At 34.6% G+C, this 52,313-nt stretch overlaps 2 protein-coding genes across 4 annotated transcripts; one reads left to right on the forward strand and one right to left on the reverse strand.

Annotated features, from left to right (window-relative positions):
- Positions 1–3,382: 3,382 nt before the first annotated feature.
- LOC136039585 (uncharacterized) lies at positions 3,383–23,700 on the reverse strand. 3 transcript variants are annotated; one of them, XM_065723441.1, is made up of 5 exons: positions 23,443–23,700; positions 21,478–21,726; positions 19,659–19,846; positions 6,692–6,877; positions 3,383–4,209 (listed from the first exon to the last, which is right to left on the reverse strand). In XM_065723441.1, the coding sequence occupies exons 3-5, from the start codon at positions 19,725–19,727 to the stop codon at positions 4,084–4,086; spliced, it is 381 nt and encodes a 126-aa protein (XP_065579513.1). In that variant the 5' UTR covers positions 19,728–19,846; positions 21,478–21,726; positions 23,443–23,700; the 3' UTR covers positions 3,383–4,083. The 3 variants fall into 3 exon arrangements, 1 of the variants encoding a protein (XP_065579513.1); XR_010620484.1 differs by lacking the exon at positions 19,659–19,846; XR_010620483.1 differs by lacking the exons at positions 19,659–19,846; positions 21,478–21,726 and having other exon boundaries at positions 23,443–23,699.
- A 3,699-nt stretch (positions 23,701–27,399) lies between these two features.
- Positions 27,400–27,810, forward strand: LOC136039127 (transcription initiation factor TFIID subunit 9B-like). Its single transcript, XM_065722613.1, has one exon. The coding sequence runs from the start codon at positions 27,400–27,402 to the stop codon at positions 27,808–27,810; it is 411 nt and encodes a 136-aa protein (XP_065578685.1).
- Positions 27,811–52,313: the final 24,503 nt, after the last annotated feature.

A 52,313-nucleotide genomic window follows, 5' to 3' on the forward strand; every position in this document is an offset into this window, starting at 1 on the left:
ATAGGCCAGTGTATTCTCCTGATGAGCCCTTGTGTTAGGTTGTTGCCTCTGAATTATTTGTCTTTATTATTTTTTCTATTGTTTGGTAAATGACGACTTATACTTATTGACGACATGACTGCCTGTCCATGGTTTATTCTTTATGGTTGATTGTGTATGGCTATGCTGTTTGACCTATGTGATTGTATAGATTGAGTAGGGTTAAGGCCTCATTCAAGTGCTGGTCTATATTAATCACTAATTTAGGAAAACAGTCTTCCTTTTCTCCTTCTGTCTCTCTTTTTTTTTTTGTGTTTGTGCTGTTGCATTGGTGATTTCTCTTTTCATGATATATATATTATATATATATATATATATATATATATATATATATATATATATATATATATATATATATATATATATATATATATATATATATATATATATATATGGTAAAATTCTAGTTAATTGATTTCTTCTTATCTCGGAAAGGGTTTAGGTTAGGAAAATGAAACTTTCAGGGATGTGTCTACAGGCTAAAGTATGTCCTAGGAAGGTATTTTGAAGTACCTACTTTTACTTCTTTTCCCTCCAAAGGGTCCTGAAATTTTTGGGTGCCTTATTTTTGGTTATCAGTTTCTTTTTCTCTGTCCTTAGTTCTTAATTATTCTGGCCTTAGACAACTCCTGTGGATTGAGCAGAACTTTAAGCAATAACACTGTTTTTTTCTAACTCTAGAAATAATCTTTTATGCCACCTCATTATAGGTTAAATATATGGCTTATATTCAAGAAAGAAAAAAACAGCATAATCTTGTAAAATTTATTTATCAACTTAATTGTGGGTAATCAATGCTTTTGGATTATATGACATTTAAAAAAAAATGGATTTATGATGAAACAGTAAGTTGGAGACCCATGTTTTAAAGTTTGAGACCAATGTGTTAATTCTTTTTATGCCCAAAAACTAAAATATTTGGTCATTTTCAAAAGCTCAATAGTGCATAAATTTGAATTTGCAAAGGAAGCAATTATTATATTCATAAAGAACATAAAAAAGCAAGTGGTATTTTCACTTTATTTTTAATTCAAAAATATGAACAACAAAAAACTTACCAATTATTAGTATAGAGCCACATGATTTTTCCCCTGGGTACATAGACTAAGTGGAAGGTCACTTGTACCTGATGCTATTTCTACTGTTTTAAGTTGGATAGAAAAACAAAACAAACAAAGTTCCTATTGAAAAGAGAAGAGCCCAAAATTGATATTGAATTGTCAAAGTTTGGAGGTTTGCCCTTTCAGTCTGTTTAAAAGAAAACAGATTCATAATTGAAGCTTTGTTCATTTCAATCTTAAAGGTAACCTATGTTTGTGACACTTCATTAAATGTTTGAAAAGGGATACTTTTATTTATTCATTTGTCTTGTCTGTCTTCTACAAGATTGTTTTTTAATCTTTAAATTGATTTGCATTTCTTACAAATTAATTAGTCATACCAGAGTTCCATTTATGAGTTTTTGACCTACTTTTTAATCCCTGGCCTCAAAGTTTCACATAAATTTGGTGAAGCTAGGACACATAGAATTATTGTCTGTTTAAAGATAATGGATAGACAAAAGTAGGTTTTATTACACTAAAGCCCTAGGGTCATGGCAATTAAAACAAAACAATGAAAATTAACTTTAAAATTCTTGACATCACATAATTATAACAGTCACAAAGAAAAACAAATCACAAAACTTTACTTCTCTGGTCAGTTGCCAACCTGAACAATTTTTAAATCTAAATTTTTAAATCTTGCAAAATATTCACCCCTATTACATTCACCAGCCATCACTCATGACCCCCACTCTTGTCTATACATCAACAATTCAGGGAAAAGGAAGGACTGAAAAGGAAGTGCAATCGGAATCTAGGGCCCAGGCATCCTATGCTTTTGCATGCCCTTCCTGCTTACTGTTCCCAGATTGCTCTAGGTACTCATTTAAATTTTGGCCAATTTTTGCTTGGCTTAGAGTCACATCACTGACCCCTTTCCCAAACTAAATACACTGGCAATGCCAGTAATTAAACCTGTGCTCCTTAGACAGAAGATTCTCAATCCAAATTACCAACCACTTAGCAATGAGCACAAATATGACCAGAAAACTACAATAACTTGAAAAAAGAAAAAAAAAAAAAAATCAAGTCATAGTTGCAAGGATGCCTTGCTGCCATTTTCTCTACTGTCCTATAAACAATATATATTTTATTTTGACAAATTAATTTTCAGGACAGGTATCAACAAAACTCTATCAGGGAGTAGTATTTACTTAAGATACAACCAGCAATATTAATGCTTAGTTTTGTGATATTCTAGTCTTGAAATAATAAAAAAAAGAAGAATTATATGTTCTATTTCTTTTCTACCAGCTCATTTGAGCAAAATCATTTGTGACAGCAATATGCTTAAGGTTGGCTTAAAATCTCTCTAAATGCTTTAAAATAGAAGGAACTTACAAATATACTGATGAGAAAGAAGAATATTACCATAACTCTCTAAACTTGGTACTGTTTAAGACAATTTTTTTAGCAAAGCAAATGCAAAACTTTAATGCTATCCTATGTCATCTCTAAAAAAAAAAGAAAAAAGATTAAAATGTATAAGATGTACTTTGATATAAGATACTTCAGAGAGTTTTTAGCCAAATCTAGGAATTAAAGGGCAAGGAATTCCTTCCCAATTTTTACAAAAGAAGAAGCTTGATTAAAAAAAATATATGTATATCTTTAACAGAAAGCAAGTGACATTAAACAAAAATAATCAAAACAAAATACACTGAGATTAAAGAATATCAGCCATATATTTATCCTATAGCATGGTGGGATAAAAGATTGTTTCTCAAGTTAGAAAAACCCAGTGTTACAGCTTAAAGTTCTACTCAATAACAGGAATTGTAATTTAAGAACTAAGGCCAGAGAAAAAGAAACTGAAAACTATGGTAATATGTTGTTTTTTCAATGTTTCAAAAGATAGAGACATGTCATGTAGGCAAATTTTAGGACCTTCTATAGGGAGATGGAGTGGAGATAGGTACTTTACAATACCTTTCTGGGACATACTTTAGCCTGTAGACATATTCCTGAAAGTTTCATTTTCCTAATCTAACCTCTTTCCAAGATAACCAGAAGCAGCTAAAGTAGAATTTTACTTCACTCTACTTTTTCCAACTAAAAAAATATAGTGTGGTTTAGATGCCAAGCTTGTTTGATATGGTAATATAAATCTTGTTTGATGTTTTTCTTTTTTTAGTTTGATATGGTAATAATAAATCTCATTAATATAACCTTCAAGCCCTGGGAATAAGAAAAGGATATAAACAGTAGCCTAGCCTGGGGGAAAAAAATTCAAGATTACATTTTAGAAACGGGATTTATTTCTGATAATTGGATTCTCAAAACTCAATTAGGCTATGTTCAAAGGTACAAAGAAGTTCCTAAGCTTCTTGATTGGTTAGAATGAACCTAAGATAGGCCTAAGTACTGTTCTATCATTAATACAATGTTCAAGTCCTGAAAATAAGAAAAGGGTATACATAGTAGCCTAGCCTGGGAATAAAATTCAAGATTGCATTTTTTAACTAAAATTGTTTCTGATAATTGGATTCAGAAAACTCAACTAGCTACTTTCCTAGGCACAAAGAAGTCCCTACACTGAAATTTTACCCCATGGCTCGAAAAGGAATATGTCCAAACTCTAAAACAATGCCCTGGCAGAAAAAGTGAAGCATCCAACTAAACTACCTTTTTGGAGTTACTCTGGATTACAACCAAGAACCAACCTAGAGGTGATTTAAAACTATTTCATCTTAAAAAAGCTATGCATTAGAAAAAACTTTAAAGATTTAGCTTAGTACTTTCTTAAAATTCTAAAAGTTCTAAGTTAAAAATACTTAAGTAAAATATGCAAGAAAATTAATTTACTTGCCGTGATTTGTAAAATTATATATTAGTAACAAGTGTTGGTTCTCAGTTTCTAATGAAGCCTGATTAAATATCTCATTCTTTACAAACTACTAATAAGTTCCCAGTTCCTTAGATACGTTCTTACAGCCTCTTGTCATCTCATTTGGGGACGACCTGCATTTCGATTGACAAATGATTGGCCAACAAAGACGCTCTTTGAGAATCTGTCCTCCTTCATCCGCAAATCGTGTCCCATCTCAACCTTCCTCTCATTACAGCCCTAGAAAGCGGGATAGAACCCACATTATTTCGTTATACATTAAAGTTAGAAATACGGTCAGTCAGGTGGATACCTAAAAGAGTTCAGAGCCAATTGTGGAAAACACCCAACGAATCCTCATCCGTCTAGCCAAGCACCCATATTTTAGAACCATACTTGACTACTGTCATTACTGTAGCTTTGAATATTCACATCTTGGCTCCCAAACTTATCTTCCTATTCTTTCAAACTTTTTAAATTGCAAAAAGAAGCACACTGGGCCTTGGTTATTCTACTTCAAACATCTTCACTGATTACAAAACTTGACAAAATTCCATGAGACGCCATAAGCTAGATAGCATTGACGTTATTTTCGACACTAGCACCGAGTTCCACTCTTAAAAATTACATACATTCTTTGGATTATGTAATCTCTGGGAAAAACCCAAATTCACAGCTGAACATTCCAACCGACGGGCAACTGAATAATTTTTTTTTCTTATAATCTTGTAAAATTGAAACCGAATCTCACCTAAATTTCAGCTCCAAATACATACATTAAACCTTACCTAAACAATGAGCAGGCACTGCAGTATTGGGACCCCTGTTTTGCCTTATTTATTTTGACCAAATAAAATGTTATTTAACTGAAGCTAACATATTTCTATTTGCATATGATACACACTTTTGTTTGTTGCATCTGAAAGTCTACCTTCTCTGTTTAAAAAATGGAAACCGTTCTCAATGAATTTGTGTCATGGGCGGATTCAAATTATTTAACACATAATTACAGTAAGACAAATTATATTGTATTTTCTAGAATAACATCAATTGAAACAGATCTAAAATCAAGAGTAGGTAATAGTACCACAGAAAAAGTTGAAACTTGTAGATATCTGTGTTTTATAGTTGATGGGAATCTTTCATTGAAAGAACATGCAAAGTTAGTTGGTAACAAACTTTCAAGGTCCCTAAGAGTCATCCGTCATCTTAAATTCCGTTTTCCTAAGAAAATACTAAAAATGATAATAAGAACCTTCGATTCAAAATTGCTAGGATATTTGATGTGTCGAAGACACGAGATTTCCAGATTGCAACTTTTGCTTTAAATTTTTTAATAACCTTCTTCCGTCAGCATTCCAAAATATATCCACAATAAATCGAGATCTGCATTCTTATAACACCCAACATTCTTGTGACATCGTGCAAGAATCGCCCTAAACAAAAAGAGCGTCTTTTTTAAGTAGATTTTTGTACTAAATATTTGGAATCTACTACCATTCGATATCCGGGATTCAAATAATCTTACTTCGTTCAAGCGAGCAGCGAAGGGTCATTACAAGAAAATCTTTTAGTGTTCTCGTCATTTCGACCCCCCCCCCCCCCGTTTTTTTCTAGTTACCGTTTTTTTACTTAAGATTATTTTTTCCTTTCCTTTTTTTAATGTTCAGTTGATTTATTCCATTTGTTGTTTCATTAATATAAATTATTTCCCTACCCAAGCCAAGCGTTCATTTCGTGCTTTCCTGGCAAAAATGTCATATTTTGTAGTTTTTTTTTTGCGTTTAAATAAATAAATATGATATGATTGTTATAATGTTTTTCTTTGTAGTGATTAGCAAGATTTTTCAACTTAAATTTTTCTGGTGCTGATCTGGATTCCATTAAATTCCTGTTTTTTTTTGTTTGTTTTTTTTTTTTTTTTTTTTTTTTTTTTTTTTTTTTTTTTTTTTTTTTTTTTTTTTTTTAATTATACACAATTCCATTTAGTTAGAATATGTAAATATTATTATTATCAGTCAGTACAATTTTGGCACATAATTGTAAGCTGGAAAGTTTTTCAAAGCCAGTCTGGGCACTAACCATTTAATCATTCTATGCAAAAATTATTATTAATAACTGATTAACATTCTATATCATTACGATAATTTTATATCTACTGTAATCCCTATTCTATTTAATTTCTTAAATAATTTAATCAGCTTGTATTGTTTCTCGGGTCAATGTGGGTACAAGATATTAAGTTCCCTTTCTTATTAGTTATTCGCTCTTCTCTTTAAGCATTACAATTGATAATCAATATTCTATATAATTATAAAGTTATTCTAATCCCTTTTCAAATTAACTCGTAAAATAGTCTTTTTATCAACCAAGTTTTTTTCTGGATTTAGGCTGGGCACAAACCATAAAAATTTTTCTTTTTGATTTTTATCTTTTTTGTTTAACTATTGCATGCGATTAATATCACTAACTATTAGTCTAAATATTCATTCTTTTCAATGGAATTTTTCATTTACATTTATCGTAGAAACAGTTTTTCAGCAGCCAGTTCTTTTCAGGAGCTGACCTTGGGGAAAGCCAAAAAATCCCGTTTCTTATTAGTCTTTCCGATTTCTATATAATAATTATTAGAAATTAATTAACATTCTATAAAATTACCGTAATTTCGCGGTTATTCAAATCCCTTTCATATTTAACTGATTAAATAGTTTCATCAACTTACGAGTTTTCCAGAGGCGGTCTCTGCGCATGCCATTAAGTCCCTTTTCTTCAAAATGACTGGAATTGCCCACTTCTGAACAGGTGTAGGTTGGGCATATCCAGATTTCTTTATATTAGCTAATATTATTGAACGCCATCTGGCAGGATCAAAAGAATCAATTCCACTAGGAAGGTCTTCGCCTGTTACCTTTAAAATCCAATACAAGGAAGATTAATAATTTAACTTAGAATATAACAATATTCTAGACCAGACAATATTCTAGACATCTAGATTTACTCAGTTAAAATTTTGTCATCAGTATCATAAGAGCGTTTACTTTGAAAACATCATTTATAAAAGATAATGAAGTCACTAGTATTAGGAGAGGAGGGCTCTTAATTATACTTGCAAAAATGCAATAGAAAAATGTCACAATAATTAATAACTAAATTAATAATATAAGTCACAAGAGAAATTTAGTACTTAAATTCAAAATAATTACTTAAATAAGTACTTAAAAGTTAAAGATTTACATTTTTTTTTAAAATTCATTCGTCAAAAGTAAAACAAAGACCATTAAAATCGTCAAGATACCCCATTTTTAGCAGTATGTAAGATACACTTACAACCCAGGGTTATTTTAGAGACGAGGTCGTGAAGGATGAATAAACCTAGAAGAAACATGTGATGACACATAAAGGATGCAGTTTTTCAATTTAATCAACAGCCTATATGAACAATTCTTTCCTCTTAACAGTTTGGACCTGTGCGCACCAGGGCATATAATTATATAACAAACAGGTCCAAGAGGGGGCGTAATTTCAGCAAAATCCTGGAGGGGGGGGTTAACTTGGAGCCAATTTTCCCAAAGCAAGTGAAAGTAAAAACTAAAAAATACGCCGTTTGGTATCTCTAAGGTACTTTTCAGTACCTTAAAAGTAACATTAAGGTACTTTATAGTACTGCATAAAGGTAACTTATAGTACTATAAAGGTAAATATGTACTAAAAAACTCCTCATCTGTTTCTGTTCATGCTAATTATGCAGGTTTATCTTGGTTTTGACATATTTTTTGGAAAAAAATAAATTTCAGCACGTGGAAGGGTGCAAACTGACCTCTGGGAGAGGGGGGTAAACCGAGATCCGGGAAGGGCAGTTGTCCCCTTCACCATAGCAAATTACGGCCCTAAGCTCCAACCCTTGAAAAAGGAAATAAAAGGCCTTTAGATAATTCCACAAACAACATTGGCCGCCCATAACAAAGAATAAAAATTAAGGAGCGGGATTTCAAAATCCTGATCCCAAAATTTTGGAAAGACAACAGCTTCCATTTTCATTGCTATAAGAGCAAGTTGTAAAGAGACATATTCAAGTTTTAAAAAAAACTCCAATTGTACATGTGATTAATTGTATATTATGTATTTTAGTTCGTCTGTCTTAAGTTTCATGTATATTTTTTGTTTATATTTTTTTTAGCTTTAGATTCTAGTTTGTTTTTTTTTCTCTACGCCGAAGACGTCGTGTTTTATACGGGCGAAACATTCGTTGGATTTTTTGTGCTCTTCGTTTTCCTTTACTGGCCATAGACCCGTTTCGTCATTTTCATTTCTTTGTTTTATCATGGCTGACCAGTTCGGCTTTAGATTTGTTGTCTAAGGTTTAAAATATTCTTATTAACATTACAGCCGCCTTATGGTAACTGTAAATACATAAAAAAGAAGACTTTTTAAAATCTGTGAAGCTTCTAAAATCTGTCCAGGTTTTTGAGGCGATGTTCCTTTGACATTATTCATGAATTCGCCTGTACCAATGAATTTATCCTATGGACGGATGGAAATTCCCTCACATAACTTCAATTGTCGAAGCATAGGCCTCAAGATTCAGTCTTTTTCAACACTTACCCATGGCCTAAATTTTTTTTCGTTCCTAACTAAATAGACAAACTCTTTCTTTCATAAAAAGGTAGGAGGGGGTAAGAACCCCAAAGCAATGTGAGTAACAGAGAAAGCATCCAAATTAACTAAAGAAGTCTTAAATAGTTTCCTGATTTGAGAAGATTTGTATTGTTGCTATACTGTCGTACAGTTACCACCCGATGAAAGAAAAAGAGCCAAGAGCTCATATGGCGCTTGTGACGAGGTCGTAAGAGCCAAGAGCTCATATGGTATGAGCTCTGGTAAAATTCTAAGAATCAATAGATTGCTTTAAAAGGCACTGGATCCGGTCGGGATCCAAAAAACTAACTTCAATGATAATAAAACACTTTTTGTAAAAAATCTACTTAGTACATTTTTATATTGTTCTGTTATATTAAAATTGTAATCAAACAGTTCGTGATAACGAACTGTAAGTAAGGAGCGACCCTGCTCAATAGTAACCAAAACTCTAAAAAATGGAATTTTGATATCAAAAGCTACATCAAAAGGATCGCATTTTAATGCTGATTTTAAATATATAAGTTTAATCAAGTTTAGTCTTACCTATCAAAAGTTACGAGCCTCAGAAAACTTACCTTATTATAGAAAACAGGGGAAAACAACCCTTAAAAGTCATAGAATCTTAACGAAAATCACACTATCAGATTCAGCGTATCAGAAAACCCTATTGTAGAAGTTTTGAGCTCATATCTACAGAAATGTGGAATTTTGTATTTATTGCCAGAAGGCAGATCACGGATGCGTGTTTATTTATTTTTTTTTTTTTTACAAGGGTGATCGTATCGACCAAGTGGTCCTAGAATCTTGCGAGAGGGCTCATTCTAATGGAAATGAAAAGTTCTAGTGCCCTTTTCAAGTGACCAAAAAAATTGGAGGGCACTTAGGCCCCCTCCCACGCTAATTATTTTCCCAAAGTCACAAAATCAAAATTCTGAGATAGCCGTTTTATTCAGCGTAGTCAAAAAACCTTATAACTATGTCTTTGGGGACGACTTACTCCCCCACAGTCCCCGTGGGAGGGGCCATAAGTTACAAAGTTTGACCAGTGATTACATATAATATGGCTATTTGGAAGTGTACAGACGTTTTCAGGCGGATTTTTAGGTTGTGGTGGGGGGTTGATAAGAGGGGGATATGTTGGGAGAACTTTCCATGGAGGAATTTTTCATGGGAGGAGAAAATTTTCATGGAGGGAGCGCAGGATTTTCTAGCATTATTTAAAAAAAATGAAAGTTTTTTTTTAACTGAAAGTAAGGAGAAACATTAAAACTTAAAACGAACAGAAATTATTACACATATGATGGGCTAACCTCCTCCTAATACCTTACTCTTTACGCTAAAGTATTTTTAGTAATTTGAACCATTTATTCAACGGCCTTTGTAATTCAGGGGTCATTCTTAAGAAATTGGGATAAAATTTAAGCTTTAGTGTAAAGAGCGAGGTACTAACAAGGGGATGAGCCCTTTCATATATGAGAATACAGAAGTTCGTTACGTAAGCTAATTTGTAAGTTACGTATATCTTTTACTAGTAAAAACATTCGTAAAAAATTGCCAACAAGCCAACAATGCCAACAAGAAGAATACAGATATTGAAGATGTTAGGCTTGCTGTTGCACTTCACTTAGAGAAAAAATTTCAACTCCTCCATCCAGAGAGGTTCTTATGGATATTGCAAGAACAAAGAATGCACTTCCATTACCCCCTGTTAAAGCTCACTGGCAATAAAGCAATGACAAACCCCCGTTTCCAAGATTTGTTCGCCCGCCCTTTCAACCTTTAAGATCCCGACCTCAAAGACCCAACTCAAAGAAAGTCCCCATCCTTGAACCTCTCACACTAATCCACGAGAGATACAGGAAGAGCTTCATTCCTGCTTTTGTAAACATTATTAATCAGTGAATTTGTTGTATTGACTCAGTTTTTAGTTGATGATCGGTTGTTTTAATCTGACAAGTATCTGTCTGACACTTTGCGTCTGTCTTTTTCCCTTTTTTCTATCTGGCAAGTTTTATCTGACTGTAATACCTGACGTAAAGCGCTAATTCGGCGCCACACACTGTGAAAATCAGTTTTTAAAATAAAAGTCCCTCTCTCTCTCCCTCATTTTCTTCTAAGAAATTCAATTTTATTCCACTTCGTTGAATTGTTGCTACAGATTGCAGGAATATTACAGCTGGTTCGGAGGGGTTTACAAAAAAAAAACGCAACATAATTTGTTTTTATGCATTTTTATTACCTTTTTATGAGTCGGTCAAAAATTTTGGGGAGGGGATTCAAACTTGGTAAACCCCTGAACAGGGCCATGATTACTAGCATCCTTTTTTACCCTGGAACTCCCAAAAATTTTCACCTTTTTCAGTCAAAATTTCGAGAAGTCGATTGATTCGACTCTTAGCATCAATCTCGACAACTTCTTGAAGTACGTTCGTACATGCTCTACCCACTCTGCCAACAGTAACAAAAATATAATTTTTAAGAAATTCTGCAGCCAACTCTTGAACTTCGTTAGGAAACGTTGCTGAGAACATCAATTTATTTTTTTCGACGTATAAGGAAATCCAACATAGATATATACAAATGTATACACATGTAGTTACTAACAAGAAAGTGATTTTGTCAAAATGACCAGTGGTACGTTTTTTTACTAATGAAAAGACAGGGTCTGAAATAAGAGGAACAAAAAAGGCATCATATCCATATAAGATAAGATAATATTTATTTTCAAATGACTATCACAAGCTCTATAGAGCCGAATTCGCTTTATATGTTAGTAAAAGCTAAGAAAAAAAAAAATTCAAAACAGTAAATTAAGTCAAACACTTCAATTTAAAAGGAATTAAAAAAGCAAAATCATCAAAGATAAAGGGCAAATCAGTAAACTTAACAATTAAATTACAAAAACCTTGCAGTAAATCAAAAAAGAATAAAAACAACAATAGAGGAAAAGGGGAATTTGGCAAGTACATAATCACGAATTATTATTAAGGTGTTCCAGAATAAAGGGTATAAAACTTTTACGAAACCTTTCTGTAACAGCATGGATCGGAGAGTAAGTTGGGATTGCTAAGGAGGCTGACCGGGGGAGTCGGAGTCTAATGGGATTGTGAAAATCAGGGAGTAAGTCCTCAGTACGGGGATTGGAAATGACTGATTTAGCGAAAAGCAGGCAAATTTTTTCCCTACTTTCTTTTAAAGTGGTAATGCGTGCAGCTTTAAGGAGGAAGGAGTATGGAATTTTGCCTTTTTTGTAAATGATCCTGAGCAAACACTTTTGGACCGACTCGATTTTGTCACTAAGTTCATTTGGAAGTTGCGAATGCCAGACCGGACATGCATATTCCAATAACAGCCTGATAAAGGATAAGTAAACGCGGAGGGAATGTATCTTAGGACAGTTAAATTTGTTTACCAGCTTAAACATGGATAGTGAAACATTTGCTTGTTTAACAATGTTGGAAACATGTGTGTCCCACTTAATATCATTAGAAATTGTGACACCAAGGAGTTTAACATGTTTCACTAGCATTTCGGGTGGGATCGGGTCGCAAAAAACAGGAGTAGATTTCAAGAAGTTGATCGTCATCATCTGTGATTTAGTGGGATTTACTGTCATATTTAGATTCTTAGATTCATCCGAACGTTGGGTTAGGATTTCAACGGGGTCACTTTTAATATTCCTATGACATACTTCAAGAGTCGACAAGTCATCTACATATTTCCATCTTTGTGGGAATTCCTTACCAATTTCGTTAATCATAACAAGAAATAATAGTGGTCCCAATAAGGTTCCTTGAGGTATTCCACAGTACCTAGGGAGGGGGTTAGAGAAGGTATTTTTGTATTTTACAACTTGTGATCTGTCTGAAAGGAACGATATAACAATATTGACTAAAAGTGGGTCAATTTCAAAGTTATCATGTAGTAAACAAATTAGGATAATGTGGTCAACTAAGTCAAACGCTTTTTGGAAAACGACTAAAACCAGGTTTAGCCAAACATTTGGTTTCTCTAGTTCACTTAGGATCATGTGAATCAAGTGTACAAGGTGATGGCTGGTGGAGGTTTTTCTTTAATTACCAAACTGTCGGATGTCAATGCGTGGTATAACTTTAATTTTTAGCCAGTCACAAAGGACCCTTCGTAAAGCTTAGAATAAACCGGAGTGAGTGTAATAGGACGCATGTTGGTTATAGTCAGACTGGAAGATTTCTTTGGGATGGGTGTTACAAAAACCAAGTTTCCAGCAACTTGGGAATTTACCAGATTTTGTAATTTGGTTGAAAAAAATCAGATAAAGGTCCATCAATTGTGTCTGAAAAGGCTTTAATCAAGTCAATTGGGATGTCTAATGGGCAAGTTCTTGATTTTTTGAGCTTTCGGATTTTATTCATAACATTAGAGGGAGAAATTTGGGGGAAAGAGGTGGAGGGAGGAATAGTTTGACCTGAGCCAGTGAAAGGGGGGAGATTTTGTACTATTGACGCAAGATGCAGGTTCAAATCGTTGGCTATCTGGAAGTCGCCATCATTTGTTTGGTACACAGGGGACCAATTTTCACTAGTGATCCAACAGCCAAAATTGTAGAGTCCTGAGTCATTTAGAGGTCTAAAGACGGTTTCAGTAATAGTAAAGGAATGTTTAACTGTAGGTAGCGGAGATAGCAGTAGGCTAAAGTGGTAACTACCTCCTAGAGGGGGAAGAATGGTGACGGGTCTGTAGAAATTTGACATATCGGTGTATATTAAATCAAGAGTATAATTGCCTTTGGTAGTAGGGACTTTTACAATTTGTTTTAGACTAAAAGTATTAAATGTAGACTCAAGTTTTAATTAATTTGCATCACCTAAGAGGAAAATTCCAGCATTTGGGTATTTAGATAGTACATAGTCAGAACTGCCATGCAATTTTTCAATAAAATTAATTTTTTCAGCCGCTCTCTGCCCAGGAGAGTAGTAAAAACAACACAGGACAATCAAATTGAAAGGACGTGGTAAGACCTTAGGTCGAACACAAACCCACAAAATTTCATCAAAGGGAGTAAGACAAGGAACTAATATTTCTGAAGGATAAAAATCATTACGGAAAAAGAAAAGAATTCCACCCCCTTTCTTACCCAGAGGGTGGGTTTCGGGTCTGAGTTTAATAAACTGGGTGAAATTATTCATTTTTAACATGTGTGTATTTTGAGCGTGTACTTCAGTAATAGCGATTATGTCTGATCTATATATTTTAGAAAAGGAGTCTAATTCATTAAGTTTTTCAAAATTAAGACTTTCAGCGTTGCTTAACACAAGTTTGGGGAATTTAAAACGACCTGCAAAGGTACTATTTTTACACTTAGCTTTATTTAAAATACAAATGGGTACAGGGGATGTGGTGGGATTCTTAGCGGGGGCCAGATTAATGTAGTCAGAACAAGGGACCGAGGGAGCACATTTGACTTTTATGGGATGACTATTAGAGTCAACATCGATAGATGAATTATCAGAGTAAGAGAAGGATTTGTCTTGGGGATTTGGGGGTGGGGGGACGGGCAATGATATGGATGAAGCACGAGGAGAACAATTAGGATTCATTACAAGACAATTATTGAATGCAAAAAGTCTCAGACCTGAGTCACGTTGACAGGGTAGGCACGAGGGATAAAACGAATGGGCTGTGGGTGGGGTTTTGTAAGGTGCTGGGAAAGGGGGGCTGGTTGGGAATAGTGATTCATGTTCGTCAAGAAATTGCTGGTTTGTGGCAGAGTAGGGAGGGTATAGGGCAGCATACTGTGAGGGGAGAGGAAATAGGACTTCTGTGTGCGGGGGGGGGGGAGGACATAGCAAAGGATAAGGGAGAAAAGTTCGGGATCGGGAAGGGTTTGTCAATTTTTGAGCTGTGCCTGATGAACTTTGATGAGAAATTTTTGCTTGAGTGCGGTGCACTAAAAAAGGACGACGGAAGGGAGATGAGTGGCTCTTACAATTTTTATCTTTGGACAGGGACACTGGAACAGGGCCCCAGGGAGGAGAATTAACATCATCTACTTTTGGTGCATGGGCAAAACTACAATATTTGTTATTACAAGCTAAAACTGGACAAAGCTTCACATGGTCAAAACTGCACTTAACGGAACCACAACTACCTGATATAAAATTACGACATATATGTAAAAATTTGCACTGCTTACTAAATTTACAACGATTATGATTAAAATGTTTGCATATCACATTTTTTTTGTTGGAACTTTTTTGCTGGAACTTGGTTGATGCACTTGGTTGAAAATCACTGAGCTCATTTTTTTAGTGTAATTTGCCTTAACTCTATTTTCGAAAACAATTTTTGGTTGGAGCTTGGTTGAAGAAAAAACGTGTTCAAATACACAATTGTCTCCTAATTGGCAAGAACCTGCCAAGATGATATTAGCACCTTTTAGTTTATTATCAGAAGAGACAGTCTTATTATGCAGGCTATTCACCTTGTTAATGTCCACACGTTTTTGAGCATCTGTAATGTGGTAATCAAGGTTACCATTATAATTAGGCTGTATCAAGGGTAGATTGAGGTCAATAAAAATTTCCGGATTTGTGTCACTTGTTGTGACAGGTATCACTGGATTTAATCCTCTAAGTCCTTCATCAATATCCATTGGGTTTATGGACATTGCACTTTTTTTATGGTCAGAGATGAAAGTGTTATTAACCTCATTCAAAGTGGAATTATATGCAGGTTGATCTGCTAGATCGCTTTGGTGAATTGTCAAAAAATTGGAGATGAAAGTTAATGCATCCGTTAATTTTTCTTGTAAAACCAAGATTTTGGTAATATCTGGTTGTAAGATGGTGTAGGGAAAGTGTCCGTTTGAACTGATTTATCAATGCTACAGTCAATTGTTTGGCAAGATACATTTGTTTTCCCTTCAGAACAGCCTTGGCGCTGGGGAGGGACAAGGGAAATTGTAGGATCACACAAACTAGTGACAGCCTTGTTAGAAACAGTGGGTTCTTTAGTCAATAGAGGAAACTGGCTGAGCGGAGTGTTTGGAAAATGTTTAGGGCTGCTGAGATCACTTAGAATGCTAAGAATCCTTCTTCTTTCAACAAGGGTACGGGGTGTCCGAGAAGTTTCGGATGGGGGGATAGAAAGCACTGGAGAGTACAATTTACCTTAGACTTAGTAGAGCAAGGCACATCCAGTAGAGGTAGAGGTAGGCACATCCAGGAGTTATTCCAACTAGTGATTTCTATCCTAGCACACTTTTCAGTCCCTGCATGGAACCAAGAACTGCAATTAACACATTGGAAGTAACCCGTAATCTGCATTCAGGACAAAATTGGTTTGATTTTCGTCATTTAGTCTTGCAACACAGGTTTAAGCCTTACGTAATTGAAAGGTCTTAATATGTCATTACAGGTCAGAGACTGAAGAGAGACTCAGTTATCATATGACAGAATCAGTTCTACGTTTACGCTGAGTCAATGATAGGTGTCAGATCAGAGTTAGCAACAATCAACAATTTTAACAAGAAGTGGGATTAAAAGTCACATCTTAGAAGGGACAGTATTCTGTATACCTAGACAACAATTGGAGACACAGGTGAATGAAGTAACCACCCTTTGGTCAAAAGCAGAAACAAGTGAGGTCTAGCCGAGTTCTACCTCTCCAAAGCTTTTGTTGCTTAAAAAACATTTCATATTCTTTAAGGAAACCAACCAATTACCGACCTATATCCATTCTTCTTTCTTTTCAAAAATTTCGGAGAAGGTAGTTCATAAACAAATGTATAACTATCTTCAAAAACAATAAGAATTTTGCGAAACGTAGTTCGGTTTTCGGAAAGGACTTTCAACGGAGCTTGCCATCCTAAAGTTAATTGATTGGGTAAATGATAAATTTGATAAAGGCATTCGATACTATTGATCATAATAAGTTGCTGTATATTCTTAAATCAATTGGGGTAGATAAAGTAGCTTTAAAATGGTTTGAATTGTATTTAAGAACTAGGGCGCAAGTACTGCATAATTCAAACGTAACATCTGAGAGCCATTTTTTAACGTGTGGAGTTCCGCAAGAGTCAATATTGGGACCCCTGTTTTGCCTTATTTATGTTGACCCAATAAAATATTATTTAACTGAAGCTAACATAATTCTATTTGCAGATGATACACTTTTGTTTGTTGCATCTAAAAGTCTACCTCCTTTGTTTAAAAAAATTGGAAACTGCTCTCAATGAATTTCTGTGATGGGCAGATTTGAATTATTGAACACTTATTTACAGTAAGACAAATTATGTTGTATTTTCTAGAATAGTATCAATTGAAACAGATCTAAAAATAAGAGTATGTAATAATACCATAGAAAGAGTCAAAACTTGTAGATATCTGTGTTTTATAGTTGATGAGAATGTTTCAAGGCAAGAACATGCAAAGTTAGTTGGTAACAAACTTTCAAGGTCCCTAGGAGTCATCCGCCACCTTAAATTCCGTTTTCCTAAGAAAATATTAAAAATGATTTATCATTATATTTTTCATCCTCATTTGTCTTATGAGTGTTCAATATTGGCAAGCAATTTTTATTTCTTGATATGAAAGAGTTCAAATCATCTAAAATCAAGCAATTCAAATTGTATCTCCGGTTCAACATGCAGATAATATCAACCTTCAATTCAAAATTGCTAATGATAGATTATGTACCCTCTAATGACAGATTTATAATTAAATTTATTTGAGAGAGTTCTCTAGTCCCTAGAATAGGTCTTTCTCTCTGGGTATTTTCATTGGCGCCATCTTTTTTCTCAAGTAGACTGGCCCGCCATCTATATTTCCAAAGTCATATAGTTCTTTTTTGCTCCATTCATTAACGTGCTGATTTTTTCTAAGAACAAACAGAACAGCGCCGCACTGTATCCACCGGTATTCAGTTACCCGTATATTCCGGGGAAAAGATGAGAGGGTCCTTACGCTCCCCTTGTTCCAGGGTGATTTCAATAACTTGAGTATTCATTCAGCGCTGGGCGCGCGCACATGAAATAGACATTCTTGGATTTTTATTAACTTTTCCTACAGGTAGCGGACTTGTGCCTGCAAGCGAACTGATTGCGTGGAATAGTGAAACAACAATATACACGATTTTTCTGAGAAATAGCTGGTGATCCATGTCCCAAATGTGAAGAAAAATGTTACAAGAACTCAAGGCGGAATTCAATGCCGTACCTGCACGAAGTGGTTCCATTTCTCCTGAGCATCTGTCAACTATGGCAAAGAAGCTACTGAAAAATTATTGGGGAAATGACAATGTCATCGATATAAAGAGGTAACAAACACACCAAAATCCGCGACAGTCGGAACTCCAAACAGCAAAAGGTAGCACAGTCAAGGCTCCATTACTGTATCAACTGCTTCAACGCTATCTTCAGACAACAATGAACCCTCAATCATCGGTGAAAGTCCTTTGGTTCATAAAAACCCTACCATACAATTGCGCAGCGAGCCTTATAGTTATTGCCACACCCAGACTGAAGCTAGCACATCATTTCGCTGCTTCTTCTGTAGTGAGTGGGAGCATGCCTCCTGCCGTGGAATAAACCCCGATATTGTATTCTCGATGAAACTTCATGACCCAAAATCAATCTTGTTTCGATACGAATGTTCATCCTGCTCCAAGCGGAATGTAGCCCATCTGCAGCTACAAGTTAGGATAATGGCAGATCGCAGGAAAACCGTCAATCCAAATGAACAGGGACGATCAATTCGAAATTCTGGCGATCAAGCACTGTATTCCCATGTGGCGCAAAATGGAGCAGCCGGTCTTGGTGCAAGTATACCCACCGCAGCCTACGCAATAAACCCAATCGAAACGCTTCTATTAGCTGAAAAGGAGAAGCATTTACGGGAAGAAAAGCGACGTTTATTGGTCTTAGCAGAAATTCCTGAGTCTGATAATCTTAATGTAATAGATTCACAAGTAATCATTGAACTTGCCGAAAGAAAAGCTTAGGTGCCACCTTAGAAATCAAGGATTTTATTGAGACTAGGCGACTAGTAAGAACAAGAGAAAATAACAAACCAAGAAAGCTCTTTGATAAGCTGCGAGATGACGCTTCAACTTTAGCAAAACGAAACAGAACTCTGAAAAACACCAGAAATTTGCGAAATTCTATAATCCCCAGACAAGCTGTGAAAAAGGAATCTCGAAACAATTGAAAATGCCATGCATGAGCAAGAAGCAACAGACCAAACAAAAATAGCAACAACTCCTCAAATTAAAAGTAACAAAATATCTACCTCATATCCTTGCAGTTCAAAAACCCTAAGCTTCGACCCTCCAACTATAAAGCTTGTTAATTCTCAATTACTCTGCAATAAAATCACTGAACTTAGTGTTCGCCTAAAAAGCCAAGAGATCGAAGTATAATGCATCACAGAGACATGGTCTGCAATCCCGTCTACTGCTAGCATTCCTGGTTATGAGCTTTACACAAGAAACCGTACTGATAAAGATGGCAACATTATTACACACGGTGGTGAGTTGGTGTCTACATAAAAACAGACATTGAACACAATATCTTGAAATTAATTGAACACATGCATACCTATGAGCTTCTCTGGGTAAAGTTTAAGCCCAAAAACTATCACAAGCTTTTTCATGACTTATTCTTGGAATCCTGTACTTTCCGCCACGTGCTGACTACCGTAAAGCTCTAATAAATACCTCCATACATCCATCGACCAAATCCGACAAACTAATACGAATAGTGACATAGTGCTACTAGGCGCTTTCAACGATCGCGAAGGCGCTGGAGTAGTCGACCTCTTGATATCAAACAGGTGGTCAGAGTACCTACTAAGGAGAAATCAACTATCGATCTGATTTTCACATATGTGGGAGAGTTTAACCATCCCCCTGAATCAGGGCCTAGCCTAGGCAAGAGTACTCATTTTTCAATACTGTGGAGACCTAAGGATACGAAGCCAATAGTTAAGAAAGAGATTATTAAATGTCGGCCTCTCACAGTAGAAGGAAAAAGAGGGTTCTCTAGTTGGTGCATAGGTAAAAACTGAGCTCACCTGTCTAGACAATATGATGTCAATCAGATGATAGAACTTTTCAACTCTGAAATGACCAATGCCTACCATATTTTTCTTCCAGAGAAACTTGTAAAACGATCTTCTGCTGAAAAACCATGGGTCACACCCGAGATCAAGAAACTTATCAAAAAGCGCAACAGATTGCACAAATCAGGAAACCGAGAATACTGAAAAAAAATGAGGAATATCGTTACAATCGAATGTAAGAAAGCAGAAAAGGCCTATGGTGAAAATCTATCCAAAATAGTTAACTCAGACTTCCATACGTTTCATAGGACAATTCGAAAATTAACACGCACTCAACCCTCCACGACTTTCCATATAAGGACGGAAGAAGGAATACACGTCAATGCAAATGATCTAAATGAGTGGTTCTCAGAAATTTGCCTATCTAACACAAGAACTCTTTGCCTCGATGTTGCTGAAATTCCTGCAATACTGCCTCTAGATGTCTTCAAGGTCCTAAAAAAAATTCTACACGTAAATCAGCCAACACAGCGGATCCACCACCAACTCTGTTCAAAGAAAATGCTATTTATTTATCAGAACCCATTGCTTGTATCATTAACCAGTCCCTGATCACAGGAACGCTTCCAGAGCCACTGAGAAGGCGGTCGTTATCCCAGTCCCAAAAGTCATGAGCCCCAAAAAACTGGGCGATCTACGACCAATTTCTTTAACTCCATTATTATTAAAAGTTTATAAAACGTTCCTATAAAAATGGCTACTACAAGGACTCAGCGAAATAATAGACCCCCGACAATACGGCTTCCAACAAGGGTGTAGTACAAGCCACAACCTTGTAAAATTTTTTGAAACAATGGTAGCCCACCTTGAAAAAAATGAGGCATTTGTTGAACTTCTACAAGTAGATGTCAGGAAGGCTTTTGCTACCTCTAGCCATGAGGAAATATTAAAATCCATGGAAGTTTTCACTCTTTCTTAAGCACTAAATCTTTTAGTACTAAGCACTAAAATCTTTTAGTGCTCCCTTCATTTAGACCCCCCCCCCGTTTTCTTTTTAGTATTTCTAGTTACCTGTTTATAACTTGAGGTTTTTTTTCTTTCCTTTTTTTTAGTGTTCAGTTAGTTCCGTGTTGGTTATTTTTTTCGTTCGTTGTTTGGTGTTTAATTAATATAAATTATATCTCTGCCCTAGCCACAAGAACATAATTATAAAATGGAAAGGTTTTCAAAGCCAGTCTGGGCACTAGCCATTTAATCATTCTATGCAGAAATTATTGTTAATAACTAATTAACATTCTATATAATTATGATAATTTTATATCTACTGTAATCCCTATTCTATTAAATTTCTGAAATAATTTAATCTGCTTTTATTGTTTCTCGAGTCAATATGGGTATAACCGGTTAAGTTCCCTTTCTAATTGGTTATTCGCTCTTCTATTTAAGCACTATCATTAATAATTAAAATTCTATATAATTATAAAGTTATTCTAATTCCTTTTCAAATTAACTTGCATAATAGCTTTGTTTATCAACCTAGTTTTTTCTGGATTTAGCCTGGGCACAAGCCATGAAGTTTTCCTTTTTGATTTTTACCTTTTCGTTAAATTATTGTATGCGATCAATATTAATAATTATTAGTCTAAATATTTATCCTTATCAGTGTAATTATTCATTTACATTTATCGAAGAAACAGTTTTTCAGCAACCAGTTCTTTTCAGGTTTTTCAGGAGCTGGCCTGGAGAAAAGCCACATAGTACCCTTTCTTATTAGTCTTTCCAATTTTTATATAATTATTATTAGAAATTAATTAACATTCTATAAAATTACCGTAATTTCGCAGTTATTCAAATCCCTTTCACAGTTAACTGATTACATAGTTTCATTAACTTGTGGTTTTTCCAGAGCCGGTCTCTGCGCATTCCATTAAGTGCGCTTTCCTCATGATGACTGGAATTGCCCATTTCTGAACAGGTGTAGGTTGGGTATATCCAGATTTCTTTATATTAGCTAAGATTATTGAACGCCATCTGGCAGGATCAAAGAATCAATTCCACTAGGAAGGTCTTCGCCTGTTACCTATAAAATCCATTACAAGGAGGATTAATAATTTAACTTATCAATTATACTTACAAAAAAGCAATGCGAAAAAGTCACAATAATTAACAACTAAATTAATAATATAAGCCACATGAGAAACCTAGAACTTAAATTCGAAATAATTACTTAAATAAGTACTTAAAAATTCAAAATTTACATTTTTGTAACAATTCGTTCATCAAAAGTAAAACTAAGACCATTAAAATTGTCAAGATGCTCCTTTTTGAACAGTATTTAATATAAACTTACAAACCAGGGCTTTTTTTGGAGACGAGGTCGTGAAAGGGAATAATCCTAGAAGCAACATGTCATGACACGAAAAGAATGTAGTTTTTCAATTTAGGCAACAGCCTATATGAAAAATTCCTTCCTCTTAACAGTTTGGACCTGTGCACAACTGGGCATATAATTATATAACAAACAGCTTGAACAGAGGCGTAATTTCGTCAAACCCCTAGGGGGGGGGCACAGTTGGAGCCAATTTTCCCAAATAAAGCGATAGTGACAGTAAAAACTAAAAAATAAGCCGTTTGGTACCATAAATGTACTTCGAAATGGTCTAAATGGTCTTGGAAGTTATAAATGTACTATTTAGTACTTGGAGGGGCAGTTACCCCCTGCCACATAGAAAATTACGCCCCTAAGCTCCAACTCTTGAAAAAAGGAAATAAAGACCTTTAGACAATTCCACAAACAACATTGGCCACTCATAGCAAAGAATATAAATTAAGGAACGGGATTTCAAGATCCCGATCCCAAATTTTTCGAAAAGACAATGGCTTCCTTCCTCATCGCTATAAGAGCAAGTTGTCAAGAGATATATTCAAGTTAAGAAAAAACCTCCAATTGTACATGTGATTAATTGTATATTACGTATTTTAGTTAGTTTGTATGTATATTTTATGTTTATACTTTTTTTAGTTTTAGATTCTAGTTTTTTTTTTCTCTACGCAGAAGACGTCGTGTTTTATACGAGCGATTGTTCTCTTCGTTTTCCTTTACGGGCCATAGACCCGTTTCGTCATTTTCATTTCATTGTTTTATCATGGCTCACCAGTTCGGCTTTAGATCTTTTATTAGCCTAAATAATAGTTGAATTTCTAATGATGGAGGAAAAATCTTCTTTTTTTCTAATTGCAAAAGGAATGTTTTTGAATTTATAAATATTCACTTGATTGGTCATATTGGTCATTGGTCACTTGATTTGCAAAAATTCGTTTCTCCCTCCAAGTCTTCTTAACATATTTTATAAATCATCTGGTGACATATATTAAAGACCCTCCCCCTTTGATGTATAAAAGCAGTGGATATAATTATGTAGGAGTGACAAAACTAAATTTGTTTATTGACAAATCCAAGCTTTTAGAGAGATACATTCTTGTTTAAGACTCGTCACATTCTGTGACGAGTCTCGGATTCTTATTTGCTTCGCATTAAGTGGTCAGGACCAGAAAAAATACAGTAGTAATAAAAAAACGATGCAAATAGGTCACAACTTTGGGTATGCTCCTATAGGACCTTGATTAATTTTAGAGAACAATTTTCATATAAATGACGCATAAAATATCCAAACGTCCAATGTTTTACTAATTTTCTGCACCGTAAAATAGTATGAAATTGAATTTATTTTGAGAAAGAGAATAAAGTCTTTATTTTCACCGAGCGAAGCGAAGTACAGGTCCCAAAAAGACTAACCTTGGCTGCTACATTTGAAAATTTGCTAAAATTTATTCCAGCAGGGGTTCCACGGTGAAAAACGAGCTCATAGGTTTCTTCTTCCTCCTCTGGAATATAGGTTACTCGACCACGCTCTGGCTTGGTCGTCTCGCTAGCTGATTAAGAATCATCCAATGGCCCTTTTCTACCACCAAGACCCCTTCCCCCACTCTCTCTTCTACAACGAAATCTGGAAGTTGTCCAATCATCAATTCACTATAAAAAAAAGTATAAAAAAGAAATTCAAATAATGTATAAGGTGTAAAATATTCTTATTAACATTACAGCCACCTTATGGTAACCGTAAATAGCCTAAAAAAATTTTCTTTTACTTTTTGAAATCTGTGAAGTTTCTAAAAGCTCTTCTGAAGTATATTATGGCGTCCCGCAGGGATCTGTTCTTGGTCCCATTTTATTTTGATTTATGTTAATGATCTGATATCAGCTGTAAAAAACACCAGGCCTCTGGCATGTTGCAAGCTGTGTCAGCCTAATGCTCAGTGGTGTTCCAATACTTCTTCTAATGAAGATTTTCTTGTTGCTTTCGTGAGGATAACAATCTTGGGACCCTTGGGAAGACGGAATGTGATATCAAGTCTAACCTTGTGGCATTATTTGAGAGAGTTATGTCATGGTTTAATGCCAATTACTTGGTCTTGAATGTTGGTAAATAACATTTTCTTATTTTTTCTCGAATTGGGGTAGCTTTCCCTCAGCTTACACACCTTCAGATGTCACACGGCTCCTTGTGTAGACCAGAGAATCGGGTGGTCCGGTTTCTTGGTATCCTGCTTGATGAGAACCTTTCATTCAGAAACCAAGAAGTCATGATTAGGGTTAAGGTCTCACGGAGTTTGGGTATCATTCGAAAACTTAGATATACATTTCCTGGATCTATTCTGAAATTTCTTTTTTTCTGTCTTGTCCAGTCATATGTTTCTTATTGCCCCATTGTATGGATATCTACTTTTCCGTCTACGCTGCGGTCACTTTCCGTCATGTATAATAAAGCACGGCGTCTGGTTATGGACACCAACCGTTCTTCACCAACACAGCTCTTAAGTCTACGGTCTATTTACATTATTTCTTGTGCTTCTTTTATCTTTGATCAACTTCACGGCAATCTTCCAAAATCTCTTTGGAAAACTTCTATGTTTATTTCTGATTCAGCTCCATATAGCCTTCGTTCTTCAAATAATATCCAGATTCCGCCTACCCCTATTGTTCGATCAGATTTTAATCCCCACATTGCTTGTCAACAGGTCTGGAATTCACTACCTTCTTCAGTGCAGAAATGCCACTCGTTTTGGACTTTAAAAGGATTCTTAAGGATCATTTAATAAAGAATCAAATAGATTAATTTTTTTTTTCTTCTGAGGAGTTGATGGCCCCTGTGTTTTGTTAGTGGTGTGTGGTTTTCCTCTCTGCACTTTGCTCCTAGGCCTCAGGTATGTTCTGTATGTTTTTTTATGTTTTTTTTCTTTCTTTTTTCTTTCTCCTTCTAGTTATTACTTATATTGTATCCCCCATAAATATGTTGCCTGTAAACTGCTACATGTGATTGCCTATATTGAATTTATTGCTTGTATAATATTTTTTTTCTTATCCCCCTTGTATCCCTGGCCATGGAGCCTTTCGAGGGGAATTATTTTGTATTGTCTTCTATTTAATATTAATAAACTTCTCTCTCTCTCTCTCTAAAAAAAAAAAAAAAAAAAAAAAAAAAAAAAAAAAAAAAAAAAAAAAAAAAAAAAAAAAAAAAAAAAAAAAATGTCAAAGCATAGGCATCAAGATGCAGTCGTTTTCAACATTTACGCATGGCTTTATTTTTTCCTTTCACTCACTAGAAATAGTGATACATCCCTAGGGATGGAAATCGTGCACACAGATCATATAAAGGTCAAAAGAATACTTATCAGTTATATAATAAACAATCGGGAACTGAAATTTGATTAATGCTAATGAAATCAAACATAGTAAAAATTTTATGCTATATATTTGTAAATTAGGGAGGAAGGGTTAAAGAATAGCCTATATTAAATATGTAACCTAACCAAACCAAAATACCGACTAAATACATAAATAAAATATAGCTACAATCTATTTTCCAACCAAGCCAAAGCTAATTGTGTGGTATAAAGAGAATGCTTGACCAGTTTCTTGTGCCATGTTCGCATCATTCGCGATCAATAGTGTTTACTACATAACCGATAAGCACAAATTCTTTTCATATAAATTAGTGCGTAGACAAAAACAGGAATAACTGCGTAGAATAACTGAGATAATTGGGCATAGTTAAAATGACTGATAGTCAAATGACTGAGGAATAGTGGCTTTAAAAGATCCTTTCGGTTAAGTGTTTATAATAACGAGTGGCGAGAAATTACGGGTTTAGCGAAATAGTCCCTGCTTAGAATATTTTTTTTTTTATTTGAAGATATTGACAGAAGCCTAAACAAATTATTCAATACTACTCTTTAATAGTCCAGCTTTAAACAAACAGTTCCAGAAAATATATACAGCTAAAAATTATTAAAAACTAAACATTGTTATATATTTCTGAAATTACAATAAAAAAAAGAAAACAAAATTCAGATTTAGGTTGCTTTAAAATGCAGGACTATTAATTTCTGAAGGAAGGAGACTGTATAGTTAAAATGCAAAAATAAATTGAGACACGGAAGAATAACGGCGAAAATAGTTAATAGACAGGAAAATTATATGGATCTTGAGATATTGGGGATAGGAGGCTGGAACTTTGTCCAAATGTGTGATTTTCAAGACAATACTGGCTGTAATAAACAGTCCCAACAATAATAAAAGATAAACTTCTAACCAATGAAGCAAGCGCAGACACCTCAGCAAAGGTCTTTGCAATACCATCTTTGCTACAACAGGTTGGTTTAAAAATACCGAAAGAAACAATACCACAAAAGCTTTTAAAACAGAGAAAACATATGCATAAAATCAAACTAAAAAGCGACCGAACATAAAAACAGAGAATCAAAATAGCCAAAGTCTGAAGCTGAAAGTACGACGAAAAAGAAAAGAAGCCTAAAGCACAAAAAAAGAAAGAAAATAAAACATTAAGAGACCGAAATCAAAGATTTAATTGCAAATTTCTATCGAATGTGTATTTAGTTAGGCGTAATTTTTGTATATTAACAACAGAGGTGTTAATATTTCGTCAATAGCAACTATTAAGATTAATAAAATAGTAGAAAATGGCCGGGGGCAGTCATCAAAAAAGCAGTAGCATATTTTGACTTTTACATTCCAAATTTATTATCACATTTATAATCAATAGCCTAAGAAATCCCGGAAAACTAACTTCAATGATGATAAAACAATTTTTGTGAAAAATCTACTTAGTTCATTTTTACATTATACTGTTATATTAAAATTGTAGTCTCAGATTTGAAGTCTACAAGCTTAAAAGCCCATAAATGTAAACTTTGATAAAAATTAAATATTATTTGGGAAACACATACAATAATATTAAATTGAAAACTTATAGCCCCTTGAATAAATTTTTTTTAAGCCAGACTTTGAAAAATGACAATTATAAATCAGGCAAAAGATTCCGCAGGAATTTGCTGACGTAATGAGATTCGGTTGTACAGCCATTCGATTGTACAGCCAGCAACTATGGCTGGGGAATTTCCGCTTATTGCGTAGTAATTGGAAAAATTTTCAAAAATAGGCGGTGCCACGAGAACTTGTAATGAAATTCATTTGTAATTTGCATCAGTTATTAAATAGCTTTAGAGCTGTACACACGTTAAACTTGTAAGAACTTATCTTTTTAGAAAGCATAGGAGAGTACTTTACAGAAAATGATCAGAATATGGGAAATATTACATTTGAAGAATTTATGCTGAAACGCGAAGAACCTTCAAAACTTGTCATCCTAAAGATGCATTGGTGATTTCATCGATGATTAAAGAACTAGGCGTGCAACAATATGATCCTCGTGTAGTCAACCAGCTCCTGGATTTTGTTTATAAATATGTGACATCAATGCTTGATGATTCAAAAATTTATTCAAATCATGCCAACAAGAAGAATATAGATATTGAAGATGTTAGGCTTGCTGTTGCACTTCGTGTAGAGAAAGATTTTACAACTCCTCCACCCAGAGAGGTTCTTATGGATATTGCAAGAACAAAGAATGCACTTCCATTACCCCCCGTTAAAGCTCACTGTGGTTTAAGACTTCCAGCTGACAGATACTGTTTCACGGAGTGCAATTACAAATTGAAACCTATAAAAAGGTCTGTAATTGCTCCTAGTTTGGGACAGCCTGTTGCTATAAAATCCTTACCTTTGACACAAACTCCACTGTAATCCCGTCCAATTGTTGATGCTACCCTTCGAACGCCCTCTGGCTTGTTATCAAACCTCCAGGGCCTTCAAAAATGACCACACAAACTATAGGATTTTCTGTGCAACCCCAAAATATTCCCAGAGCAGTAGTTAAGCTCGGTAGCTCAACAGGTCAAACACAGACAATGGACTTGGCGGAACTATCTATTGCAAATGAAGAGTATGTCACCAATGCCCGGGGAATTAAACGAGAAAGAGAAGACATGAATTTTGATGTTTGATTTTTTTTTTATGGTTTCCATAATGTTTTAATGACAAATGTGCATTTTTTCATTAGAACAAGTTATAATTCTTCGATTCAACAGATACTAAATTATTTGTTTAATATTTTTTATATTAGTTTGAAAATTTTGAGTTTTTATGGATATCAAAATTGATTATTGCTTAAGCTAGTTTTTAGATTCTTGGTAGTGTTTTTTTATACTATGTTTGTCATTCTTGAAGATGTTCTCTTTGTCGTAAATTTTGGACATATAGAGAAAAAGAACATCTTCCCCAATTCGTTTTTGGCACAGAAATATGATAATTTTAGCAAAACCAGGCGACAATGAGTGAAGATAGCCTCTTCATGACACCTCTGTCGGTTGAGCAGATAATACTCACTTCAAAGTAAGTGAGGGGGAACTGGGAGCTAGCTAAAACTACCTAAATATATAAATAGGTCTTGAAAAAAAATTCTTTCACTATTAGCTAACTCATACATGGGCACCCACATTTAGGATCAGGGAAGAGGCCAGTCCTCCCTCCTATCCCTTTTTAAGAATGTTGCCATTATCTGACAATGAGGTAGCCCTCTAAATTGGGGGTTCGTTTTATCACCAAATGAATAGTTATTGGACGTTTTATCTAACGTCTTTTGATCAGACGACTTCAAAGGGGGGAGAATTTGGAGGGGGCTAGCTATCATCCAATCTTTTTGGTTACTTAAAAAGGACACCAGAGCTTAGTATTTCCAATGAGCATTTCCAGGTGAGCCCTCTATCAATAGGCACATCCACGGGAAAGAAGCAAAACATAAAAACAACAACAAGTAAACATGCATTTATAATCTTTTTTCTGGCAAAAATACAAAATTCTACATTTTTATGAATAGGAGCTCAAAATCTCTACAGTAGGGTTCTCTGATATGCTGAATCTCATTAAGAAATTTTTTATTAAGATCCTTTGACGTTTTGGAGCTATTTACCCCTTTTTCAAAAATGAGGAAAATTTTCACAGGAATGTAACTTTTCCTGGGTAACATTAAACTTAGAGAACTATGCATATTTTAAATCAGCATTAAAGTTCAATTCTTTTGATGCATGTATTGTTATACAAAACTCTATTCTTATTTTTGGTTACTACTCAGCCACTTCTCTCTTTACTTATAGTTCTTTATCATGAACTATTTGATATATCCCAATCTTTCTTCAAAGTTGCTTTTATATTAATAAAATAACACAAAATCCTCGCCAGGCACGCATTCAATATTTTATTTTGGAGCAGGACAGGCATTAGTGAGTGGGCACAATCCCGAAAAATAGGAAATAATATATTGCAAAAACTAAAGAAATGTTGGTATCTGGGCAACCACTAACATGATCAACCCTTGCCATTCAAAGTCCCTGATGAACTAAGCGATCAGAAATTCTGCTATAAGGCTATTACCCATAAGACTCCAATGTTTTATTGTTATTTTTTTTCCAGAGGCAATTCATATCACAGAAGTAGTATCAACATTGGAGGGGCTCATTTTTTTTTCAGTGCAGTTCAGTTTATTAACATCAAAAATAAACGGAAAATAATAACTCTCTACCCCTACAAGGCTCCATGGCCCGTTACATAGGGGCTTTTTGATTGGAACTTGGAAGTTCTAGTGCCCTATTTAAGAATTTAAAGTGATTGAAGGGCAACCTGCCCCTACGCCCTTTTTTCCCTAATTGCATCCAATGAAAATTTTGAGATAGTCATTTTGTTAAAAATTATATTTTGGATAAAATATAGCTATTTATACAACACGCTCCCAGAGTTCGTACGAATCTGCCACTCGTTTGGTATGTTCATAAAGTATGTTAGAGATTTGCTAGCTAGTAAATAATTTTGTTTGTTTGTTTTTGTTTTTTCATTTCGGTTTCCCTCGGAGTTGATGTCTCTGGATTGAGTTGCATATTTAATTGAGTTAGTGAAATCATGTGCCACCCCCCACCTAGCTTGTCATTTTTGGGGATTATGAAGGTGGGCGACTCATCTTTGTTTTTGGATTTTCTTTATATATTTTTTTGTGTTGGTATTTTTTTTTCTGCCCTGTTCTTTCCCGGCCATGGAGCCTTGTGGGGGACATTGTCTTGAAGTAATTTTTGTTTATGAATTTTATTGTTAAATAAAGAACTCAGAAAATGGTGGATATAAGCAATAATTTGTTCGTGTTGTTTTCTGGCCAATCTTAGCATTTAATTTTTCTTATACAGCCTTATAACTATGATTTTTATTTGATAATAATGTGAAATGTCTTTGGCTTGTGGTTGTTGTTAAATTAAAAAAAAAGACACAAGTTTTTTTTACCACTGAAAGTAAGAAATGATATTAAAACTTAAAACGAACATAAAATATTACACATATCTTTTCAAAATATTTTCTTTCATTCATTTCAGTCGTTTGAAAATCGCTTAACTTGTGGCTTTCATCTTCATAAGAAAAGTTTCGTCTTCTTTGGCCGTTCTGTTACTATGCCTTACAAAATTAGTTCCGCAAATATAACATATTTAAGTTACACGGAGAATCTTTTCAAGGAGAAATTTGTGGTGAGGACAGGGATTTTCCCATGGAGGGGGAAATGGATTTCCCGAAACTATTTAGAAAACGATTACAACAGAATAAAAACAGGTTCTTTGAACTAAAGGTGAGAAGCAGCATTAAAGCTTAGAACCAACAGAAAATAATATTTATATGAGTGTGGTCGCCTCTCTTCAGCAGCTCGCTTTTACACTAAAGTTTTTTTTTTTAAATTTAAAAGAGGTTATTATTCTAACTAAAAGACTTTTGCGATTCAGAAGTCATTCTTAGACAACTGGAACTAAAATCAAACTTGGGCTATTATAAGGGCATTATTAGTTTAAAAAAGTAGAACTAATAGACAAATCTCGTTTTAATTATTCATATACGGTAAGCCAGAGTCAAAACCTGCATAAATTTAAAAATATTCAGAAATTAAATTAATTTTTTTTTTAATAAAAGTTTTTTATTGTTTTAAAAATAGAGATGTGAGAAAGAGTCAAACTTGTAGAGGTGGAATTTTTTCCTCTGAAATATCCAAAAACGCAATCCTTAATGAAACTACCAAAAAATGGAATTTGAAGGGAAAAATCCCTCCCCAATTGGTTCTTAATCTTTTTTTCCTTAAAACTAGAACATTATACATATAATATATATATAAATATATATATATATATATATATATATATATATATATATATATATATATATATATATATATATATATATATATATATATATATATATATATATATATATATATATATATCTATATATATAAAAATAAGTTGTCTGTGGATCTGTGGATCGTGGATCAGGTGACGTCACCTGAAAAAACTGGATCAGGTGACGTCAAAACTGAAAAAACTAAAAAAAGGCAAAAACTACAAAAAAAACTAAAAACTAATAAAAAAATAAAAAAGCTAAAAAACTAAAAAAACTAAAAAAAAGGCAAAAACTACAAAAAAAACTAAAAACTAATAAAAAAGCTAAAAAAACTAAAAAAACTAAAAAAAGGCAAAAACTACAAAAAAAACTAAAAACTAATAAAAAAAATAAAAAAGCTAAAAAACTAAAAAAAACTAAAAAAACTAAAAAAAGGTAAAAAACTAAAAAAACTAAAAACTAAAAAAAACTAAAAAAAAAGGAAAAAACTGAAAAATAAGCTAAAATAAAGGTAAAAACCAATAAAAAACTATAAAAAACTGAAAAAACTAAAAAAAGGCAAAAACTACAAAAAAAACTAAAAACTAATAAAAAAAGTAAAAAAGCTAAAAAACTAAAAAAAAGGTAAAAAACTAAAAAAAATAAAAAATAAAAAAAAACTAAAAAAAAGGAAAAACCTGAAAAATAAGCTAAAATAAAGGTAAAAACCAATAAAAAACTAAAAAGAAAAAAAGGAAAAAACTAAAAAAAAATTTCATCTAAAAAACTAAAAAAGGTAAAAACTAAAAGAACTAAAAAAGAAAAAAATAAATGACGACACTCAAAGAGAAAGCGACCAGGACAAAAGGAATGTTCGATTAGCAATCAACAAAGCACCGGGACACAGGGAGTATAAATGACGACCAGGACATAAGTAAAAAAAAAACTAAGAAAACTAAAAAGAAGGTAAAAACTACAAAAAACTAAAAAGAAAAAAAACTAAAAACTAATAAAAAAACTAAAAAATCTAAAAATCTAAATAAACTAAAAAAGAAAAAAAAGGAAAAAAATAAAGGAGAAAAACAAAACTAAAAAACGAATGTATATACAGACCGGGACACCGGGATACAAATGACGACCGGGACACAGGGAATATAAATGACGACCGGGACACAGGGACACAACTACAACGGGGACACCGGGGGAAACAGGGGGATATAAATGACGACCGGGACACCGGGACAGGGAATGGTCGATTAGCAATCACCATCAACAAAGCTCAAGGGCAATCATTAGAATCATGAGGTATAGATCTGAATACAGATTGTTTTCCCATGGACCATTATATGTTGCATGTTCAAGAGTCGGTAAACCTGACAATCTATTTATATGCAAAGACAATGGGACAGCAAAGAATGTTGTATATTCGCAAGTTTTACGTAGTTAAAACCATATATGTATATATATATATATATATATATATATATATATATATATATATATATATATCTATATTCACAGGTGGGACATAGGGACACAACTACAATGGCGCGTAACTATTATGGCGCGTAACGACTTACGCGCGCGGGGGGGGCTTGGGGGGGGGGGGCGAAGCGCCCCCACCAACTAGGTGTTGGGGTGGCGCGAACCGCCACCCCAACAGCTAGTATATATATATATATATATTTATATACTGCTCTTTACGCTAAAGTTTTTTAACTGTTTAAAAAGAAGAGTTGAGAGAAAGAGTCAAACTTTAGCGTAAAGAACGGGGCGTTAATGAGGAAGCAGCCCCTTTCATATACGAAGTAATTTCTGTTCGTTTTAAGTTTAAATGTCGCTCCTTACTTTCAGTTAAAAAAAACTTTTTTTTTATTTAATTCTGTATAAAAATCGTCTCTCTAAAATGTATATAATAATAATAATTTATTTTTAACCCACATCATAACAAGTTATGGCACTTGTGGAGTAACAAAAAGAAAAAAAAATGAAAACACTACAAGTAAAATACTCTACAAATAGAAAAAACATTACGCTACAATGAGATTAACCGAACAGACGGACCAAAGGATGATGAGGCGATAAACGATAAAAAGCTGATTCTGACAACCTTCCATACATGAGGGCCAACTTTGCACTTATATCAGGGACATCAAACTTGCGAATTATCTTCCTATTGCTATACCAATGGGAGAGATAAAGTAAAAATTTACAATATCTGAAATAAAAAATCCAAATCTGATTAACATCTTTTTTCTTTAGAAGGGGATAAAGACCAGAAAGATAAAGGACAGAATGATCACAAAATGTAGCATATAGTCTACCGAGTGCACGTCTATTATACTTCCCTCGATTAGCAACTATCTTAGAATAACCCGTTTGAATTTTCTTTTGAACATCACGAACAGTGCACTGCCGTAGGCAAGAAGTTGAATTCGTAACAGTAATACCCAACCACCGAAAGGTGGAAACAAAGGGTATTGAAAAACCGCGACAAGCTAAGGGAGCATTAGAGGAAGTCGGACCATTAAAAACTAGAAATTCACATTTCTCAACACTAAGGGAAAGACCAATATTAGAAAATAGACGTGAAACTTTTGAGACCATAATCGAGAGACCTTGCTTATTTTTACACAAAAGTAAAAGGTCATCTGCATAAGCAAGATAAGAAACATCTGAGAGTCCAATAAAATAATTTGATCTAATTTCATCTAAAATACCAGAAATGCACATTTTGAATATACTAGGTGATAAAACCCCTCCCTGCTTGACACCTCGACATAAACGGACAAACGGAGATCCAGATTTATTAATTCGGAGAAAAGAATTCTCATACCAAAAACAAAGAAGAAAAATGACTGAAAGATTTACACCATTATTAAAAAGGAAAAAAATAAATGACGACACTCAAAGAGAAAGCGACCAGGACAAAAGGAATGTTCGATTAGCAATCAACAAAGCACCGGGACACAGGGAGTATAAATGACGACCAGGACATAAGTAAAAAAAAAAACTAACAAAACTAAAAAGAAGGTAAAAACTACAAAAAACTAAAAAGAAAAAAAAACTAAAAACTAATAAAAAAACTAAAAAATCTAAAAATCTAAATAAACTAAAAAAGAAAAAAAAAGTAAAAAAATAAAGGAGAAAAACAAAACTAAAAAACGAATGTATATACAGACCGGGACACCGGGATACAAATGACGACCGGGACACAGGGAATATAAATGACGACCGGGACACAGGGACACAACTACAACGGGGACACCGGGGGAAACAGGGGGATATAAATGACGACCGGGACACCGGGACAGGGAATGGTCGATTAGCAATCACCATCAACAAAGCTCAAGGGCAATCATTAGAATCATGAGGTATAGATCTGAATACAGATTGTTTTCCCATGGACCATTATATGTTGCATGTTCAAGAGTCGGTAAACCTGACAATCTATTTATATGCAAAGACAATGGGACAGCAAAGAATGTTGTATATTCGCAAGTTTTACGTAGTTAAAACCATATATGTATATATATATATATATATATATATATATATATATATATATATATATATATATATATATATATATATATATCTATATTCACAGGTGGGACATAGGGACACAACTACAATGGCGCGTAACTATTATGGCGCGTAACGACTTACGCACGCGGGGGGGCTTGGGGGGGGGGGGGCGAAGCGCCCCCACCAACTAGGTGTTGGGGTGGCGCGAACCGCCACCCCAACAGCTAGTATATATATATATATATATATATATATTTATATACTGCTCTTTACGCTAAAGTTTTTTAACTGTTTAAAAAGAAGAGTTGAGAGAAAGAGTCAAACTTTAGCGTAAAGAACGGGGCGTTAATGAGGAAGCAGCCCCTTTCATATACGAAGTAATTTCTGTTCGTTTTAAGTTTAAATGTCGCTCCTTACTTTCAGTTAAAAAAAACTTTTTTTTTATTTAATTCTGTATAAAAATCGTCTCTCTAAAATGTATATAATAATAATAATTTATTTTTAACCCACATCATAACAAGTTATGGCACTTGTGGAGTAACAAAAAGAAAAAAAAATGAAAACACTACAAGTAAAATACTCTACAAATAGAAAAAACATTACGCTACAATGAGATTAACCGAACAGACGGACCAAAGGATGATGAGGCGATAAACGATAAAAAGCTGATTCTGACAACCTTCCATACATGAGGGCCAACTTTGCACTTATATCAGGGACATCAAACTTGCGAATTATCTTCCTATTGCTATACCAATGGGAGAGATAAAGTAAAAATTTACAATATCTGAAATAAAAAATCCAAATCTGATTAACATCTTTTTTCTTTAGAAGGGGATAAAGACCAGAAAGATAAAGGACAGAATGATCACAAAATGTAGCATATAGTCTACCGAGTGCACGTCTATTATACTTCCCTCGATTAGCAACTATCTTAGAATAACCCGTTTGAATTTTCTTTTGAACATCACGAACAGTGCACTGCCGTAGGCAAGAAGTTGAATTCGTAACAGTAATACCCAACCACCGAAAGGTGGAAACAAAGGGTATTGAAAAACCGCGACAAGCTAAGGGAGCATTAGAGGAAGTCGGACCATTAAAAACTAGAAATTCACATTTCTCAACACTAAGGGAAAGACCGATATTAGAAAATAGACGTGAAACTTTTGAGACCATAATCGAGAGACCTTGCTTATTTTTACACAAAAGTAAAAGGTCATCTGCATAAGCAAGATAAGAAACATCTGAGAGTCCAATAAAATAATTTGATCTAATTTCATCTAAAATACCAGAAATGCACATTTTGAATATACAGGTGATAAAACCCCTCCCTGCTTGACACCTCGACATAAACGGACAAACGGAGATCCAGATTTATTAATTCGGAGAAAAGAATTCTCATACCAAAAACAAAGAAGAAAAATGACTGAAAGATTTACACCATTATTAAAAAGGAAAAAAAAAGCTTGACAGTGAACTACATTGTCAAAAGCTTTAGAAAGGTCCAAAGTACACATATAAAGTGGCGACCCCTCAGCCATGCTATTCTTAAGGGTGAAGAAAGAACACGGTGTGCATGTTGACAACCAATACCAGCTTGAAACCCGAATTGAGTCGATCCAAAATTTATATTTTCATTTAAATGAGGAATTAAAATATATTCAAGGATTTTACTCAAGTTACACGTAGTGGTTATAGGGCGATAAGATGAACATTGAGAAGGGAGTTTTCCCCGCTTTAGAATTGAGGTGACATTTCCACAAAGAAAGTTATCCGGAACCAGAGAAGATGCTAACACATTTGGAACAACAACTGCAAATGAAATAAAAGAACAACACACTTTGGATTTATATTATTTACACTAATACCATCAATATCAATGGATGAAGATTTCAGTTGCTTAATTGCATTTTCAACAGCAGTTATTGATACTGGAATAATATGGCCCTGATGAAGCGAAGGCGGTAGAATTTTAGAAAGTAACCGAGAATAATGTGACTGCACAAAAAAATTAATTTTTGAAAAAATTCCCGAATAGTAAACATACCAAGTTGAACTAGAAATCGAATCACTATTATAAAGATCACTTTTATCCAGCTTCTCAGAATTGATCAATTTAGACCAACCCTTTTTAGAGGCTGGAAATTCCATACCCTTATAACGAATAGATTTAAGGTAATTTTTATAATCATTCTTTGTTTTCTGCTTTATATCCGCAACAGACCCCGTTATAGGTCTACCACAATCAACCCAAATTCGAAGCCAAAGTTTTGCCTTATTTTTAAAATTCTTTAATTCAGGATCGACAGCCCATATAGATTTCCGTGTTTTTATACGAATAGGTTCCTGGAGAACCGCAATTTTTCCAGCTTCTTTCATACATCTAATTATATCATCATAATATATATCAAGATCACGCTTACTACCCTTTACTTGCAATTGGAGTAGATGATAAGGCACACGAATACAATTAAGCAGTGTAGATAAAGACAATATATATAAAGCAATATCGGCTTTTTACCAATTACTACATTTAAACCATTTAGAATTCCCAATAGGGGCAACATTGCAAAGGTTGCGTTTCAGTTCAGTAGTAAATGAAAGGGATAGAAGGTCAATGTCATCAGACAAGGGCGGCCACACGTGGTAACAGCATCAGAAGTAAAAACCGAATGAACAGAGCTTCGATGAAGGAAAGTTCTGCTAGAGGCAGTTAAGGTCAATCTCCTAGGTTGAAAGCAAATTCTATTTCCAATAACATTGAAATACGTTACGAGATTTCCTCCTTTCTCATTGGCTTAATTGCTCCTTGAGGGTTGTATCAGAATATCTAAAGACTGTTGACTTTCCCTGAACATTAAGACCGGATTTAAAGGAAATTTAGATTTTTCACATGTCTAATTGGTAACAGCTGACCATTTTAATTTGGTTGATTACAAGTCAGATAACAGTTTAGCATTTGAATTTTCACGATGGGCAGAAAAAAAAATACAAAAACAAAAAAGGGACGGGAAAACCTGAGACATTAGTAAGTTCTATCTCAACGTTATAGTAGAATGTATTACTTTTATTCATTTACAAGTTACTATTTCAAACAGTTCGTGGTAACAAACTGTAGTAAGAAGCGACTAGGCTCAATAGTGACCAAAACTCTAAAAAACAAAGTTTTGATACAAATAGTTACATCAAAAGAATTGCATTTTAATGCTAATTTTAAATATATAAGTTTCATCAAGTGTAGTCTTACCGGTCAAAAGTTACGAGCCTGAGAAAATGTGCCTTATTTTAGAAAATAGGCGGAAATACCCTCTAAAAGTCACAAAATCTTAAAAAAATCACACCATCAGAGTCAGCATATCCGAGAAACCTACTGTAGAAGTTTCAAGCCCCTATCATAAAAATGGTGGAATTTTGTATTTTTGATAACGGGTGCGTATTTTTTTGTTTTTTTTTTTGTTTTTTTCCTTAGGGGTGATCGTATCGACCTAGTTGTCCTAGAATGTCGCAAGATGGTTCATTCTAACGTAAATTAAAAGTTATAGTGTCCTTTTTAAGTGACCAAAAAATCGGAGGGCACCGAGACCCCCTCCTACACACATTTTTCTCCAAGGTCACCGGATCAAAATTTTGAGATAGCCATTGTGTTTAACTTAGTCAAAAACCTAATAACTATGTCTTTAGGGATGACTAAATCCACCACAGTTCCCGGGGGAGGGGCGGCAACTTATAAACTTTGACCATTGTTAACACATAATAGTTGTTAATTATGAAGTGTACAGACGTTTCGGGGGGACTTTTTTTGTGTTGGGTTTAGGGTGGGTTGGGGGGGGGGCAAGTTGAGTGGGAGGATCTTTCCATGCCGGAATTTTTCATGAGGGAAGAGAATTTCCATGAAGGGGTCGTAGGATTTTCTAGCATCATTTACAAAAAGACAATGAGAAAATTATTTTTTTTTCAACTGGAAGTAATGATCAACATTAAAACTTAAAACGAACATAAAATATTACTTATATAAGGGGGTTCATCTCTTCCACAATACCTTGCTCTTTACGCTAAAGTATTTTATATAACTCTAACTAGTTATTCTACGGCCTTTGTTATTCAAGGGTCATTCTGAAAGATTTGGGACAAAATTCAAGATTTATTGTAAAGAACGAGGTATTGACGAGGGGGCAAACGCCCTCACAATAAAAATATACAATTATATAAGTTCGTTGCATAAGCTAATTCGTAAGGTACGAATGTATATTACTAACAAAAACGTTTGTAAAAAAATAAAACAAATCTAGTTGTATTTTTAAGTAACCAAAAATTGGGAGGTAACTAGGCCTCCTCTCCCATCCTCTTTTTTTTAGCGAAATCGTCCGATCAAAACTATGAGAAAACCATTTAGCTTGTAATTAACATAAAAATTGCTTCTCCAGACTAAACATCCGTATGATATATGGGTAGATTATTGCAAAATATATCGTGCGAAGAGTATGTTCCGGCACAATATGCTTCAATCTTTTGAGGATGCCAACTCCAAGTGCAACTTTGGTGGAGATAATGTCGCTATGATGCTTCTACGATAGATTAGAATCAATATGGAAGCCGAGGTACCGCAGTGATATAGCTTGTAAAATAGGTTTTTCACCAAATAGAACTTTACTGAATACATCAACAGAATCACCCACTCCACAGAATGTCAGTAAAAATTTTTCTTTACTTTCACACACAGCAAACTTAAACTTGTAAACATCTCTAATCTTTTGAGAGTAATATGAGCTTTAGCTATTAAATTATCTGCAGATTTTGCAAATTTTGTTAGAAATAATGTTAGTAATATTTGTATCCTTTAGATAAACGTGCATCATGTTCACGTAAACTAAATAAAGTAAAGGGCCCAGCACAGACATTTTGCTATTTATAACATTAGATATCGTCGTATGAGTTTCTACACCAGGTAACTACTTTAACCCATGAAATACAAGGCTATCAAGCATGGACTCTTGATCATAATTATCAAGCTTTTTTTCTATTCGACCAATTCTCTCCTACAAATTTTCAGTTTGAAATCTCAGACTACCTAGTAGAGCCTGCTCAATTTTTGCAAACTATGGATTAAACTCGAGCGTGGTTGAATCATAAACCTGGCTGATTATCAGTTCAGTACCTTCTTTTTTCAGTGAATTTGGATCATTGAACTTTTCAGTAACTGAAAGTAAATGAAAGTAAGGAGCAACATTAAAACTTAAAACGAACAGAAATTACTCCGTATATGATAGAGGCTTTTCCTCCTAACGCCCCGCTCTTTACGCTAAAGTTTGACTCTTTCTATTAACTTTATTTTTAAAACAGTAAGAAACTTTAGCGTAAAGAGTGGGGCGTTGAGGAGGAAAAGCCCCTTTCATATGCGGAGTAATTTCTGTTCGTTTTAAGCTTTAATGTTGCTCCTTACTTTCATTTAAAAAAGCTTGTTTTTTTTATTTAATTTCTGGACGTTTTTGAATTAATGCATGTTTTGATCTTGGCTCTCCGCACATAATAATTAAAGCGAAATTTGCATATGAATTAATTGCAATTAATCGGAATATTTTGAGAAAAAGGAGCGAGGGAGGAGGCCTAGTTGCACTCCAAGTTTTTGATCACTTAAAAAAGCTTTTAATTTTTTACAAACGTTTTCATTGGCAAAAAATATACGTACTTACGAATGAACTTACGTAACGAACTTCTATATCCGTATGTTTTTATTGCGTATATGAGGGGGTTCAACCCTGGTCGATACCTCGCTCTTTACATTAAAGCTTAGATTTTGTCCCAATTCCTTAAGAATGACCTCTGAATCACAAAGACCGTAGAATAAATAGTTGAAATTACTAAAAATACTTTAGCGTAAAGAGTGAGGTATAACGAGAAGGTAAACCCCTGATATACATAATAATTTTTGTTCGTTTTAAGTTTTAATGTTGCTCCTTACTTTGAGTAGAAACAAACTTTTCATATTTATTTTTTCATTGTTTTTTCAAATAATGCTCGAAAATCCTGCGCCACCTTAATTGAAATTCACTTCCCCCATGAGAGGTTTCTCCATGGAAATATCCTCCCATGTAACCCTCCCCCCTCAAATCCCCCCTAAACCAAAAAAAATCCCCCTGAAAATATCTGTACACTTCCCAGTAACCATTGCTATATGTAAACACAGGTCAAAGTTTGTGACTTGCAGCCCCTCCCACGGGGACTGCGGGGGAGTGAGACGTCCCTAAATACATAGTTATTAGGTTTTTCGACGATGGTGAATAGAATGGCTATCGCAGAATTTTGATCCGGTGACTTTTGGGAAAAAATGAGTGTGGGAGGGGGAGTAGGTGCCCTCCAATTTTTTTGGTCACTTAAAAAGGGCACTAGAACTTTTAATTTCCATAAGAATTAGCCTTCTTGCGACATTCTAGGACCACTCAGTCGATAAGATCACCCCTGGAAAAAAAAAGGAAAAACAAACAAAAAAAAACAAAACAAATAAACACGCATCCGTGATCTGTCTTCTGGCAAAAAAATGCGAAATTTCACATTTTTGTAGATAGGAGCTTGAAACTTCTACTCTATGGTTCTTTGATACGCTGAATCTGATGGTGTTAAGATTGTAAGACTTTTAGGGGGTGTTTCCCCCTATTTTCTAAAATGAGGCAAATTTTCTCAGGCTCGTAACTTTCGATGGGTATAACTGGTCTTGATGAAACTTATATATTTAAAATCAGCATTAAAATGCGATTCTTTCGATGTAACTATTGGTATCAAAATTCCATTTTTTAGAGTTTCGGTTACTATTGAGCCGGGTCGCTCCTTACTACAGTTCGTTACCACGCAACTGTTTGATTGGTTATATTTTCCAGCAGATGACTTCTTATTTTCTCCAGCTGGGCTTCAGTTGTAGCTAATTGTTCGTAAATCAGGGCGATACTTGAAGACACCGAGTTAGACCCTAATTTATCTCTTGCTTCCAGGGCTTAAAAGGTCTTAGAAAAAGTTTCGTAAATTTCTGTGGTATTAGTAAGTTTTTGTGGCACTTTGTATTTACAAAGTGACATATAGTGATCGTAAATTCTGTCAGTCTGTCTGTCTGTCTTTCCCTGTTTTGCTAGTTTAGTCACTTCCAGATAAGCTAGGACGATGAAATTTGGCAGGCGTATCAGGAACCTGACTAGATTAAATTAGAAATAGTCATTTTCCCAATTCGATCATCTGTGGGGAGTGGGGAGACGGTTAATTCAGAAAAAAAGACCGGTTTGAAACTTGGTGGAAAAAATGAGAACAAATCCTAGATACGTGATTGACATATTCGGAATGGGTCCGCTCTCTTTGGAGAAGTAGGGAGGGGGGTTAATTGTGAAAAATGAGAAAAATCTGTACCTGACAAGATTAAATTAGAAATAATCATTTATCCGACTCGACCGTCTGTAGGGGGGAGTGGAGGGACGGTTAATTCGAAAAAATGAGGTATTTTTAAGTTACGAAGGAGTGATCGAATCTTAATGAAATCTCATATTTAGAAGGATCTTGCAACTCAGATCTTTTATTTTAGATCTGACTGAATCCAGTTTCATTGGGGGGAGTTGTGGGGGCGGGACCAGAAATCTTGGAAAACGCTCAGAGTGAAGAGGTCAGGATGAAATTTGGTGGGAAGAATAAGCACACATCCAAGATACGTAACCGCCGTAACTGGACCAGATCCGCACTCTTTGGGAGAGTTGGGGGGAGGGTAACTTGGAAAAATTAGAAAAATGAGGTATTTGTAATTTATGGACGGGTGATAAGATCTTAATGAAACTTTATATTTAGTAGGATCTTGTGCTTCAGCACTCTTGTTACAAACCCTGACAAGATCTGGTGACAGTGGCCAGAGGCGGAGGGGGGAAACCAAAAATCTTGGAAAATGATTAGAGTGAAGATATCGGGATAAAACTTGGTGGGTAGAATAAGCAAATATCGTAGATACGTGATTGACGTAACTGGACGGATCCACTCTCTTTGGGGGAGTTGGGGGGGAAGGGTTAATTCCGACAAATTAGAAAAAATGAGGTATTTTTAACTTAGGAAAGAGTCATCAGATATCAATGAAATTTGATGTTTGGAAGGATATCGTGTCTCATAGCTCTTATTTTGAATTCCGAACGGATCCGGTGATATTGGGGGGAAACTGGAAGGGGGAACCAAAAATTATGGGAAACGCATAGAGTGGGGGGATTGGAATGAAACTTGGTGGTAAAAACCATCGTAAGTCCTAGATATGAGATTGACGCAACTGGAACGGATCTGCTCTCTTCGGGAGAGTTGGGAGGAGGAGGGTTAATTCTGAAAAATAAAAAAAATAAGGTATTTTCAACTTACGAAGGAGAGATTGGACCTTATTGAAATTTGATATTTCCAAGGATAGCATGTCTCAGAAAACGCTTAGAGTATAGGGGTCGTGATGAAACTTGATGGTAAAAATAAGCACAAGTCCTAGAAACGGGATTGACATAGCCGGAACGGATCTGCTCTCTTTAGGGGAGTTGGGGAGAGGGGGAGGGTTAATTCTAAAAAAAATACACAAAATTAGGTGTTTTAACTTATGAAAGAGCGATCGTACCTTAATGAAATTTCATATTTAGAAGGACCTCGAAACCCAGATCTCCCATTTTAAATCCCTACCAGATCCAGTGTCATTAGGGGGGGGGGGAATATTGGAAAACGCTTAAAGTGGAGAGATCAGGATGAAACTTGGTGGAACGAATAAGCACACGTCCAAGATAGGTGACTGACATAACCGGCTCGGATCTGCTCTCTTTGGTGGAGTGGGGGGGGGGGAGTAATTCGGTAAAATTATAAAAAATGAGGTATTTGTAACTTCCGAACGGGTGTTCAGATCTTAATGAAATTTGATATCTAGAAGGATCTTGTGCTTTAAAACTCTCATTTTAAATCCCGACCCGATCCGATGACATTGAAGGGAGCTGGAGGGGGGAAACCGGAATTCTTGGAAAACGTGAAAATCGAGGTATCTTACAAATGGGTAATAGGATCTTAATGAAACTTAATATATAGAAGAATCTTATGTCTCAGATAATCCATTTTCAATTCGAATTGGATCCAAGGATATAGAGGGTTGGAGGGAAAAACAGAAACCTTGGAAACCGGAAATCTTGGAAAACGCTTAGAGTGGAGAGATCGGAATGAAACTTGATGGGAAGAATAAGCACAAGCTTTAGATACGAGATTGACATTATTGGTATGGATCCGTTCTCTTTGGGGGAGCTGGAAGTTGTTAATTTGGAAAAATTAGAAAAATTGAAGTGTTTTTAACTTAAGAATGGGTGACCGGATCTTAATAAAATCTGATAATTAAAAAAAACTCATGTCTCAAAGCTCTTCTTTTAAATACCGACCAGATCTATTGACATTGGGGGGGGGGGAGTTGGAGGGGGGAAACCAGAAAACTTGGAAAACTCTTATAAACGCCGTAGATACGTAATTGACGTAACCGGACTGGATCCGCTTTCCTTGGGGGACTTAGGTGGTGTGGTTCAGTGCTTTGGTGATTTTGGTGCTTTCGGACGTGCTAGGACGATGAAAATTGGTAGGCATGTCAGGGAGCTGCACTAATTGACTCTTTACAGTTGTTTTCCCCGATTTGACCATCTTGGGGGCTGAAGGGAGAGGAAAAATTAGAAAAATTGAGGTATTTTTAACTTACAAATGGGCGATCGGATCTTAATGAATTTTGATATTTAGAAGGACCTCGTGTCTCAGAGCTCTTGTTTTAAATCCCGACCGGCATTAAGCCTTTGATTTTTCTTTTAAAGCAAGCTATTGATTCTTAGAATTTTACTAGAGCTCATATCACATGAGCTCTTGGCTCTTGGCTCCTCTTGAGCTCGTCACAAGTGCCATATGAGCTCTTAGCTCTTGTTTTGACGAATAGTATATAAATATAAGTAGATCCAAAAAATTTATTAAATACCCCTAAGAGGTTTCCTTCCTCCCTTACCTGTATTTATGACCCCAGGGCAAGATTGCCCAATGTTTATTATGTACCTTCAGGAACATATGACTTTAACTCCGTAAAGCAAAGTATATGATTACCGCGGTTCCAAACCGGGGTAATCAGTCATTTATGAACGAGCCTATAAATCGTCAACTATATGAGATGTTGGGGAAAAACCAAAATATTCTAAGATACGGCACTATTGGGAATAAAATGAGATCCCGTGGAACTAAAATGGACGAATATCCTACAACTTTAGATAAAAAAAAAATAATGTTCGTATATTTTATAGGCGTTTCTTTACTTTTAAGAGCCAATAATGTTTAAAATAATGTGTTTTAAAGAATAACGTTCTTTTTTTAAAATAATATTCATACATTTTATAGGCCTAAAATCGCTATTTCTTTACCTTTAAAGGCCGATAATGTTTAAAATAATGTGTTTTTAAGAATAATGTTCTTTTTAAGAATAACTTTCTTTTTAAAAATAATGTTCATACATTTTAAAGGCCTACAATCAGTGTTTCTTTACTTTTAAAGGCCAATAATGTTTAAAATAATGTGTCTTTAAGAATATTGTTCTTTTTAAAAATAAAGTACATACACTTTATAGGCGTACAATCGGTGTTTCTTTACTTTTCAAGGCCAATAATGTTTAAAATGATGTGTTTTTTAGAATAATGTTCTTTTTAAGAATAAAGTTCTTTTTAAAAATAACGTTCATACATTTTATAGGTCTACAATCGGTGTTTCTTTACTTTTAAAGGCCAATAATGTTTAAAATGATTTGTTTTTAAGAATAATGTTCTTTTTAAAAATAATGTTCATACATTTTATAGGTCTACAATCGGTGTTTCTTTACTTTTAAAGGCCAATAATGTTTAAAATGATATGTTTTTAAGAATGATGTTCTTTTTAAAAATAATGTTCATACATTTTATAGGCCTACAATCGGTGTTTCTTTACTTTTAAAGGCCAATAATTTTATCTGCTTTGTAACAGCTGTGTAACCTAACAAATTCCCATTCGTATGAGGTGTTAAAAATGATATTGCCTCAAGGTGTTGTTGCCAATTTTACATGTTTTCAACTTCCTTTTAAATCTGGTCGTAATAATAAGGAGATGTCAACATTCTTAATGATATTCTGGCAAACCCCTTAAGGCTAATGGTCTTAATTTGTGTCCAATGCTATTTCTCCTATGATAGAAAATCATGAATAACTTCTGCGATTTTGGTGATTTTGAACTGATTTTTTTTTTGATGACTCTCGAGTTAAAAAGGAAAAAAATGTTGGTTTCACTTTTTCTGTATATGCTTTACCTATTGTGCAAAAAAAAGAAATCAAGTTATTTTAGTTTGGTGAATAAAAATTTAGTGGATGGGAAATGACAGTAGATTTTTTTTTTAGTTCATCCTGCCAGTATTTAAAAAAAATGTTGGTTGCAGAATTGTTATATTTTTATTTTTAACGGTGCAAAAAATAATTTTTAATTTTCAACATTTTTCTTGCTAGAAGGTATGAAGTTGGCTCCAGAGGGTAGAATTTTGGATCATATGTAGATTTTATAATCTACAACCATTACAGAAAATTTCTGATGTCTATCATAATTAGTTTGAAAGCAAAATCAGAAAAATACAATTTCAAAATGTGCTTACTTTTTACTTATTTTACCCCTGTTTCCGGCTTAATAGCGTTGTTCATCAGCCAATAGAAAAAAAGGCGGGATTCTTATCCAATTTTAGGCATTACGCCTCCAAGGCATTGTGTCTCTGATTAGTTGACTTGTCAACTGAAGTCAATAAGACATTTGAGATATGAGGAAGAAAATTATCAACAAAAGGTGGCTGAATTTAAAATACCGGTAAGTAAAAATTACATATACAAGTTTCATTCCCTCTTGTCCATTAAATAAAAAAAAACAAGTTTTTTTTAACTGCATGTAAGGAGCGACATTAAAACGAACAAAAATTATTCCGTTTATGAAAGGGGGTAGTCCCTCAATGTCCCGCTCTCTACGCTAAAGTTTGACTCTTTCTCACAACTATACTTTTTAAAACAATAAGAAACTTTAGCGTAAAGAGCGAGGCGTTGAGGAGGGGACTACCCCTTTCATATACGGAATAATTTCTGTTCGTTTTAAGTTTTAATGACGCTCCTTACTTGAAGTTAAAAAAAACTGTTTTTTTTATGTAATTTCTGAACGTTTTTAAATTAATGCATGTTTTGATTTGGCTAACCACACAACGAAATTTGCATATCTTTTTTTGTCTAAATGGCTTTCTCATATTTTCGTTCTGACGATTTTGAAGAAAATGGGGTGGGGGAGGAGGTCTAGTTGCCCTCCAATTTTTGGTAACTTATAAAAGCACCTAGAACTTTGTATATTTGTATTACATATATGAGGGGGTTTGCCCTTTCGTCAATACCTCGCTCTTTACACTAAAGCTTAAATTTTCTCCCGGTTCTTTAAGAATGACCCTAGAATCACCAAGTCCGTAGAATATATAGTTGAAATTACTTTAACGGAAAGAGCGAGGTATTTAGGAGGAGATGAACCCCTCATATGCGTAATAATTTCTGTTCGTTTTATGTTTTAATGCTGCTCCTTACTTTCAGTTGAAAAACTTCTTCATTATTATTTTTTCAGTGTTTTTTTTAATAATGCTAGAAAATCCTATGCCCGTTCATTGAATTTCTTTTCCCCCGTGACAAATTCCTCTAAGTAAAGATCCCTCAACGTAGCTCCCTCCCCTCTACCCCCCCCCCTCAGCCAAAACCCCTCAACCGTTGACTTTTAATTAAAAGGAATAGTTGTGGGAAAAGTCAAGTCATGGCCAATTGTAGAAAAAGCCAAGACAGATTGTCCAATTAAGTGGGCATCAGGTCAAGGTAAACACTGATCAAAGTTTATAACTTGTAGCCCCTCCCCCGGGACCTATGGGGGAGTAAGTCGTCCCCAAAGACATCTTATTATGTTTTTTGACTATGCTTAAGAAAATGGCTATCTCAAAATTTTGATCTGTTGACTTTGAGAAAAAAAATGAAAGTGGGAGGGGGCCTAGGTGCCCTCCAATTTTTGGTCGCTTAAAAAGGGCACTGGAACTTTTCATTTTCATTAAAATGAGCCCTCTTGCGACACCCTAGGACCAATGGGTCGATACAATCACCCCTGGAAAAAGAAAACAAAAAACAAATAAACACGCACTCTTGTTCAGTCTTCTGGCAAAACAATTCTATGACTTTTAGGGCGTGTTTCCCCCTTTTTTCCAAAATAAGACAAATTTTCTCAGGCTCTTATCTTTTGATGGGTAGGACTAAATTTAATTAAAATCCGATTCTTTTGACGTATTTATTAGTATCAAAATTTCGTTTTTTAGACTTTCGTTTACTATTGAGCCGGGTCGCTGTTTTGTTTTTCTATGGTTCTTTTCATTTTTTTTAGAAAGGTGCTGCTTGGAGAACAAGATAAAGATAATTTGTCAAATGGATCGAAAATTTCAGAAGAATTTTCAGCAAATCCTCTCATAGACGATTCAAATAAATTGGGAAACGGTAGTGGTTCTTACGGTGTTGATTGCCCCGATACGAATTGTGAGATAGACTTATCTGGAATTCCAGATGGAAACTGCATTGTGAATCTAAGGTATTTCCTTGCTGAAGTAATTTCAGCATTCAGACACAAAATCAGTTGCGATCACGGAAAATTGATTATAAAGCAATTAGAAAAGAAAGGCCTGAAAACTGAACTGAAAGTTAAGTGTAATAAGTGTAACTGGGAAAAGAGGATTAAAGGTGAACCAGAATGTCCAGCAACAAGCGTAAAAGAATATCTTTCAAGTTTTACGGACCAGACACAGGTTGCTTTTTCCGAAAAAAAATCAAGTCTTAAAGGCTGCTTGAATTCGAAGGCTGTTTGGGGAGCCATGGGTAGTGGAGGAGGGTATTCTACACTGTGTGAATTCTTCGGGGTGCTTGGAGTGAAACCAATGTCACGAATAGTTTATTCCCGTATTGAAAGGCAGCTTGGTAATGCTTGGATGAATAGTTTATCGGAAATTTTGCTAGAAAATGGACGAGAGGCCTTAAAATCAGCCATTCATGATGATAGGTATAAGGAGGACTCATACTGGACAAAAGTGATATGTGATGGAGGCTGGAATAAGCGTAGCAAAGGACACGATTATTCGGCCAAAGGATGTGTTGCAGTTATCATAGATGCATTTACGAAAAAACTGTTATATGTTGGCATAAAAAATAAATACTGTTATATATGTTTTTCTTCTGCAAACGCCAAAGTAATTCCCAAAGATCATTTCTGCTTTCTGAATTATAACGGAAATTCAAGGAGCATGGAAACAGATATTCTAGTTGAAGGCTTTCGTTCCAGTGAGGAGATGCACGGATTACAGTTTTTAGAGTTTATCGGTGACGGTGATTCCAGTGTTTTTTATAAGATAAAACAAAGTGTTTCCTACGGTTCCAACATACGGAAACATGAATGTGCAAATCACTTCACAAAAAACTATACAGCCCATCTATATAATTTGTGCAAAAATAAAAAAGGTTTGTACACAAAATGTCTTCCCCGAGGAATTATCCAGCAACTGACAAAAAATTTAAGGGGTGCGATAAAAATAAATTCTGAAAATAATGGAACAGCAGAAGAATTGAAAATCTTGTTAAAAAGAGGTCCGTACCATGTTTTCGGAAACCACACAAAATGTGATTCTGGATGTCCTAAGATTGCTGAATTGACCGTGAATAGTAAAATAGAAGATCGGTGGAATAATTTTCCCCTGCACGTGTTTGAAGATGTTATGACAGAGGTCGATATTGTGTGTCGAAAAGCAGAGCAGCTTCGAAATGACGCAACTACAAACTTAGCTGAAAGCTACATGTCAGTTGTTGCTAAATTCATCGGAGGAAAGCAAATAAGCCGGTCTAAACGAGGTTCATATCATGCAAGAGTTCATGGAGCAAGTCTTGCTTATAATTCAGGTCCAAAATGGCATCAATTAGCTTGGAAAAATATTTTTGGGCTTAGTCCTTCCAGCGTAACAAAAAAATATTGTAATAAAACGGCTAAATAAACGGCATAATAACCGTGTAATATCTAAACGTAATTTGACCAGTTATTATAGTGCTCATGGAGGAAAACACGTTGCTAAGTTAAAAAATAGAAACTATAACTTTGGTAATCGTGACTATGGACCAAATTGCAATAAGCCAGACATGGACTTCTGATGAAATGAATTTGGCCATACAAAAATATACTGACGAGAATTTAAAATTGGATTTTGCCAGTATAAGCTGTTTGTTCAACAGTACCAAGGGCCAATCCAAAAATGACACTTGGGTTGAAGAAAGATCTAAGAGAATAACTAGTAGTTACTTCCACAGAATTGCAACCAGAAAAAACAGCACCAGAGTTGCCCCAATTGTTAAGCAAATTCGAAACTTGGGACCTAGATTCTGCTCTGCCCTAATGAAAAAGGGCTTAGATTTAGAAGTAGTGGCACTAGAAGCATATGAAAACAAATTCAACTTAAAAGTCGTAAAGGGAGATCAAATAGGACTCAGTGTGCATCCACAGTATCAGTATCTTGCTGCATCTGTAGATGGGCTGCTCCCTAATGGCACACCTATAGAGATAAAAACGGTGCATAATATACCAGAGTTCAAAACCATTTATGATGTGGCCCAGTCAAAAAATTTAGTTAAAGCATTTTTTCTTGAATTATCCAGTGAAGGTCTTCAGCTAAAAAAAATCACAGGTATTTCGCCCAGATACAAGGCCAACTCGAGATACTGGATAAAATGGTATGCCACTTAATAGTTTATAACTCTATTGAGGATTGGGAAATAATTACAGTTCACCGATCGAAAGACTACTGGGAAAAAATATTTCCGAAGCTTGAAGCCTTCTGGAATGAATCCTTACTTCCTGAAATTTTAGACTCAAGGGTTGCAAGGAATATGGAAATCAGAGAACCTGTGTCTGTAAAATGTACAACAGCCCACCAACCGAAGGACTCAAGCTTGTCTCAAGAAATAAAAAGAGGAAAAAAAAGAAGGTTGAGTCGAGTTGAAGTGAACAGCAAGAAAAAAAACGCACAGAAGGGATCGGGGGAGAACAGTGAATTTACCAGGAACTCAATGCATGAAAACAGTGATTTTGAAGAAATAATTTGGTCTGATTTGGAATAGATAAATCTTCGTGTTTGATAAAAAAAAATGTGTTAAAAAATATTGGCAAGGAAAATTATTTTTTCCTCCATAAATTTCTGTCTCATTCTTCGTCAATGTCCAAAAATAGTGAAGTTTCTTATCTGGTCTGAAGTATATTAAATACATTTAATACAAACAATTTTAGTTTTTTTCTTATAAATTTCTTGTATGTTACTTGGGCTTAGTATTTGTGATTTTTATAGTTTTTCCTACAATTATTACGTTTTCTGTACAATTCGTTCATTTTTGGTATTTAATTAAAGCGTCTTTAAGTTTCTTTCCGAAATCTTGTGCATCTCGCCCTAACACAAAATAACGTTAATGCCCTAATCTTATTACAAGGAAAATAGCTTTCATCTTATTAATTCCAAAATACTGACAAAAAAAAACCACTATAAAAATCAAGGTGACTGGAAAGATATTGAAAATGAACTGAATGTGTAATGTATAATTATTTAGTGTTTAATATACTAATTACAGGAAACATCAACAATTAAGGTTTACAGATTCTATTTAGCGACAATTTTTTATTTTGGTTTACGGTTAGAAGGGAACTCTAGTCGAACTCCTATGGGCAGTAATTTGTGTCCTTTTTGGTTTAACTTTAGCACTCATTTTAATTTTTAATCGTTTAGGATTTAATTATTTGTATATAGCAGTACCCATTTCTTTTATGTTTGGTATAATTATTTATTTTTATTTCTCTTCATTTTCAGTCAATTATGCATAGACAGTAATGTTTGACCGTTTCACATTTAGATCATTGAAGGATTTTATTTTCTGTCCGTCTGTTTCAAATGGCTCTTTAATTTTCAATTACTTAACTCACTAGCCTAATTGTATAATGTACATTCCCAGATTGCTATGAAATCACGATCTTGTATCAGACTTAGCAGACATCTGCCATGCTTGGGATACTTATGTCATGCTTGGCACAGATCATTCACTCTTAGTACTGTTCTCACAGTTCCGCTATGCTTGGCACACTTCTGCCATGCTTGGTACTAGCCACCTGAGGTATATGATTTCTGAGAGTGAAAAACCTCTCAAACATTCATCCTTTTTCTTTGGGTAGTTTACTTTTGCATGTGCGGACTGTTTGTTTTCGTTGTTGTATTTTAATGGGGGCAGATACGATGGACAAGGGTTTTTAAATTCCTTTTGGGAAATCCCAAACTTTTTACTGTTATCGCTTTTCTTCTATTTCAATAAAAATTCTTTTTTATGTGCTTTAACCCGTATGCGCCTGAGAGGCTATATTTCTTCCAAAATAAGTTCATTAGTACGGGTATGCATTGAGTTTTTCGT

This window comes from Artemia franciscana, chromosome 19, assembly GCF_032884065.1.
Source record: "Artemia franciscana chromosome 19, ASM3288406v1, whole genome shotgun sequence".
NCBI classification, from domain to species: Eukaryota; Metazoa; Arthropoda; class Branchiopoda; order Anostraca; family Artemiidae; genus Artemia; species Artemia franciscana.

Coding starts and splice junctions, on each gene's coding strand:
- LOC136039585 (XM_065723441.1), bottom strand. CDS start 19,727: ATGGTAGGCATTGGTCATTTCAGAGTTGAAAAGTTCTATCATCTGATT. Junction 6,878..19,658: donor ACATCATATTGTCTAGACAG/GTGAGCTCAGTT, acceptor TGGATTTTAAAG/GTAACAGGCGAAGACCTTCC. Junction 4,210..6,691: donor AGACCGCCTCTGGAAAACTC/GTAAGTTGATGA, acceptor CCCGCTTTCTAG/GGCTGTAATGAGAGGAAGGT.
- LOC136039127 (XM_065722613.1), top strand. CDS start 27,400: ATGATTAAAGAACTAGGCGTGCAACAATATGATCCTCGTGTAGTCAAC.